General features: G+C 37.8%; 2 protein-coding genes and 1 long non-coding RNA gene across 13 annotated transcripts in view; 1 reads left to right on the top strand and 2 right to left on the bottom strand.

The window, feature by feature from the left end:
- RTTN (rotatin) overlaps positions 1-6,839 on the bottom strand; it is a 79,848-nt gene extending 73,009 nt beyond the window's left edge. For both annotated transcript variants that reach the window (XM_017819593.1, XM_017819592.1), the window contains exons 1-6: positions 6,750-6,839; positions 5,892-6,079; positions 4,437-4,635; positions 2,664-2,753; positions 1,526-1,604; positions 174-288 (exon numbers count right to left, since the gene is read on the bottom strand). In XM_017819593.1, the coding sequence (XP_017675082.1) occupies positions 174-288; positions 1,526-1,604; positions 2,664-2,753; positions 4,437-4,635; positions 5,892-6,079; positions 6,750-6,780 (702 nt within the window). In that variant the 5' untranslated portion in view covers positions 6,781-6,839. The remainder of the gene's footprint in view (positions 1-173; positions 289-1,525; positions 1,605-2,663; positions 2,754-4,436; positions 4,636-5,891; positions 6,080-6,749) is intronic.
- A 26,337-nt stretch (positions 6,840-33,176) lies between these two features.
- Positions 33,177-40,160, bottom strand: LOC108499576. Its single transcript, XR_001875580.1, has 3 exons — positions 39,979-40,160; positions 35,652-35,747; positions 33,177-33,751 (listed from the first exon to the last, which is right to left on the bottom strand). It is a non-coding gene; the product is annotated as an uncharacterized LOC108499576 (long non-coding RNA).
- SOCS6 (suppressor of cytokine signaling 6) lies at positions 38,899-70,831 on the top strand. 10 transcript variants are annotated; one of them, XM_017819565.1, is made up of 4 exons: positions 39,364-39,471; positions 45,117-45,119; positions 63,759-63,863; positions 64,816-70,831. In XM_017819565.1, exon 4 carries the CDS (start codon positions 64,941-64,943, stop codon positions 66,543-66,545), a length of 1,605 nt encoding a protein of 534 aa, XP_017675054.1. In that variant the 5' UTR covers positions 39,364-39,471; positions 45,117-45,119; positions 63,759-63,863; positions 64,816-64,940; the 3' UTR covers positions 66,546-70,831. The 10 variants fall into 10 exon arrangements, with proteins under 10 accessions (XP_017675059.1, XP_017675057.1, XP_017675058.1 ...); XM_017819563.1 differs by lacking the exons at positions 39,364-39,471; positions 45,117-45,119 and adding exons at positions 55,872-56,073; positions 60,752-60,790; XM_017819568.1 differs by lacking the exons at positions 39,364-39,471; positions 45,117-45,119 and adding an exon at positions 38,900-38,917.
- Positions 70,832-72,089: the final 1,258 nt, after the last annotated feature.

The raw sequence follows: 72,089 nt of genomic DNA, 5'->3' as shown, positions 1-72,089 counted from the left end.
CTAAACACGATAGGTAGCCAATGTCCCCTTTCCTATGCACCTAGAGTTAACATAAAAGAACTTCTGTTTAGCTATTTTGTTTAGAAACAAATCATATAATTTACATCAATTCTTCCTTGGCACAACTTATACCACGGCACAACAAAAACATTAAACTTTATGCGAATTCTTGCCTGTACAATCTTTGGCCTTTGAAGGAAGATCTCAGCAGGAAAATCTTGCATAATCACATCCTGAAGAAGCTCGCAAGTATTCCAAATTAAATTTTGGTTGTTACTTCTCAAAGAACTAAAAGTTCATATTTAAATATGTATTAAAATTAAAAAGAACCAACCAGTAATTACTAGCTTGAACAAGTATTTACAAGAAAGTTACAATCACAACACTGAAGAATCTAAAGAAAAAAACCTCTGTACTACTGTCACACTACTTCTAAAGCTGAGTTATTTCTAAGCCATGCTCATCCTATATACAATAAAGAACAAACTCAACTCCAGCTATTATCAAGCCACATGTAAAATTAGGTTCCAAAAAGAGAAATAACATTACTGATATTCAATTTGAAATTAAAATAACAAATACTGGAAAGTCTCTCTGAAGCTGGTAATTATCTGTGTTATACAGCAAGTAATCTAACTCATACCAGTAAGAAAGTTTCTTTCATTACTAAGGTTCATGTAGAACTTAAAAACACTTGAATTACCTATGTGGGAAGTTCCGTAAAGGAAGAAATTTATTAGCTATTCTCTAAGATGTACATTAGTAAATAGTAAGAACCTTTAGAATATTCTACTTCACTTTTTTCCACTTTAATTGTTTCAGAAACCACTGTTTCCGAAATCACTGTAAAAAAGTACGTCCAGTTTTACAAATCTCTGTTCTTTCTCTATACTCAGGCATAAAGGAAATTAAATATTAAAGAGGTTTTCCAGCTTCAGAGATCTTTCAAAAGGAAACAACAAACAAAAAAACCTATACTAGAAATCTATCACAGTTCTGTGTCAACTCATAAGGAATCCCAACTACTGAATTTTTCCTTGGGCCACTTCAAACACTGTTTTTCTACATGAAAGTTAAAACCAAAAAATAAAATCACTGCAGAAAGACAATCAGAATGACTCAGTACCTGGATAAGATCCTGTACCTAAACTTATTGCCCTAAACCTAGCCAAGGGACTACTGAAAGTATGGATTTTCCTGCCAAGTGGTCATGGGGGTAAAGTAAATAATGATTTTATTCCACTTTGTTCTAATATTAACTGAATGAAATCTTTGGTCCACTTGAGAAATTCAGAAGACAGTCTGAAGTATCATGAAAAAAAACCCCAAACGTACTCTGATTTAAACACTAAGAATGGAGAGCGACACTGCCCAACTTCAGCGCAGCTTTCACAATCATTTATCAAAAAGTAGCTCATTAGGTTATTTACAGGAACAGCTTTATGATGCAGGAGGACAGAAATTGACAACTGCTCTTTCAGAAAAATAAACCTACAATAAAATTCTAATGTTTCTATTACTGCACCTTTCATTTGATGAAAGTACATGTCTATCTGTTGAAGTCAGAGTTAGCCAAGGAAATGTGGAAAATTTCAAGCATTTCACTGCAAAAAAACAGAGCAGATATTTTGGAATATATTTTATAGAAAAGTTATACAGTATATATTCAAGACAAAGAAACTTATGAACTATACAGAATCTGAAAAATAACTACGTTTTACTAAATACGGACTTGCACGAACTCAAGTGCTTTTAATGAAAGTATTCAGCAACACCAAAACACCACTAAAATCATCTTAAACCCAAATGAAATATACTTAATGAAGAAAGTTTTAGCAAATCTGGTACTACAGAATATTTATTAGCACGATCTCTAAAAATAGAAAATTGTCCTTGTGCTTTTACTCTTAAAGCAGTAGAAATTATCGTTCTTACGGAATTATGGCACATAATAACTCTAACGAAAATAACTTTGAAGCTATTTTTAACTTAAAGTTTGTAATAATTATTGTGCAATTCTTAAGACAGCTTATAAACTACTAAAGAAGTAAACTGGTGATTCACATACAGTAACTGCAAAGTCATATTTTAAAATCTAGTTCTTAGCACCCTACTGTATGTTAAATATGACACACTTCTGTGCACTGCTACTAATGTACTGGTACAGGCAAAGACTTGCCAAAGTATTACCGGTCTCTGCTTGTCAGAGAAACACTTCAAATAATCTTACTGACAAAAAAATCAAAGTGTAACACCAGTTTTCATTAAGATACAAGGTAAGCATTCCCAAAGCATCTAATCCAGTTTTCTAAGAAGCAGAAAAGTACTTCAGACTAAGTTTTTAAACAGCCACTTTTGACTATGAAACACAGATCTTCTGAAAAGCATTAGCAATTTAAATAATCTTTAAAATTGCAGCACTTTTTAACATACTTTACATATTCCAAAAAGCTAAGCTTTTTACTAGAAAAGAGAAAGATCTATTAAGACGAGTGTCATTTTTATAAGCATTATAATTGTAGTTTCTGTGGTACTCGATTTCACAGAATAACAATAGGAAAAAGAATAACCAATATTGCTATGCACATTTCTAATGAAATTCAATCTAAATTACAACTCTAAGCACTTTCTATAATTACATAGTCCTTCATAACTACACATACCGGCTGTTCTTTTGGGAGGTATTTCTAACTGTAGTGGATGACTTCTACCTTGACAAAAATATCCAGTGAATAATTCCTCTTGAGGCAGAACTAAAATAAAAAAAGGATAAATGTAAAAAATGTACACACACACACACACAAAAGAAAAACTCGATTTATTTTCATGTTTTTCCTGAACTACCTCCGTTTTGCCCTTGAGTTTTAAATCAGTCTCCTTAATAGGTTAAAATAGTCTCAGATGATAAAAAAAATTGAGTAAAGAGAGTGTATCAATGTGTATTTTTTCATAATTATATTCTGCAATATCATTCAAGCAATAGCAAAAATAATTACACAAAATGTATTGCCTGATGGAGAACTGGCAGCCAAACAAAAGGTTTTCCTTTAATCTACCTACGTAACAATAAAATAGACTTTTTTTCATTAACTACTTATAGCCTTTTTCTACCAAAACTGCTGTCTTCTCAGGTCACACGAAAAGTTGTCCCCTTTGTATATAATATGTATATTGTTAAATACATGTCATTCATACACAAACTTTATAAATATAACACAAGGTATGTAACATTAAAAGCAGTCTCTCCAGACCATAATATTTGGTTCAAAAGATCAGCCTAATAATGCCCAGATTATTAGTTTACATTTTTTCCCAGTAACTGAAGTTAAAACAGAAAGAAAAATGCAACACTCCTGTTAGGAAGCACTAAAATTATTTCATCCACACATGCATACAAATTTACAGGTTAAGTAACTTCAATTGAGTAGTTCTAAAAGATGATATAAGAATGCACATGTACAACATTAATATACTTTTTCCCATACAGTGGAAACATGAAGTAAAAATCTGCCCCTACATGGGCACAGGAAGAAAAAAAGAAAAGGAAAAAAACCTCCACAATTGCCAGGCATCACATAGTGCCAAATAGTTCTAGCAAACTACAACTCCAAGTATTAGACAGGCTGCAGAACCACAGAAAAATTGCTTTTATCTCTGAAACTGCACGGTATGAGCAAGAGAGGTGTGGCCATTATTACATCATGCACTGTAACAGCAGTGTCTTTCCCACAATAATCAGGAGGATGAAGTAAGCACTTCTATGATTTGTAATTTTGTCCTCCAAACTTTGTGCTAAAATTTTTAAGGCAGAAGAGGAGAATCACAGGAGTTACGTTATATCTAAGAGACACTGTAAATCTTTGTAACAGAAGCAAGTAATAGCACTTCACATATATGTGAAGTACTTCACACATAATATGACATTTTAAAGAAAGTTTATGGATTTTTCTATGACAAATACTTATGCAAAACTAAGTAGACATATAAGTGCATACAACTAATGTAGTTTGAAAAATCGTTCTGCTAGGATCAACCACTGCTTATTTCTTTTTTTTTTTTAAATCTGAATTGCTCTCAAAGCTAAAGCCTATTACACAATGAACAACAGTAAAGCACACTTTACTAACTAAATTACAGATTTATTCAAAGTTGCTACACTTGCTGCCATAAAGTTGTTCTTAGAAGTTGTGTCATGCTCTTTGTATATTATAGAAAATAGATATTACACACTGAAGAAATGGACAGAGAATTCCATTACAAGAATGGCACTAGGTGGTTTAGCTAAAGTCACACTGCCTCTGGCAGAATTTGATTACTACACAATTCACTGCTCTCTCAGGAATAATTTGCCTATTATGGTTAAAAAGATCAGTTTTACATAGCCTTTCCCTTTACTTTAATTTAAAATAGATGACACTACAAAATATGTAATTTACCTGGTTGATCTACTGAAGGCTGAGACTGAGCTTGATAACATACTGATAAAGAACTAGAAGAAAGTTCAGAAGGTAGGAAGAACAGTCCATCCACAATCCCATCAATTATGGCCTGCAAGTTCGGATCCACATCAGGGCGAAGCTGAGAGAAAAATTCCACTGCACCAATTCCAATCATTTTCTGGGCAGCAGGTGGATGCTATATTAGGACAAATAATTGACAAAGTTAGTCTGAAAAGTCTCAAGGTGTCTGGATGAGGGTGGGGGGTAGAGAGCAGCAGGGGAGGAAAAAATAGAATTGTAATATTTAATTTATATTTTGCCTTTATTCATTTAGACCACTGTGCTGAGATAGAGCTCATTTTCTCTACAGTGGCTGGTAGGGGGCTGTGTTTTGGATTTGTGCTGCACACAGGGTTGATAATATAGAGATGTTTTTGTTATTGCTGAGCAGTGCCTACCCAGAACCAAAGACTTTTCTGCTTTTCATACTGCCACACTGGCAAAGGGTCTGGGAGTACATGGGAGGCTGGGAGGAGACACAGCTGGGACAGGTGACCCCAACAGACCAAAGGGATATTCTATATCACAGATTCATAAAACAGCTAGGGTTTAAAGGGACCTTAAAGATCATCTAGTTCCAACAGCATGCTCAGTCTATAAAGTGGGGGAAAGAAGAAGGGAGAGATATTTCGAGTGATGGCATTTGTCTTCGTAAGTCACTGTTATAGGTGATGGAGCCCTGCTTTCCCAGGGATGGCTGAACACCTGCCTGCCCATGGGAAGGTGTTCAAAACAAATCCCTTGTTTTGCTTTGCTTGTGCACACAGCTTTTTCTTTCCCTATTAAACTGTCTTTATCTCAACCCACAATTTTTCTACCTTTTACCCTTCCAATTCTCTGCCAGATCCCACTGGTGGGGGAGTGAGTGAGCAGCTGTGTGGGGCTCAGTGTCTGGCTGGGGTTAAACCATGACAACCATTCATCAGTATCAAGGATGGGTTTTTTTGTTTCCTCTGCCTGGCTGCTGTTTAGTGATTAAAACAAAAGAATGTAAAAATCTGAGATATTTGAAATTTCTCTAACATTTTGTCAATTTTCTTAAGATAACTTGCACTGATGTTCAAATCTTCATTTTCCAGGAACAGTGCAAATGCCTAGCTGCAAATAATGCTCCAAGGAAAAAAAGAAACACTTAGTGAGAAACTAAAGGAGAAATCCAGAAAAGAACGATTTTTCTCAGCTATAATCTGGTGCCCTCTTACCCATTTTCAAGTCACTCAAATTGTTTTAATTTTGTGTCTACACAAAGTGGCTTTACTATTCCTGTTTTACAAAAACACTCTAAAAATCTCATTACATGGAGCTACAAATTCAAATAATATTCAGTTTTATTTAGCTTCGGCATTCTAAGGGCATATAGTTTAAAAATAAATGAATATTAGTATGTCATACCTTGATCAAACTGTTCACAAAATTTAGTACTTCCTCTTTTATTGGGACGACTGGGAAATTGAACCACTCCAAAAGGTTACGAAAAAGTGCTTTTTCATGGACCAGATCAGCATAAGAAATCAAGTTGTGATCTAATTTAAATAGAATAGTCTTCAGAGATCGCTCTCTTATCTCTGTCAGTTCATGACCTGCCCAAAAAAAAAAAAAAGGTATTAAAAAAGCCATAATATTATTTGATGTAACTTTTTTCTTAATTGGACAAACAAAATACTGTCAAAGATCTGTGGGGAAAAAAAAGCCAGCTTTTATGCTGTCAGTATTATGCCTACAAGGAAGAAAAATATGATTATGCTCACCAGCGATAACCTAATCAAGTATGTTTGCATGGTTACAAAGCAGTGAAACATTATAAACTATACTGATATAATATGGTGCCAAGTGCACCTCTCCTGATATAACCTGGTGCCTGAACCTCTGCCAGAATATGCTGTGGATACGGAAAGCTGCCTCGGAGTCGTCAATCTGACAAAGAAACTACCCAAGCCCACTGAATCGAAAGGCACCATTTCTGAAGGGGCAGCCTTCGGCGTTTCCTAGGGCAGCATTTCCACCTAGGGCAGCATTTCCACCTAGGACAGCATTTCCACCTAGGACAGCATTTCCACCTAGGGAAGCGCCGCCGTCCCCCCACGTCTGCAGCGGCGAACCGAGCGGGAGAGCAGGAGCCAGCGGGGCGGCAGAGGCCGGGCAGGGATGGCCGGGCTCCTGCACACCACGGCCGGGCCCCTCGCCCTCCCTGCACACAGCTGCACAGGCGGAGGGGCCGGGACAGCCCCGGGAGGAGAGGGGAGCCATTACCCAGCTTCCTGACGAGCGACGACAACTCCATCGCACCCTCTCCCCGCCCGCATTCAACCGCCGCGCCGGCCCCGCCCGCCCGGCTAGGAAGGGGCCGCAGGGCACCTCGGGAATCGTAGTCCGCCCGCTGCCGCCTGGGACCCGCCGCTGTCCCCGCCGCCCTTCGCCGCGCGCAAAGCACGCCGGGAGCTTTCACCGCCCCGCGGCGCGCCGGCGGGAGCGCAGAAAACTACAACTCCCAGGCGGACCCGCGTCGAGCGCGCCCGGTCGCGCCGGGCCGGCAGCGGTGCGCCCGCTGTGCCGCCCAAAGCGGGGCTTAGCTAGGGAGGTGCGGCTCCTTCTTCCGGGAACAGAGGCAGGATGAGCGGGCATGGTCCTTAGCTGCGCCAGATTTGAGTTAGACATTAGGGAGGAGTTTCTTCACAGGGAGGGCGATTAGACATTGGAACGGGCTGCCCAGGGAGGTGGTGGAGTCACCGTCCCCGGAGGTGTTTAAGGGAAGACTGGACGTGTCACTCAGTGCCGTGGTCTGGTTGACAGGGTGGTGTTGAACTCGATGATCTCGCAGGCCTTTTCCAGCCCAATTGATTCTGTGATACGCGCAGCCCCGGGGCTCAGGGTGCCGTGCCCGGTGGTGCGGTGGGGGCCCCCAGCGCATCTCTGCCCGTCCCGGGGCGTTCGGAGCCGAGAGCGGCTCAGTGACAGCGGGTGTGCGCTGCCCAGCCAGCGGCTCTCACCGCGCCTCCCGCCCGTACCTCTGCCCCTGTAGGGCCGCGGCTCTTCACGTCCTCCGTTCTGGCCTCATTCTCTGCAGCATCAACTTCTGCAAACATAGGATTTATTTTTATTTTTTTTTTCTGAGTCCAGACACTAAATTAAAAAGGAAAATATGTGTTTCTTTAGCCTTTAGTGCACCATGGCCCCGATTTGGAAGCCAAGAGAATGATTCGTTCATTCCAGTACTTGAAGGGAGCTGACAAGAAAGATGGAGAGGGACTTTTTACAAGGGCATGTAGTGACAGCACAAGAGGAAATGGCTTCAAACTGAAAGAGGGTGGGTTTAGATTAAATGTTAGGAAGAAATTCTTTACTGTGAGGGTGGTGAGACACCGGAACAGGTTGCCCAGAGAAACTGGGGGTGCCCCATCCCTGGCAGTGTTCAAGGCCAGGTTGGATGGGGCTTTGAACAACCTGGTCTACAGAAAGGTGTCCCTGCCCATGGCGGGGGGGCAGGAACTAGATGATCTTTAGGTTCCCTTCCAACTCAAGCCATTCTACAGTTCTACAGTTTATGTTTATAGTAATTTACTAATGTATTTGCTAATATCGCTTTGATGGGTCTGACAGCACATGGGAAATAACTCTTGCTGACTTCTGTAAAGTAAAGGGATGAGGGGGTCAACTAAGAGATGAATCATTAGGGGGCTTGGGTTTTCATTTCTATGCAGCCTAGACCATTTCTCTATCAACCTGCATCTCAGGAAGTCTTCCATCATCCCCACATCACCATTGGCCAATCAGAACTCAAATCAGTCCAGCAGTTTAATTACCTTGGTAGCCTCGTCTCCTTGGATGGTAAGATTGACGGAGAGATAGACAACAGGTTAGCAAAGGCATATAGTGCTTTTGGAAAACTCCATAAAAGAGTATGGCGAAATAAACACCTGAAGAAAAGTACCAAGATCAGTGTTTACAGAGCCATTGTGTTGTCTACTCTCTTATATGGTTCCGAATCATGGGTCAGCTACCGCCACCACCTGCGTCTCCTAGAGCGCTTCCATCAACGCTGCCTCCGTACAATCCTAAACATCCACTGGTCAGATTATGTGACCAATACATCCATTCTAGAACAAGCAGCAGTCGCAAGTATTGAGGCCCTGTTGTGGAGAACACAGCTGCGTTGGGCAGGACACGTCTCCAGGATGAAGGACCACTGCCTCCCTAAGATCTTGCTTTATGGTGAACTTGCCACTGGCTGCCGCAAGAGAGGAGCCCCGAAGAAAAGATACAAGGACTCCCTGAAACAACATCTCAGCCTTGGCCATATAGATCATCATAACTGGTCTACTCTGGCCTCCAATTGGGAGGCCTGGAGACACACCATCTATAACGCAGCTGTCTCCTTTGAGAAAGCACGCAGGATCACTCTCGAGGAGAAAAGACAACGCAGAAAGAACCATGTCTTGCAGAATATACCTCCTAAGGAGTCTTTCTGCTGTGCCTTTTGCAATTGGACATGTCTATCTCGCATTGGCCTTATTAGCCACCAGTGTGCTTGTTACAAATGTGGATAGAGCCTTTCCCAAATCTTCGTTCGTGAAGCCTAACCATGATGATGAGCCTAGACCATAGAATTACATTGCTTTGTTTATAATGCAAAGTAATTTCACAAAGCAGAGTTTCCTAAACGTGTAATAAAGACACATAGTACATCGTTGGTCATCTGGCCAGAGGGCTGATCTTATTTTTGAAAATTTGTGTTTGCCATCATAATGGGAAAAAATAAATTGATGATACGTGGACAGGTGATGGACATTGTTGTGTGTATGTGCTCCTGATTTTTTTGCATATAACTGCAGGTCCACAAAAGAAGATGGCCTTGTAATACTCATAGGGTGTTTTTTTAATACCATGTATTGCATGAGAAACTACATGTTTATCAGCACCCAACAAAAATGTGAAAGTGCAGTACAGTATATGCAAATGCTTTCCGAAAGGATGTATGTTACTGCCGTCTCAGTTTATGGCTAATTTTTTTTCTACCTTGGTGTCCATCACTGTACTACTCTCTCACAGTAAACTCACATTATTGTCCTCCATGTACTGTATCAAGATTGTACTAAATTATTAATTGCAACTCAGAACTGTCCGTTGTTTTCCAAGACAGTATTTCTATCCATGGAGCAATAAAACAAAGGGACTTCATTAAGCTAATTTTAAATGCACTGTGATTGCTGCAATGAGGATTTGTTTTCCACAAGAGGCTGAACTCACAGGGATCCATCAGTGCTTTTTCAAGAGCAATTATGGAAGAAGTATCACTGACTAAGTAAAAATTTCTTTTAGCTGTGCATGATATCCTCGTGCAATGAAATATGAAGAGCTCTAACCAGCTGCACACAGGGCTGCTCACATTTCTACAAACAGGACTGGTGGGAACTTTATGAGACACCATGTGATACGATAATAATAAAATGAATTCTTATCTCATTTTTCCTGCAAGGAGAAGGAATTGCTGAAGCAGGCATTTCCCAAAATAAAAACATTTTTTCAGGAAGAAGAGATGCATCATTCACATCTATAGGAGTGTTCAATCCAGGTCCTTCTCGCCTCTTTACATATGGTCAGTCTACATTGCATCAGAAAAACAAATGTTTTCTCACACTGTCTTCAGTGTCAGAGTAGCTGCAAAATCAATTCAGTGAGTTGTTACTAACACAGGGGAGACACATGCACTCTCTGTTGCCAATATACTCCTGCGCCATAAGCGTGGGCATTTTATCCAGATTAATACAACTAATTAGTTGTATCAGCTGGTGCATTTTATGCTGCCATGGCTCAAGACTGGTATTCAAGATGATCATCAGTTTCTGCTGTTACAAAAAGAGGAGTGATATATTAAGGGCAAAGTGGGTATCTCAATAAAAATAATAAACCACATACACACACACACAAAGTTTACTGGACATTAAAAATGAAAAGAAATGGTGAATGAGTTCAAAAATTATTGTGAGACTACCTAAGTAGGCGAAGATTAGCCTCTCATTGCTGGGAGCACTGAATCCTTCTGTGTCTGCATTTCCTGTTTTGGACTCACACTAGTGCCTCCACTTTCCCTCTTACCTGCTTGTTCCCTTTAGCTTGTATATTCCCACAACTGCTTCTGAAGCCGGTTTGAGTTTTTCCTCTTCGTTGGCATTATTTAACAGGGATGTCTCTTCTACAACGTATATTCTTACTGATCGACAGTTAAAATGTGTAGGAGTTCCACCACTGGGGAAATTAGTCACTCAATCTCATTTACATTGTCCCTTGTTGCTTTCTTACTGCACTCTACATAAGATGAACTTTAAAGAGCTGCCTACTCCTGACTCCTCACAAGCCTGGTTTCTATAATTCAAATAACTTTTTTTTAATATATTTTCTTTTTCAGATCGGTTCTCTCCCAATAACCTGATGACAGGTGGACAAGCAGTGGATATTGCTGTGTGTCTAAGCTCATGAAGTTTTTGCATGTAACTGCAGGTGCTCAAATGAAGATGGTTTTGTAATTCTCATAGTTTTGTGAAGATTTTTGACAAAAGCTATCTTTTAGCACTTTCAATTTGGGACGTGCTAAAACACAGAGAGATGAGCTTGAAAAAACTTTGAAGGTTTTTTAAAGGAGTTTTCAGTTTCCTTTTATTTTTATTTATCATTTCTGTGACTCATTCATCGCAGGATGAAGTCTTATTATCTCTGCATCCTTTTTTCAAAGCTATCTATCCATAACAGGTTTTTTCCTTCCTTACTGCTCTGAGTTCTGTCCTTTTACATTCCTAAAGTTCTCTGAAGATCAACATATCAAAGACTTTATCTGACAGGGTCTTGATACCATTATTGATTATATCCTTACTGTACCTCTGAGTTTAAGTGTTGCAACTTCCAGTTCTCTGTGAATTTCCTGCTGTCTGGCTCTTCACATACATCAAGGAGCAGAGACCTTACAAAGAAATATCAGGGCATATCAGATGCAAAAAAAAATGAATTCTAGGTGCCTCTCTGATGGGAACGCCAAATAGGGACTGTGATGCCCAAACATCACTGACTGATATAGTTAAAATGAACCTTATGACTTGCCAGCTGAAAGAAGATTGCAAAAAGGAAGGAGAGAAAGCAAAGAGTATGGGAGCATTGGCAATGGAAGGGGGCAGAAATGGACAAGAGAGTTTAGATGAGGACTTCCCCACCTGAGAAAATTATCCCTGTGTATTAACCATTTTCTCAATCTACCTCTCAATTCATTTCAGTCCACTTAAAAGTATCATTTCTGGCCCTGAAGGCCTCCCTTGCTTGCTGTCATCCCAAGCTTTCTCATATTTCTCTGTTCACTAGCTGGTACTGGTAAAAAAGTACAACAGTATCTGAAATGTAAAAAAACCACCCACCTGTTGGTTACCTGTATATATGCAGTCCATACTGGGCCTACTGCACACCCATAGTAAAGATAACCATATGCATATGCAGCAGCTGTGTGTTTATTGCTGTCACTGACTAGCAAATTCCTGAAATTAGTATTCTAAATCAGTAGGATGATAGCAGACTTGTAAAGGTTTTCTGTAAATGTCAGTGGAGCTTCATGTATAAAAACCTTTTCCTTTGTGCCTTCTGCAGCCAGGAACAGCATTTAATTATCGCATTATGCTAAAGTTTGTGACACGATCTCAACAGGTGCTTCAATGTAAATTTCTGAATTTTACGGCTTCTAAATCAGGTACAAAATACCCAATCTAAATACATGTTGCAAATGTTTGTATTTGCAGCAGTGCAGATGCAAATTTGGAAGCTCATTTATGATATTATTAATTTATTGTTTATATTTTCTACCCCAGTGAGACTTTCTAATTTCTCTGTTTTCCTTTATTATTTTCCATGTAACTGGATCTATCTTCTATGGTAAATTGCATATGCAGATATGAAACTGACTGTTTCTGTGTGGTGCAGAAAAAACAGTTGCATCTAAATAATTGCTAGACAATTTCATTTAATACAGATTATTGTATTTGGTGAGTCAGTCAATATCAATATAAATGCCTACTATGAACTGCAAGACAAAAGGACATAAGAAATATAAGTGAGACAATCTTTCTCCTGTGATGTTTGTTTAAAATGTATACAAGCACATTTTTACACCACAAGTAATGAATGCAGGGAATTCATTGGCATGGGAGGTTGTCAATGGAGGTAATAATAGTAAACTCCCCCAAAAGATTGGTTAAATTAATGGAGAACAGGCCCATAAGCAGAAGAATCACTGACCTTCCAAGGTAGTGGTTGTGGTGCCTGGGTAGGACAGGGCAGGCAGACAGGGGAAAGCAGCTCTCCCCCAGCACTGTCTTTGGTCATGGTTTGGGGACAGCTAGATCAGTGTACCCTGGTAAGATATTTCTTACTTTCATGAGATATCTGAATTTAGATCCCATCAAAGGAAACACATCAGGACCAGAAAGGGAACTTCAGGAATTAAGATAAATAGGATTATTAGCCTTTACAACTCTGAAAAGAGCTCCTGCTTTTAGCGTTTGATTCCAAACCCTTCAAAAGAGAGATAAAGCCCACAGATTTTTAATTACCTTTTCACAGGTAGTAAGCATCTTCTTCCCTCAGAAATATAAAGCCAAATTAAAGTGAACATTGGCATGTTTGGGGGTTAGGGGTTTTTTTTGCCAAAATTAAAAGGCTGGATTAAGATGCCATTAATTTTATCTGCATCCACTTCACAGAAGGAGCTGGCAAGGCAATACCTAACATACATGACTGGTTTTCTTCACTTGGGGGCACAGTGCATTACACATGATTTTTGGCTCAGGATGCATAATTGCCACATATATTTTCCCTTTCATGAAGAAATTCTGTGGTTATGTCATGTAAAATTAATAAACCACTGATACTACTTTTGATGTTATTAAAACATCTAGCATTTTAGTTTGTATCAGGGCACTTCTCTACTACTTTTATATAGTTTAGCACATTGTTTAGTGCACTTACTTCATGAAGCCAGTTTATTCTAAAGGGAACTTCTTCTGTAGATTGTTGCTCAAATAATATTATATATTGCAAGATAGTCTACAATTCTAGAAAACAATATCTTCTTGAGAACTGTTAAATTGTCATGAGAGTTAGTTACTCTTTTCTACTAATACTAATGCTATACAACATTGCAAAGGATAAAAACATTTAAGTAATCAGTTTTTGGATTTGGAAGATATTCCACTTTAGCCAACATTATATCATTTTTGTTTTTATTCTGATGTAACTGTAATTAAGTTAAAAAGCCTAGATCAAAACAGGAAATAATTCTTCATAAAATACTGGTGTAGTAATCATTTTGTATCATTAGTTTATGGACTTATAAAAATGTTGGGTGACATTAATAGAGCTCAATATAATTTCGAACATTATAACTGTTAATTAGTAATAATAGGATCTGCAATCAATGTAATACTCTTTATTTGCCTCAGAAAGTGAGTTTTCCAAGCTCATGTCATTACCCCTACACATCTCAGCCGCATGGTCAAATTCATAATTCCTGCCATTATTAACCACTGTACTTAGTTCAGAGTCTCTACATTACAGAAGAAAAGAGAAACCAACCTTGAGTGCCTCCCATTTAATACTTTTCTCTACTGTTACTCTTCCCTTAGAATTAATGAGTAACCAAAAATGGTCCCAAAGAAAGAGGAAATGAGATTTTGTTTCCAATCTCTCCTTTCAAGAATTTACCAAATTCCTCAAAATCATGGTTCTCATTACACAAATAAGAGGTGGCCCACTGTTCATGTGTGGGGCTTGCATCCTCTAAACACTGTAGATTCACATCAGGTAGAAAGGACAAGAGGGAGAAAATTACCAAGGCAACTATAGTAATGTAAGTTGTGTCTTGGCTTGAATAGGGCACAATTTCCGAAAAGGAAGATATACTCACACAGCAGTGATTTGACTGGAGATGCAGTTGGAATTATATATTTTATGTTCTCAACTTTTCTAGCTTTTGAAAAATGTTGAAAACCCAATTGTATGTTGAAATATTTGACAATGAAGTTAGATGCTCTTTATCTCATGATCAATTGGAAGAAACATATTGGGAAAATTTTCTGTCATCAAGATCATAAAATTAAAAAAACATTTGTATTTCTATCTGGAACACAGTTCCAAAGTAGTATATACATGAATTCCAGATTTAGATTTTTTTTTTTATAAACATTTTCCGTAATATAGATTTAATTTCCTGATCTCTCATGTGACTTTCCTAGGCTTTGAAACACAATCTTGAACTCAAGATATTACCATTCCTTGTCCTCTAAATATTACTATTGCAGTTTCATTTGTTACTGCATGATTTTATATAGGCACAATAACTTTCAGAGACTCTAGTACTGCACATTGCTCAGTTGCTGTTTTTGAAGGCAGCAGAAAGTCACATGGCTTGTCATTGCCCACAAATCTGACATCATGACATCTGCAAGATCTGTAATTGCCTGAATGTTCTTGGACAGTAACATGAACAATGTGAGATTTCTCAATTTTTGGCAAGCTTTCAAAGCTTGTTGAGATGCTTAAACAGTCTTGAAAAAATATGTACATTTTTTAATTATTAAAGATCTTAAAGATAAGGTATTTATTTCTGATAATTTGATCTCTAAATAGATCTAAATTATTTTATATAACTGTCATTCCATTGTATTCTTTACCAGGTTTTCCTATTCAGCCTCGTATCTCTCTCTGAATTGCTAAAAACTGAAGACTGTCAGCTGGCATGTTCTGAATGGCAACTCTTACATATTTTTTAACCCATAAGCACTTTTTCAAAAGTGTCATACTCAAATTCACCTGTAGCACTACTAATAAATAAGTGTATGCAGAAAATCTATTTTCTGTACAAAACTTCAGTTCTGTCTTTAAAAACAGGCATTTTTCCAAATATTCTGAAAACGTTTTTCAGAAGTCAGTTTGAAAATGTAACCATATGTATGCCTTCACCTAGTCACATTTTCTTAGTGAACTGACAAAAATAAGTTTTAGCTAATGTCACACTGTGAAGTCATACTGGCTGGAATAGCTGCCAAGCAGTGATCTGGATGGACCATATTCTGCCTCCAAAATCAGCCACAGGGATGGTTATTAGCAAGATCAAGTCTCTCTGGTCTTCACTGGTGGTAGGCAATGAATGACAGAGAGGAGAGGACATGGTTCATTTGCAGGTAGCTGAATGCACTCTGTTACTCTACTGGCATGTGTAGCCTGAGAGAATAAAACAGACATCGACACAGACAGCCAGCAGAGCTGCCAACTTGTAATTTTTACTATTTTTGATGATAATTTCATTTGGTTAACATGTTAAATATAAAACACAGAAGCCTCAGTTGTACTCAGTGAAGAAGAGGTCATATGTTAAAACACTGAAGCTTAGTTGTTAGCGCTACTTAAAAAGGCAGAACAAACCCAACACTTACGTTTCACCAGCACTGTGGGCCTATAAATATATATTTATTTAAATTTTATTATTATATGTGTGTACATATCTGTATAAGTAACATAAGGAAAAGATTTCCACTAAGTCTCTCTTCACCTGTCTCTGATTTCCACCTTCTTGTAGCTCTAATTTTGCCAGGGCTGCCTATAGGAGTCAATTTTCTGATGGCATGCATTATCTGAGGATTTATTTTCAAATGTAGGCACTTTTAAGGGATGTTAATAATCTGAAGTATTCATAAGCATGAAAACATGGAAAGATTTCTGCTATTATCAATGAGTCACTCTTAATTGGGTTTTCAAAGTGTAAATGGCAAAAATTTATATTTTTGCAATCCCTGGCAATGCCTTTTTCTGGTTTCATACAGGAAAACTTTATTAATAGCATCCTAAAGATACGAGATATATGACACATGCTAGGCTAAAAATATTTTTATTCAGTACTGAGTTCTTTACCATCTTAGTTCACACATTCATCTTTAACTAGTAGCAAATTCCATGCAAAATATGTATATTTGGATGTAACAGTGATAAAGTTATAAGATGTTTTACTTTTCATTTTTTCATAGAAAAGTCATTCTGTTTACAGATAGTATTTAAATGTTCCAAACCCCTATATTTAGTGAAGAAAAATACACTGGTTTTTTAATGAATAATGTAATGGTGGCTGTTAGAAGAGCTAACACTGTTTTGTCGGACAATGTTTCTACTCTTCACTTTATGGAACAGAAATCTGTGTTTCCTTATATAGGGATATTTTTCAAGGCTTCTTTTTGTTTAGTTGGATTTTTGCTTTGCTTTGATTTACGGAGGACTTTTTTTGTTGGTTGTGGGTTTTTTAGTGATTTAAATTCTATATATTGAGTGTAAGCTAATGCAAAAGGGCTACTTAGGTATATATACCTTCCCTTTGCTAATGTCAGGAACAGAGGAAAGAGTATCCCAGTATCTATCCATGTAGATGTATATTTATCTCTAAGGGAGATATTTGTTATAAAAACATGCCTTGAAACTATCTCTTAGTTTGCACTAATTAGGTCTACAATTAGAAATAACTATTTTCATTAAGAATCCACTTGAGCTGTGCGAGCCTTTCAGAAAGCACTGAGTAGATTCTCTGTTATTAGTGCTAGATAATCATTTGTCCAATATGAACCACAAATCACTTCTTAGATCTCAGTCTTGTAATTCTCTCAAGTCAGGGATCTATTACTGGCTCACACGTTGATGGAAAGATCACCTTGGGTTCGTGTCACCTTGCTATATGTGGATTAAACAGCATTTAGCTGATGATACTTCAAAGTGAGAGGTTTGGTCCTAGATTGCGCCTCCCCAGATTTCTCTTATAGTTCCAAGCCAGCCATTTAGCTGTCTGAAAGCTGTATCACTATGTGATCTCTCATCTCTTAGTGAAGTGACAAGCTGTTGGCTAGCATTTCTTCATAAATGTATGCAAAGAAATGAAGAATAGCATATTCTTCTGTTTCCTTATTTTGCTCTATTCAAAACTTCATGTTTCATCAGGACCTGTCAAAAGTGATGACAGAAACCTGATTAACGGTAGGCAGCAGCCGTGACACCATTCAAGTGATGATGCTGTTTGTACACAGATGTCAGCAGAGATGGACTGGTGTAGGAGAGGGTGTGCTCAGCTCTCCATAAGGGCAGCAGCAGCTGCTGTGTGTGCAATCCCAGCACAACAGGGACTATTGCTGGGAACTGTTATTAGCGTACAGCTCATCTTCCTCACTGCTAGCATGAGGTCAAAACTGCAATCTAGCCCCAAATTACTGCTTGATAGGTTGTACACTTCAAAATGACATGATCCTGCTCTGCTTCAGCAGCAGCATATTTCTGCCTGAAGGCCAGCTGCAGCCTCACTGCTGTGTGTTTATAGACACCCACTAGCTAACACATGGTTTTACAGTTCATGCCAACTAATGAAAAAGGAGTATAATTAAAGATTTTTAATTTTTTTTGTTGTTTTTCTGTTTTTAAAGGAAATGTTCTAAATCTGAGAGATGTTGGGCCCCCTCTGGGCAATCTGAGCCACTATACTTTTGACTGTCAATTGCTTTTCTTTGCCCTGAGGACTGAAGTGCAGCAGAAGCACAACTTGGGAAAATGGGAAACTCTCTGAGATATGCAACAGATAGAAGCATGTTTAAGCAGCCACACCAGAAGATACTCAGAAACAGAGGAATCATTTTTCAACTTCTATTTGGTCACTAGGTTTATTATCAAAACTGAATGTCTTCACTGGGAATGGAAAAAAACCCCAAAGAAACAAACCCCCAAAAAGCTGGTCATTATCCCTGGAAAACATTTTTCAGAGCTCATATATTAAGCCAGCAATTATCTTTAATTCATCATGCAACTTTTCAAAAGAGTTTTTCAAATTACCTGATGTATACTCTAGATTCTTGCTTTTCTTCTACATCCAGCCATCACTGATGCAAGTAGCAAAATCTGGGACACCTGGTAAAGAGCAGAGTAGAATTTACTCACGGTCCATAGGCAGTGAGAAGGAAAACTGATTTCCTGTATTTCCCCTTGAGGAATATTAAGGGAAAATTTAATGAAGTAAACGACTTCACTGGTATAGTAACTGTCCTAAGACAAAGTACAAAAAAAGCAATGCATGGCCTGTAACACTAACAAAAAAAAAAAAAAGGATAGAACCATCTTTAGCTCCTCAAAGGCTGTAGGTTTTTTACAAAACATCTTTTTCACCACAAAATGGTTTAAGTCTCAGGGTTTTCAAAAGAAGCTGAAACCCAGTCCTATTAACAATAAGGAAACTGGACACTCAGTGTTGCAGGCAGTTTTGTGACATCCACATCTCTTCTAGAAACTACAAATGAAAGAAGGTCTAGAAAGTCTTCCAGCTCATTTTTGCATTGAAGAGAAGAATGTACCTTCTAGCATTTATGGTTTTATTTAGCCTATTTCAACTGTTTCTAATGATTTCTTATGCGTGACTTTTGTAAATATTCTGAACTCTTTTTTTTTTACTTTGTATATTTTTGACTAAAGATAAATCTTGTTTCTCTGCGTTCCATTTTACATGCTTACATTTTCATTCCTGACAGACAACAGATTATTTATACCCCTCTGATTCTAACACCCTCTATATATTTATCATTGGGTAGCATGTTGTTTGTCTCAAACATTCTTCTCCCATGCAATTTCTATACATATTCATTTTTATTCATTTTCTTAAAACATCAGTTTCTACAAGCTTTTCCTTCTTTAAAGAAATACAGGATTTATCGATGTGATTTTCAAGCTGTAGTACATAAAAATGCAAGCCCATTGACATCATTGCAAATGGCACACCAGCCTAAATTGTGTATTAGTTATTTTTCAAAAAGAACCTATTTCTTTACTCTTGAGAATTTAGTTTTCCTCTTAAATATTTTGCTGGCCTTTCAGAAAAATAGAACTGTCAAATCCTGATGTCAAAATACTAGGACTCAGAATAGAGGGAGAAAAATATCCCTCAATATGACTCAGTCCCAAAATATTTCTGGTTTATATTTTATTCAGATCAAGTCAGAGATGATTTAAGCAATATTTTACAACTAATTTTAAAAGTGTTTTCCAGATCCAAGGCTTTATATGATAACCATTCATGCTGAAGTTGTTTGACAATTACCAGCTTCAAAAAGCGGAGCTAAATAGGGTGGCACTGAGATAACCCCAGCTATTCTGCTGCTTCTAAGATAAAATGATATATTACAATAAAATATATAGCTACATTTACAATTCTTTCTGAGAAAATGAGCAGTAATTCACTACTAAAGAAATTCCACTGACTTTATAATCCGTGAAGACTTGAGTGCTCTCTGAAAGAATGCCACTAGGAATCCAAGGAGATTCTGTTACTTAAATATTTCATCACAAGTTATTTGTTATTGATGTGACAGTTTTCATAGTTAGCACAGCAAGCTATCTCATCCAGCAGCACTAAAATGTCCTGTTCTAGAAGAGACCCTGTCCTCAATTGCAAAGGATATTTAAGTAAAACTTGTAGGAGTGAGGCTGCACGCACATGTAGTCACAGGTGCTTTTCAGTAGCAACCTTCTGCTCATGCTCCAGCCTGAAGTCTGGCTTTTCACTAAACCTCCTGTCTCCAGTTTTCACTTTTTTAAGGAATTATTTTCATAGGCCCCTTTGCTTTAGGTAGGTTGAGAAGAGTTGAATACAGCTGTCGGCTGAGACATATTTGATGGGGAGCAAGTGGAGGAGGCGATGCCACAGAGCCAGTCACCACACCTTGGCTACGGCCTCAGGCCTAGACCTGTGCTTTAAGAAAGCCTAGGGGCTCAGCTTAGTGTTTGGTCAATTTAGGAAACAGTTGCATCTCCCAAGCTTTCAACAGCATTACACAATTATCTTGGTATTTGAGAGAGCAGCGAAACTTCCTCTTTAGATGAAGCATCCCACACTGGGCAAAGCTTTAAATAGATTACCAGGTTTAGATAGGATGTTAATGCAGATGTTGATCAGGTATAATAAATCCTGCCTTTGTATCTTTCCATGACACAAATAAAGCTAGTGTTTTTCCTCTCTCTGTTACTCTTTGTTTAATCTGAGATGTTAACATTGCAAATTTTTGACTTTGAAAGATTCTAAACAGTTTTGAAGTTTCAGGCTACAGTTGTAAAATAGAGTTTTCTAAAGCTGACGTTCATTCTTTTGATAACAGATGAGTCAGAGAAGAACGTAGACATGGGCTTCTTGCCTGTAAACTTATATTAATAGAACTTCCTTTTTTGAGAAAATTGTTCATAACTTCAAAAAGAGATACTGGCCTGGCTGAAGTAAACACTCTCATGTCCCTGGATATGACTAGTTTTGGAAATAAAAGGTATTGATATTAGAGATAGTTGAGCTCAGCAGTGTATCACAACAGCTACAATGAACAGCATAGTATTTCAAGATGCATTTTAATGCTTATTCCTGGCAAATGACATGGAAAAAATTCTTGGAAAATGTAGAAAGATACAACAACTTACTGTGGATTGACAGATATTTTATGTTATATAGTCATATGTTATATGATGATAATTTCTAGTTTGGCTAGAACATTATAACAATTAAAGCAAAAATAAGGCATACTCTTAGGAATTATGAGCTAATTACAACTAAAACAGATAGAAAATGTCTATGCTTAAATTGCTACTTTATTTGCATGCAGATGAGAAGATCAAATTTTTAAAGAAGGTCTGACTCTTGGCCAGGATAGAGATCTTCAATGAAGGCAAAAAGTACAGCACTTTAATAGACTTATATTTTGCCAAAGCACTGAGGTAGATTCATAATTGTGTGGAGGAGTTTATCCCCAATTATTGGGTCTATGACTTGAAACATTGGAAGGATTGGCCATTAAACCTAAGAAAGAGGAAAACGAGATAAATATATGGTCAATCAGACTCATCATTATACACTTTGTTATATTATCAGTTGCACATTATATATTAAAAAAAATCTAACATCCCAGTATTTGTTCTTTCCTTTCCTATTTTTTAAAATAGAAATTAATACTCTATGGCATTCCATGTGATTTTATGACTTGTAAAATCTCTGTTGGAAATCCTAAACATATGGGAAGGTCCTAAATAGAAAATTCTAATGACTATACTGAACTACATTTATATAACTGAAACAGGAAAAAGTTCCCATTGATTTTCAAATTAAACTTTTCAAGTCAAAGAGAAGATGACATAAAAACAGTGGTAGTAAGGAAAATGGTTATATGCTTTTCATTGTAGACTTATTACCTGTGCTCAACTATGTAACATATGTAATAATTCCCATACATATTTAGTGAAAAAAACATTAAAATTTGGGAACAGGAATAGCCAGGGAAACAGTAACATGACTACCTTCATTAGTTACCTTACAGATTCTGTAACTCATTTGTTATGCCAAAGTGCTGCATGTCCCACAGACATACATCAGCGTGCCATCAAACTTTGGAATTTTTTTCCTTTATGATTAACAACATAAAGTAGATTAATTTTTCTTTTACATGGAAATGTCCATAATTGAAAGTCAAACTCTAAGGATAAATGCCACAAAGATGCTTGGCTCAGAGTTCATGAAGTTTTATATAATGCAAACCTATTTTATAAACAACTGCTGAGTTGCAAAAAATTATGTAAATTATATACAGAACAAATTTATAAGATCAAACATCCCATCTCTTGGCTGTTACAGGGTTCTTCTGTACACTTCCTAGCACAGTCCACTTCGTTATCATCGAAACGAGCAGTTAATGTAATCTGAATCCCCCTACAAGAGATTTTGCATTTAAGTCGATATAGCTGTCATGCCTAAATATTTTGCTACTTTAGGTCAACTCCAAAATGACTAGTGTCCTCCTTTCTGCTTCCCCCAATTTAATACAGCTTAAATTGGCATTTCCATGGGATAGCACATATCCTTTCTGAGTATCCTGAGATTTGACAGCAACTGCACCAAAAATACTACACACTGAAATCAATCAATGTTGTTATTTTAGTCATATTTAATGCCCTTTAAATATGCCTTTTGAAAAAATAAACCATGAATAAGCATCTAAGGACACTTATGGATTGAAATAAACCTGCTTCTCAATGTAAATTTTCTTTTTTTTCTTTTCTTTTCTTCCTGGGGTTTTAACAGCTCTGAACCTTCTGATAAACTGAATTCACACCTTTTCTTTCTTTTTCTCTACAGGCTTCTCTTCATTGTTTCTTGGAGGCAAGACCCTCATTCCTCCACCAAGAACTGGCTCATTTATTTTAGATATTCCTGCTATTAATGACAGCAGCTGGGAAAATCGATGCTAACTTCTTGTTTCTTTCTTTGTATCTCAGTCCATTGGTCATTTGCATACAGTGTCGTGTAGTTGGGTTACAACAAGGACTGTCCTAAATGGTACATTGCAGCAGATTTGCATGAATAACAATAACAAGCAGTGAAGGCTCACAAATGGCTTTGTTTGCTAATTTGTAACGTGGAGGTCAGATATAATGGAATCTGACCTCCGAGGGTAAGAGGAATTGCCCATATGCTGTTCCCAGATCCAGAAACAAAAGCCCTACACATAAAGTGAAACTATTGTTAAACCGCTGTTACATGGAGAACACTTGATTCTTTATTTCTTTGTTTGTTCTGTAAGCTATTTTCTCAAAACTTGGTTACATTGGTGCAAACTGCAACCAAGATCTGCTCCAACTTTGAAGCTCTGTCTCGGCCAAGATTAAAAAAAAAAAAAAAGACCAAATTGTTGTAGGAAATTCCAGTTATGTTTTCAGAAGCTAAAGAGTCAAGAATGTAAAATGTCATTTACCCAAGATAAAATTAAAATTATAATGTAATAATATATTGTTTGTTTTCTTCAAGGAATATTATTAAGTATTGTTTCACTAGGTTAGCGTATTTTAGTGGTATAATTTAATTGTTGAATTAAAGGTAAGATTGCCCTTTAAAAGAAGTAACAAATGTGTTTATAGTACAGCTGCACAGGATTATCCAGTTTCTACAGGCAAGCTTTGGTAAAATATTTTTTTAGTTTGAGTTGGTATTAACTGGAATCCTAAAACTCAAGGCATAGACAACTAGTTGCAGTTTATAGAATTGTGAATTCGAACATCACAGAACATTACAGTCAGTGACATAACAATAATTTTCAAACTGTATCAAAATACTGAGGAACAGAAAAAATTTTCAAGTTTTACAAAGCTAACTTTAAGCTAATTAACACCTAAGTTTACTGAAAGTCACTTAAAACACAGGACAAATTTAAAAATACTCAGATTTTCCAATAACTGAGAATTTGACAAAGTACGCAAGTTATAGTTCTTGATTTGGCGATGGAAGAAAAAGGTTGTTTCATTTTCATTCATTGCCTTGAATGTATCTTGAAACAGCTGGGGATTTTTTTATATTTTTCTTAGAAAATTATTACAGTTTGCAGGCACCTAAAAATTTTGCAGATTTTCTGATTGTTAGGTAGAAATCACTGGTTATAAAAAAATGAAGTTTGAATATCAAAGCTTGTAAAATTGCATATTTAAATTTCAACATGGTTGATTGAGTCTCTGTTTTTTCTGTATAACTGAGAGTACTGTTTGCTTAATATCTGTATTATTACATAGATTCGATTTTTTATTTAATATAATAAGTTCAGATCTCTCTGTTTCATATGGATAGTGCTGGACTTTGTTTTGTACATTACTAGTACAGAGATTTTCCCATAGTCTTTCACTTAGCTTTTCCTATTATATGTGTTAGGGCATAGGGATATTCCTTAGTCTATTTTCTACAGGGAATATAGATCAGACAAATACAGAGAGAGAGAAAACTTGTCAAGTCTGTCCAGCATTAAGATCCCTTTATATGAAAACTGCTTTTTTCCAAGAAGCTTTTAAGTTTACTTTGAATTTATGAAGGAAAACAACAGGGAAATTTACCTCAGTCTACTGTTCTAAATATGATTGGGCAAATTTTTACTAATGGCAGCCTATTTGATACTGACATTAAGTAAGTGTTTAATAATGGAAATGGTACCTGGACCACAGGCACTGATTCTCTTGATGAAGGTTCCCAGCAGATACTCAAGCACTTGCGTAATGGTAAGGGGCATGACATGTGGGATGAATTTGCTGCCATTTCTAATTAAGTTGCACCACTGTGCTGAGAAGCAGGTGAGGGATATGAGTTATTTTCTACATGCAGAATTGAAAACAAGCTGGCTAAAGGCAAAGGCCATCCATCTCATGCTCTCTTCTATTGCTCTTTTGCACCTCATCCAAGGCAACATTTTTATGAGTACCTTCAAATAAGAGTGAGTCTGAGTGATGATCCTGGCTTTCACTCTGAGTGATGATCCTGGCTTTCCCTGCATCTGAATTTCAGGTGTTAAGCATCTGCACATCCTTCCCTTTGTCTTTACCTGAGGTTGGAGATGCTCAGGGAGGCCTCAAGATCTAGTCCCTAGTACTATCCAAATCCAAAGGTGGTCATGCCCAAAATAAGGAGGCCCTTATCAAGTATTGTGCACTCATTATTTGTGTAAGACCTGCAGAGCTGAAATCAGCAATGGCTGTGGTCCTCAGGTTTTAGTCGTACCACTGAAATGTTCATCCATGTGCCTTGCAGCACATGTCCCTGACCCCCTTGAGCTAATATTCCTCCTGATTTTCCTTTTTACATGGATGTACTTTCTCCAGATGCCACTTCTCACAGTGCTTAATGCAACATGATCATCTCTGAAATGAAAAACTCTGCTCTGTGGTGACCATTGTCATGCAATGAGAAAATACTATGACAAACTCCCTAGAGACTTAAAGCAACTCACTCTCTAACAGTGTCATCTAACAGAAAGTGATCTCTGCCAGAAAGCAGTTGAGGATGTTGGTTTATCCTCTCTTTATTACTAGCTTGACAGCAGGTGGAAGAGAGAATATTTTTGATTGAAATACAAGTATGATTTTGAACGTAGTCAGGAAACAATGCACTTAATTCTTAATATTAACACTTTGGTAATGAAATCAGCATCCTTTTCAAACAGATAGCAAATATGTACAACTTTGCAAAAAGTTTCCTGGCTACAAAATTTGGCAATAATACTTCACGATTTTGCAGAATCACCTTTCTTTTGCTATACATTTCTTCAAGACGGATGGTATAAATTAATTTGGAATATAAAGTAGACTTCCTGTAATCTTTAAGAACTGCTCCCTCCTATAGCTGCCAACCACTTAGTTTCTTTGCCTGGAAAAGATCTAACTGCAAATCTTGAAAGAATATGTTGTGAGGGAAGCAGATTTAGCTATTTAGAAATGAAAGAGCTTAATATCTTGTGTCTATATTTGATTCTGTTCTTCTAGACAGTTAAAAAAAAAATGCAAACCTGATGCCTACACTGTGAAACTTTTCCCACAGTTTTACAAGAACTGACAAGGTCATAGCCTGAGGTAATATGGTTGCCAGATGTCACACCATTAGTTACAATCTTAGACAGAATAGGTATAAGTAGGGAGAAGCAAGACTTAAAATATCTCTTCATGTAATGTTTTTCCTGCCAATGCTCTTCCAGCAATGTAAGTGCTATTTCTTATTTCATAGCGTTAGGTGGATCTCAATATTTTTATGTAACAGAAAATAAGTATTTAACTCAATTTATAGTTATGTGAAAAAAACCTGTAGCTATTTATCCTGTACAAACTATGTTTTTAATTATCAAGTTTTTCATTTTCACAAGAAAAAAGTCTTTGATCACATCACATCACATCACATCACATCCTACCAGTGACCTATGATTTCTTTGAACAGAATATTTGTGCAGTCACTTTCAGTTATATTTGTTAACTATTTCATTTTAATATATTGTGTTCAATTGAAAGCATAGTTTTTTTTCAAGCAGGGGCAATATTTTTTTCGGAACACCTTTCTTACTTTTGAAAGTTGCTTTCTATACTGGGATGCACATAAATAAATCATTGCCTTACTTCATTGGCTTTTGATGCACGTGTTCTACAGGTCATTCTTCACTGAATGAAAGCTATATGTCTTTAGTAGCCAGCTTGGTAGTGTAGAGCTGATGGTGGTTAGTTGTTCTGAAGCTTTCAGAGAAACTGGAAAATTTTAAGTCATTTTCTATACTTTTGCTTTTGACTCACCCTGTCTCTCCTGGACTAAGTATTCTTATTTCTCAAATAAGGTTTAATATGGGGAGCTATTTGACCTGCTGAAAGTTTTTTAGAAGTTGCTTTTCATTATAAAATAAAGTTACACTTACTAAAACAAGTAGATCAGGTTTTCTTCTATAAGAAATTCCACTACACAAAAAGAAGAAAATAAGCTGTACAGAAAAATGAATATATGTGGAAATACATATATATGTGTCTGTACCTGTATTCTGTTTGCAAAAAAATGCCTTTCTTGTATTCAGCTAATTGTATGCACCTGCATACACAGGTGAAGGGTTAAAAAACCCATTCAATAGTAGCCTAGCATACAGCTACTATTTCCCTCTGTTTTGCAACAAAATAGCAAAGGCCAAGGTCTAACAACTTTACAACATGGCTAGTGCTGTTATGCCAGTAGACTCAGGAAAATATATACATTGCCTGGTAGGGAACCAATGCAGAGGAAAATGTTAGGCTGGAAAGTAAGTCTGTAAATCATTACATCCGATCACCAAAACTACATTCAACCATAGCTGTTTAATACAGGAAAGTCTATAAAAACATCCATTCCTCTTCCAACGTGCTCTCCAAATCATTCTTAACCAGACAAATGACAAACTTCTAGCACCAGGAACAATAAAAGTTGTGGTGTTATTGAACAGTAAATCTGAACTTTGACATAAGGAAATGAGCAAGACTGACTTCGCAATATTTAAAACTATTAAATATTATTGCTCCTTGATGTGTTTAGGTCTGGTAAACTATACATAACAGTATCATTCACCCATACACAGAGAACCATCATTCAAAATTCAGATCAAAATAATAAAGGAAATATTGCATTGCAAAAAAAATATGGAAAAAAGGAAAAGTCTTATAAATAGACTGACCAGTGCAATGTTTTCAGTGCCATGGTGAGGCAAGTAGACCATGTATGAGACCCTAGTAGATCACTGCATGTAAGTAAATAGTTGTTCTATTCCTGTTTTCATATGGTGTTCATTAGAAAAACAAAAGAAGTGCCTCCAGCAGTTTTTCCTTAGAAGCAGACAATGCAGCTTTTGTCTTTTGAATCTGCATAAGAGTCACAGACTGGAAAAAATATCTAAGTTTCCCCTATGAATTAATGATATCTAAAAGTAACAAGGATGAAATATGTTTTGATTATCAGATGAATGTTAAAGTGTAAGTAATGCTCTATTAAATTTCATTCTTAAGAGAAAAATGACCCTTTTTAGATGCATTGTCTATTTGCTCAGGGCAGTCTTGCTAAGAAATCTAACAGTGAATTATCATATACAAATTAAACTTTGATATGAAAGGGGTCCTTAGAGAGCTGGTGAGAACTACCTGCATATAAATAGTCACAATATGGAATGAAAGAATCTAGTGACTTACAGGGTAGTGATAGGTAAAGCAGTAAAAATTGCTGTGGAGAAATAAAGTCACCATAGTCACTTATGTGCCAGTAATATGAAAGTTTTCATGGCAAGTCACTTTCTATTGCACCAGTGACTAATTAGTAAATGATTGGCTAGAAACTTGTAATACCAATTGGTGTAATTGCACTGAAATGAAACCATTTTCATCAAAGATCAGCCACTTAGCATACCTCCACAAGCAGACTGGAAAATCTGAAACACTGAGCATTCCCAGAAGAGTCCCCCTCTAGCATAAAGTGACTAGTCAAGAGTAGTTATTTCAATGTTTATGAATGAGGCTCTTTCTAGAATTTTTATAGGACTTTTTCTGTAAATGTTTTAGAGTTCTTACCTGGTAGGGAAGCTAAATTCGAGAACCAGAACAGCAGACTGATGAAAAAATACTTTGAAAAGCTGTCTGCTGCTGCTGAAGTCCTATTGAACTTTGGTCAAAGCACAATGCCTTCCACTCATCCTCTGGTTGTCTTACCTATTCACATTGCAGTTTCAGTAAATTGGGGATTTCATGCACTATGAGTGTGGTTTTAGCTTACGTTCATCTGGTGAGACTGTGGGCTGCTGATACATGGGTGATCCTCCTCTTTTCCTCCTAACCTTGTATGGGTCTAGTAAACAGACATCATTATTAATTGGATCAGCTTGTTGAACTGTCAGAAAACTAACCCAGCTCCTTCCTTGGCAGACCCTGAGTATGAATAAGGGATTGAGTTGATTCTTCCCTGCAGCAGCACAATCTCCAGGCTCAATTGAAGGGAAACATCAGGGACACACTGCTGAGAGTGGAGAATGAAGAAATGTTTGCAGATTTGACTGGTTGAAGTGTTTATGACACATCCAATCACACATAGCTGCTGTAACTAGTTTCAAAATCACAACCCTGTTTGTGGGTGTTGGATTTGCATTACGCAGACTGTGGACTGGGTAGGAAGTTAAATTAATCACATCTCCTGAAGGGTGCCCTCCTCCAGGCTGACAGGTGCAAGCTCAAGAAGGAGCTGCAGACTCCACATCACAGAGACCATACAGGCACTATTACAATACCATCTTTGTCAAACATTAAAAAAAAAAAGGTTTGGTTTCACTTGAACAGATAATCCTAAAATGCTGCCTTCATCACTAACTGTAGTCCAAAAAGTTTCCTCTCCTTGCCTTCCATATATGTTAAGTGTTATCAGCCACAGAGATTCTCTTAGTGCTCAGTAAGGCTAGAAAAAAGTACAAAAAATGAGTAGCCTAGGTTTGGACAATGAAGTCTTAAAAGAGAGAATAATGTATTGCCAAGCATCTGAAGTTTATTACACATAGGTCTCATCAAATGAAGTGAACTTTCTGTGAGTCTCAAGTTTGCCTGCTAAGTGAAATAGTATTAATGTAATAGATTGCTACTGATCTTACTATGAAAAAAGTCCTTGATTAAGATTTAATACACCTAAAAGAAACTGTGGGATAATGAGTAGATTAAATTGAAACTATATATGTAAGGACAGTTTTTTAATTACAGTGCTGAACCTCAATGCTGAGGACAAAGAAGCTGAACTGTACAACAATCAGTATTTATTGATACCAGTTCAACCAAGAATGAACAACAGCCAGCAATAATTTGAAATGATCAATAATAGTAAAAAAATTCTCAAAAATTTAGAGCATTAGTTAAATAGAGAATTTTTGCAAGAGCTAACACAACAAAAGTAGTCACTTCTGTTTATATGAATTTGCTTTTGATGTTCCATGTAGCTAATTTTGATGTTTTTAATAATTTAAAAAAGTAGTTTGATTTCCTCTGAATCTGAAGCAGGAAAGTTTTAAAATGAAGTCCCATTAATTTTGTCTTTACATTGCTACAGGAAAGGTTCATCATTCAGTAGTGTACATACTACTGCTATTCTAGTAAGCATTTAAGCAAGAGTGAGGAAGCCACAGTTGTCCTGAAGTGTACAGCAATTTTGCTAAGGATTTACATGGAATAAAGATGTTCTTTTGAATTTTTGCCTCTAAAAAATTATATGCTGATTGATACAGAAACATTTAGTTATCTACATATAAAAATTGCTCTCACTAGGTATACACTTACATATTACCAGTATTTAAGCATCTTCTTATTTTTATGAAAAATGAGTATCATTATGAAAAAAGTATTTTATATTTTTCAATGTGTTCTATAGCTTCTTAAATTACTTTTGAATAATATGGTTTTTAATAGCTTTGTTTCCTGACTTTTTTTTCAAATAATACAAATAGAGATTTTATTCTTTTTCCCATATGATGAAACAGCATTTCCAGTGTGATCATAGAGTCTTTTGTAGCTATTGAATATTACTTAAACCAACATTTCTCAGTTTCTCAATTCATGCACTTCACTTTTGCTAAGTACCCTTCAGCTTCACAGTGATTAATGTTTTCCATGCTGCCTATCAACATATTTATAAAAACAAGAGTATGTTTTATTTACAGCAAAGATGTGATAGAGGTGAGTCATAAAAGAAGAAAAATTCTATGTTAAGAAAATCCTAACAGAGCAAAGGCATGAAGATCCATGAGGCACCTAACTGATGTATCCAAGTGCCCTTCATGTCTTTGAAAATCTGCTCTGAATGCATCCTACTTAGTAGAACAGCATTGCTTCCATCAAAGGAATCAATTTCTTTTCTGGAGCAAAATTTGATAACCAGCTAAAGACTCATTTTTACCCACAAAAGAGACTATGTTTGTCTATTCACTATGTAAGCACGTTTTGCAAACATATTAAACCTCCCTTTTTTCTAAAAGAATAGCCTTATTTATCAGTTTCAGCTGAAAAACCTCAATCCTGGGGTTTAAGATTATATCATTCTTAGTGTTGTCTTCACTGGTGTTGATTTTAGTGGTGTATTGAGGAGCACATTCAAATCCACTACATTTGCAGTGGAAAGATGCTGCTGTGTTATTTGACATCAGTAATAATTTCCAGCTTTGGAACAACACATTGCATATTCATCACTGCTCTTTTCTTTTATTAAGTTCCTGCACGAAAGGAATGAAAGCTGTGATACGATCTTCAGCATGTCCAGGTTGTAGTCACTGAGATATTCTTTTAATTTTCTTTTAAAAGATGCCTCCGGTCACATAATTCTAGAGCAGAGTAGTATGACTGAAAAGAGTTTTGCTACGCTATAATCAACGGTGACTAAATTTACTGCTTCATAAATAAAAAGTAGTGAAATGTTTAAGGGACCTGTAAAGCTTTTGTGGATGAAGAAGGCTCATACAAAGCATCATTCAGTTACTACTGCAACTCTGTCTTTGGTCACCAAGTAGCAGAGAGAGAGACTGACAGGATATTTCCTGACTGTTTTGCATACTGAAAACAACCTGCACACCAATCATTTTCTGAGGATCTTTCACCTTTTTTGAATCTCGTTCTCATATTTTTTAAATGTTCAAGGTACTTCATGTGATGAATTTGACAAACCTACTTCTGAAGAACAACCCACATTTAATGAACTGACTGTAAAGTCTCCTCACATTTAAATGCCATCCATATTTCAGTGCGGTCTACACTTGCATAGACATCCTCATATATGTTCTCAGGATGTTTCTGAAAATTATTGCAGAGGCACAGTAGGCTATTTCATAATGAATGCAATGCCATTTCAGGATCTTACAGTGATCTGACTTGCGACCAAGGCCTCATTGAAAATGTGTAGTGTAGGCAGAGGGCTTTTCCACCCTGCTTTGCCAGTCAGCTTCGCCTCTACTGAGAGATCAGTGCGTGTGTAAAGAACTGTAGTTGAAAGCTCTGACTTCATTGAGAAAGTAGGTTTCAGGTACAACAGAACTTTTAATGTCAGTATTTTATTATTTGTTTAGGTAAGAGTAATAAAGCAGTGTTTTGCCAAATTGTAGAGGTTGGTACTGTTGAATTCTATTGGATAGATAAGATTCTTCATTTTAGAGAAGAAACATCTTTAAATGTGCATGTTTAGAGTGCATTTAGAAACAAGTCTATTGACCTATCCACTTTAGAAAGCAACTCATTCCACATCAGTATGTAACAGATGTCAGTTATTGATAGGTTTAATTTGCAGGTAATGAAGACCATGTTTGAACTTGTGACCTAAATGTGAAAAGTTCCATATGTACCTCTGTAAGCTATCTAGATTTAAATACTGTTTCTGCAACAATAGGAAATTTTATTCCAGAAGGCTGTGAACAGTGTTGCTTGACTGAAGTCTCCTTGGGTTTTATTTATTTTATTTGAGCTTTATAAATATAATAAATATGGGTTAAAATTGTTTACAAACTATGTTCAATTAAAACTAGGAGCTGCAGGTGCACCCTCTAATGATAAGATCTCTAGAAACAAGAGTATCAGGGCAACTCTTGATCTAGCTGAGAGTACATTGTGTAACGATAAGCACATGAGAAATGAGAATACTGTAGCAGCCATGGATCTAGCTGAAGTCAGTGGGAGTTAAGAAATCAAGAGAAATGCTCATGGCTTCACAGGCACAGCCTCACAATGCTGAAGTAAATGTGGATCTTTTCTGTGAACTGTAAGGAAAGGACAATCAAAGCCTGACTAGAACGGCTGAGCTGGCATTGTGAAATCTGCTGACATCCTGCAACCATACATTCATTTTAGGGGTCAGGGTCGTTTGTTTAGTTTTAATATGCTTTTGCCCATTAATCGAGTATTTATTCTGCTTTTATGCATGTTTTTAAAAGGATATTCCTAAGAAGAGGATGGAAAAGAATCCATTTTACCTTCTTTTCCATAACTAAGGAAATGGCTGCAACACTTAAAGCCGAAAGGAACACTTGGCCGCCACACAGAAAGTAGACCAACATTAATTTCTAGGCACACCTGCTACTCCTGTTTTTAGACATTTTTAAATTTAATACAATCCCTTGCAGTGAACATTCTGAGTTACACTTTTATGTGGTCTAATGAACTAAGTATGATTCTTGATGTCTAACCAACTTTTATTTTTAGGTTTTTCAATAAAATTCTAGCTACATCTGTATGCTTAATCCTCATATAACTCTAACAGGAGCTGATGAAAAAATGCAAAATAATATTACCTCTTAAGTTTTCAAAAATATTTATGCTTGTGAAAGTTAAGAGTAAGTCATCTTCTAATTCCTTTTCACTTTTTTTATTCCATCTTCTATTTCCCCTTAAAGATAACAAAATAAACTACAGCTTCTTTTCCTTTTCAGTAGTCCTGCTTAAGAGCAATAAAATTCTGAGAAATAGAATTTTTTATTTTTAAATTACCAGTTTTATATTTGAAAGTTTTGGGGCAAACTTTTGTCATGAACTCTACTCTGAAAAAAGCAGTTGAAGTGCAATGTTTTGTGGACCAGTTTCACTCCCTCAAACAGGGAATAGAGAATAGAGCAGAAAATAGAGATAGAGCAACACGTGCCTTTGCCACAATCTCAGTCAAATCACACAAATCTCATTTGATCCTTCAGACTTATGGCAAACCCATGACCAGAAGTTCAAAATGTTTAAGTATAGTAAAGTGATATTTGGAGTTGTTTTGGTTTGTCTTCAGCACTTTCTTTGCCAAATGCTTGTCTCTTGGTGAGCTCTATACTCCTTGGGCCAGTTGTGAGTACTGAAGTAAGGGCTGCAAAGCCAAGCTCATGAGCTGCACTCTAAAGGATGATTCAGATAATTAATATAATTAATTTGGTACAGGGCAGAATATAATGTTCCAAATAAAAATATACATTTTATTTTATTTTTTTTAGAGTGTTACACCTCTAGCCATAAAAATTCTTACTGGATGTATACTTTACATTTTAACAGAAAAAACTTTATAAGTTGAAGAAGGAAGTCTCTGTGAAGTTTCTGCTCTTCTGTTTTAAGAAAAAAGCATGACCATAGCCTTCTATATATATTATTTTGATGAACTAGTATGGGGAAACAGATGAAATAAGCCTGTATGTACACCGGTGCATTGGCTTTGAGAGTACTGACTGAGTACTTGTCTTTGTTAGCTATGTCCTGCTTCAGGTCAAAGTCCTCTGTGCCAAGAAATTCAGACTGGTTCTGTCAACAGTGATTACATAGATGAGACCTGAGCTGGGACAAGTTCTCCACCTTGTCTATCTTTCTGCAACTCCAGATGTACGTGACTCAATGCAGACATGAAATAAGTTACAAGCGAGTGCACAGGCAATATGGGCAATCAATGAGTAAGATGCCTCGGCTGAGCGAACTGTACAGAGCTGCTTGCAGCTAACTATAGTCATGATTTACTGTGCATCTTCGTCAACAAGAACAGTGGTATTTTATTTCCCTGACTTTAACAGAAATCAATTTGTGAGGCCCAATTTACTCCGACTTTATTCAGCTTTTGGTCCATAAACAATTAAAATGACTCCTCCCTTTCTCCATTACTCAGCAGATTAGAAGTTAGTCCTCTTGTGCTGTTATTAGACATGTCATTTTGCTATCCTCTGTTGTCTATGATAATATAATGTTAGAAAACTTTGATCTAAGTAAATATTGAGCTGTGCTCTTGCTAGAAAAATGAACAACCTGTATAATCAACTGAAAATTTTGTAATGAATTTAATTTCAGAAGTGTTCATCAATAATTTTAAAATATATTTCCTCTTGAAATGAAATAAAATTTAAAAAGCGAGAGTGACACTCAAAATATATGTATTTTAGAAAAAAATCCCCAAGTACATAAGCACTGTTTTTTCAGGCATGAGCATAACAGATATAGTATATCACAACATAACCACAGTATGAAGTAGAAGCAATAGCAGTATTCTGATTAAAATGTAGCACATTAGTTATATATATCTTTCATGGATGGTTTTTTAGTAGCTATAATGAGGTTTTAATGCCATCTATACCTTAAACTGATTTCAGTTGTGCCAGTAAACCATGCCAATTTAACTTCAATCTGAGATAGAGAGTTTATGTGTGTGAAAGAACTTCCTGCACACTTCAGCTCATTTTGGTGGCTTTTTTTTTGCTACTATTAAACTGGAGGGACAAGTCCCTTGAAAAAAAAGGGAAAAAAACCCAACCAACTTTGAAAATATTTGCATAAATTAACTTCTATAATGGAAATGGAATTTGCCAACAGAAAATGTGCAAGAATCTATGAGAAAACAAAGTGGAACTACAGTATCAAAAAACTATATGTGATGATTTGATATAAAGATTTCTAATACATATTATAACAGAGGAATATAAATATACAATATTATCTAAAATACAAATAAAGGAATATATAAAATCCACATAATAAAAAAAGACAACAGGAATTAAAAAATCAGAAAATTAAGCCATAGTTACAAAAAATTATCAGCAATCTGGAGTGATTTTGTATAAATTGCTTTCCTTAAAAGCATATGTTGTCCCAAGGCCATTTGAACATTTGCCATCTAAAATATCAAGTTCCTTGTAAAGCATTACAATAATTTGAAAATTTTAATAAAATTATGAGAAATGCCCTTTCTGAAATATACTTAACAAAACTGGAAAAGAAGGCATTTGCAATGCAATTAAAATGCAATCACATACACTTACTCACCTGTAAAGAGCAATAAGAAGACAAAGGCATTAACTTCCTGCTGCAATTCAAGCCCAAGAGCCAAGGCCAGAGTAGTTGTTACAAGATGATGGTAACCTATGCCAGGTAAGTAGGTAGCAATAAGATAAAAATAGATATGATAAACATAATATTGGCTTTGTTGTCTATGAACACTCATACTTTAGGTTCCTGACCTGTCCCTCTGAACTACAGATTTGTATAAATACATTTTGGTCTTAAAAGTTGTGAAATTATTTGTAATCATGCTTCTGAGTACAACAAATGAGAAAAAAAAGACGTAAGCATATAAAAATAGAGAACTCATCAACATGTAGACCTCAAAGTAATTAGAACTGGGTGTGGAGCTCCTGATTTTAGAAGCTCCCACATATAAGGACATCAGATATGAAAGATTTAAATTTTTTATTACTAAAACCAAATTTACAGTTCTCATCATTTTAAACAAAAGCTAGCAAGTGTAAGGCAAGTCTGATAGGTGATACATACAGAGAGCATTAAAACAAGGTGTCCGAATGTATGAACAGCCCAATTTAGTTCAATATGTGTTTTTAAGCCAAGCACAAATTGATCTGAGTGATCCTGCTTCATCTGCCATTCTCTTCATCTGCCATCCAAGATGCAACACCAGTAGCACACTTCTGTGAGTTCAGACTTGGTGATAAATTGTTGGTCTTACTGGGGTATGGCTGTTTGCTGCCACATTTCAATGGGGAAAAGTCTATCCCAAACATAAAGCTATATGCTAAGACTGAGACAAGCAAACAGCACACTGGTAACCTCAACTGGTTGCACACTGCAACCCTCAATCCTCCTTCCATTTCCTCTAATACTACTCCAAATACACAGACTACCTCTTTTATTTGTGTAGGCCGCGATACTCACCTCATAACAGGTTGAACTACATCAGCTACTTATCCAGCTGGAAAGTACTGTTTGGTTTTGTTTATTCAGTTTGCATATCTGCCTTGAAAGATCCTGGTTTCTCATAAACTGCTTAAAACTATCTGAAAATGCGGTTCTTGTGAACTCTTACAGCAAGAGATGACACTTTCTAAATGAAAGGAGTGAGAAATAAGGCATCTATTCTACTTTATGTCATGATTTATTGTTAGGTAAATGAACCTCAAGAGATTTTGCTACCTGAACTACCTTTTGCTATCTAGAGGACTCCAATGAGGACTGGAGTCACTATGAAAAAAACGAAAGGTGTGTATGGGCAGGAAGAGGGAAGGAGATGGAGAGAAAATGAGCAAGGTCACTACTCGGAGTAGCGATGCTAATTTAAGCCATATTTAACATTATCCCTCGTGAGAAAGTTAAGATATGGAAGACAAACTGGGGGAAAAAGCTACCAAGTGTTTTGCATTACTTTCCTTCAGCCTTCCTGTAAGGTTGTCCGTCAGCCCCATTTCTGCAAAAAGCTAAGTTGTTTGGTTGATAAGACTGACAAGGGGCAGTTTCAGACACATGGAAACCTCTGGTCAACATATGGGTTGGAAAATCTCATTTCTTTTAACAGTGTGGGAGGTTGTAGAATAAGATTTCTAAGACCATTTTGAAAATTTGTCTCATATGCAATATAGACTACTGCAGAAGTTGTCTATGGTAAAAGCTAGCTGAGGGTGAAAAAACATTTTTTGCCCAGATGGCTTCTTCACATATTGCTATTGGCCTGCAACTGCTGCTGAAAACTGCTGAAGTTACTACTACATATACGTGTCAAGCAAGAGTACTGGCTGGATCCTGAGAATAATTACTTGTTCAAATGCATGTATCAAAAGGAAAAGGAGGCCTGAGAAGAAGGTAAGAACATACACATAAAGAAAAGCTCTTTGTTTGAGGAAATGACTGAACTGCTGAAAAATTAAACCCAAACTTTCCCAGTCAGGGCCATTTTTGCTTACTTGGCTCTCTCCTATTCCTCTTTTTGACAAGGTTGCTAAACTTACAACAGTTCATCTAGGAAGAAGGAACCAACTGTGTTGTTAAAAAAAAAAAAAAGCAAGCTAGTCTTTTGTTATTTATTTAATTTTGTTCCTTTCTTTGAGCACCGCTGCCAACCTACAAAGTCACTGGTATTTTTCATAACAACAGTATTGACTTCACAAACAAAAATTAAAATCCATAAGGTTTCCAAAATGATCCACTTGAAGCTATTCTTAGCTTTGTTTGTTTACACCACTGATAACATGTAATCATAACTGTAAAGCAGTTTTAATAAAAAACACTTAACAAAAACATAAATCATTCTACACAAATGAAAAAGCCAAACTTTATATTTGAAAAAAATAATTTCTTTTTGCAACTCTGATTAGAGTTATCATCTCCTGAAATGGTCCTGGACTGTCAGAAACTGAGGTTGATCAGATGAAGAATACCAGCCTTGGCTGAGACTCAAGAAAAGCCTTTAAGTCTTGATAAATGCCTGAGATACAAAAATGTAAATGAAATCAGGACACATTCTGACCTCAAATAACCTTGGTAATTAAACAATTCACTGACCTCAACGCACAAATACCTTTGATCTCAGTAGAAGAATTTAAGCAGAAGTTGTATGAATATTCTCATAATCTTGAGTTTCAATGGATTGTTTTTAACCTTGAAATCAGTAGTTTCATAACGAGTCATACAAATAATCTCACTGACTCTCATATGACTACATAGGTAAGCAAATTATGCATATCTTTGCAACTCAGATACTGGATTTGCATGACTTATATACCCCAAGAAGGAAAGAAAGGTAGTATTTTACTATCTCCATATCAGTCTCCATATCAGCAAATACAACTTGTGACAACTTTTAAGAGCCATACTGTCCACGGATTTTAATTCTTCACCCTCTGCTAGTCACTTCCGCCAGTCTCACACATCCTAAACTAAGAATTGTTTTGTTGCTCTCGACTTAGCACTTTATTTTTAAAAAACAGAGAATAAGCAAGCGAGGCAGCCTGCTTGGCTGAAGTTGCTGCTGCACAGCTGATGTGCCTGAAGTTTAGTGTCACTTTTCTCGTGGAGGTATCTGTGAAGCAAAGTTAAGCACAAAAATAATATGCCTGTTCTGGCGCGTCGGTTCCACGCCAAGAGAGGTGTAAGGGAAGGTGAAACGGAGGAGAGCGGAGGGGGAGAAAACCTCCCCCCTCCCCTCCCTGCCCAGCGCAGCCTCCAGGGAGGGGGGCGGCGGAGGGGACCCCTCCGGCCGAGCGCTACCACCGAGGGGCTGCCCCTCGCCAGAACGAAAAGGGGCGGTAGGTCCCTATGAACTTTATTGATGAGCTTCTGTCGCCCAGGGCGCAGCGGTCACACACTAAAGCGGGTGGGGGAGGCAGGAAAGGGCCGTGGCTAACAAAGCCCGACCGCCTTCCTCCCTCGCTCCCAGCGCGGCTCCCGGCCGCCCCCCGCGGGTCTCCCGCGGCCGCCGAGCGGGAACGAGCCCGGGGCGAGGCGCCCAGGGCCGGCGAAAGGAAGGGGCCCGGGCGGTGGAGGACCGGTGGTGTCCGGCGGGAGGCGGGGGCGGCCCGGGGGACAGAGCGGGGATGCTCCCGGCCCTGCTGCCCCCGCCGGGCCGTGCGCGGGCGCCGCAGCCATAGCCGAGCCTGCAGCAGGCGACGGCCATCGCGGGCTCGCCGCCCCCCTGCGCCCCTCCGAGGACGGAGGGGTGGGGGCAGAGGAGGCGGAGGAAGCGGCGGCGGCGCCAGGAACAGGGAGGCGGCGGCACGGCGAGGGAGGGAGCCAGAGCCGAAGCCGGGCCGGGCCCCGCGAAAGCAACAGCAGAGCCAGCTCCTCCTTCTCCTCCTCCTCGGTGAGTACCGCTCCGCCGCCCCCGGAGGCTGCTCGCCGCCGAGCCCGGGTGCCGGCGCAGGCCGGGCCGAGGTTCCCGAGGAGAGGCCCGCGCCGGGAGCGGGACAGCGCGGCCTCCGCTGGGTGAGCGTCCCCGGGGCAACGGGCCCCGCTCCCCCGCCCGACCCCGGCGGCCGCGGGGGGCTGGTGCGGCGCACGGGGAGCCGGAGGAAGGGGCTGGCGCGGTTCGCGGCTTGCCCGCCGCCCTCCTCCCGAGCCGCGGCCCCGGCCTCCTCTCCCTTTGTTTGCTCGGCTCCCCGAGCCCGCCGCGGTGCCAGGCCCCAAGGAGGCACCGGGGCCGCGGCGCGGCCTGCAGGGCGGGCGGGAAGCGGCTCCGGGCCCGGGCCGGCGAGGTGCTGCCCGACTCCCACCGGGACAGGACGGGGCTCGGCCTGGTTCTCACCGCACCAGTCCCGGCGGGGCCCGCCGGGCTCCCCCACGCCTCCCCTGGGCCGCTGCCCGAACGCACCCCGCGCCTGCCGGTGCCATTATCGAGGGCGGCGGAATTGGGCTGTTTTCCCCTTAGCCCGCCTTGGGACCCGCCTTCCGTCTGCGGTTTTGGGGGGGTCCCTGTCTCCGGCGGGGCGGGTGTGCGGAGGTGTCGATTTGTGCTGCCGGTGCTGGGGCTGGTGCGGCGGCGGAGCAGCCCCGGGTGTAGGGTTGTTGCGAGGTGAGGGTGCGCCAAGGGCTCCCGGAGGGGCGAGCGAGAGAAAGGCGCCTTTCTGTGACAGGCACCACTTAAAAACTTGGCTTAAACAAAAAGCAGCACCAAATCCCAAAACTTTACTCGCTTTCGTGGTTCTTCAAGCTGCTTCTTACACTCTCTTTCCCTAATGATGCCCCTTCTCTCGGTAAACAACTGGTCCTGGCCCGTGCCAACCCGATTGCTTAAGAAAAAAGCCTTTACAAAACAACGATGTTTTTGAGAGGTGCAGAGGATGATGCTTCTGTGATGTGAGGTATTTTGGCTGTTCTGTCTTCTTCTTTCTTTTATTTTCCTATGTTTTCAAAATCATCTTAGTTTGGAGCATGATTTTTTTGTGGACTAGCTTACTGAGTTAAAGAAGTTGGTCACAGGATATACTTCAGTCAGGGAAAGTTTCTCTTCCACTTAATAAATTCTTGTGCCCTTTTCCCGTTAGGTCCCAGCCCCTCTTTTCTACCTGCCAGGATCGTTTACACCGTGTCCAGCCTCTTAATACACCTGTGATTAAAAGATGTGGGCTGCAGGCCTCCTGTCTTAGAGAGCTGATGTCTGCACAAGCACTTGAGGAATAAGGCATTTCTGCTCTGGGTGAAAAAATAGCACTAGTTTTGTTTTATGCTAACAACCACATCTTTGGATTGTAGAAAATATGGAAGCTTTGGTGTAGTTATGAAATAAATTACTTAATGTCACTTAGCTTGGCTGGAAGACTTTAAACCACTGGAGAATGTGTAGGTATTTTCGGAGTTTTCTGCAGTAAGGCGGTAGTCATAACTCATAGTTTTATGTGTAACTTATGAAAGGCAAATTTCAGCTTTTTCAAAATGCTTGATTTTATGAAGTGTTAAACAATACTTGGAGTCTTCACTTCTGATTTGATTTTCCTTGGATTTGTGGCATTGCATTGTGTTTGGAACTGAGCTTTTACTTAAAACAGATTCATCTGTTGTATGCTATATCAGGCATGTATCCCCTATATCCTGAGTTTTGAGATGTAAGTAGATTTTTTTTTTAAATTAAAATTTAATGAAATTAAGCCTTAATATTTAAAAGTATGAATAATAACAGTATAGTGTTATATGGAGATACCTGCATTTGCTAAGCTAGAGGGCTATGGAGTAGAAAGGGAGAAGCACTGGGTTGTTTCCAGAGGTTTTGTGAGCATCACTTCATGGAATTCCGTGTATGCAGCATCCGAGTGTTTGCATGGATTCAGGAGACATGATGGGTAATTCTAAACTTCATGAGAACTTGACATACCGATATCTATAAAATCTGTGTATTAACTTCTTTGATCCTAGCTTTTGCAGTTGGTTGGTAACCTTCAGTTAGTCTTGGAGAGGGATGGTTTGAAGAAATGGTAACTAGTCTGCATTGTTCTGCAAGTAAATAATAAGTCATAACTCTCCTTGGTACGGTGAAATGGTGGAGTGAAACAGTGAACTCTTAACTAAAAGTTTTTCTTATGAAGCAAGTTAATTATTTCTTCTCTTTCTTATGAAATTTTCTATAGTCATAGAGAAATTTGAACATAAATGTTTGAAAGGCTTCATTTGGTAGCCTTGCCCTGAGTTCACTACATATTTGCTCTGCTATTGTTGGCAAAACTGAGGCCACAGTCCAGGGTAATCCCTTACTCAAGTGCCTTATTTGCTGTCACTTTACTACCCTCCTGGGACTACAGAGCACTATTTTGGTAGTGTTTGGGTAGCACAATGTGATAACATAAAGTAGATAGAAAGGAGACTGTTCTCTGCTGGTGTGTCTCTCAGTGTTTTGTTGACAGGGCTTTAATGTGTGTTAGCAATAATTTAGGGGGGATAGCTTGAGCAGTTGTGATGCTCCAAGGAGGAAAATAAGATACAAGTAGTATAAAAGTGAATTTAATCTAATTTAGGAATGCAAATGCTAAAATATATTGAGTATAAGTTGGATAGGATTTGGACTGAAAAACAGAATGGAAATTTGTTATGCGACTTAACTGTGTGTTTTGTACTGTCAAGTAGTAAAAAGAAATATGAAACTTAGAGTTTCCTCTTTTTTATGTTTTTTATTTTTCAGAAGAGAAATAATTATATCTGTAATGTTCCTTATCCTTATGTTTATTCCAAAATCTGATTTCATTCCATTTTAGTGTACACTTAATTTTCTGGAAATAAATACCAGTCTTCAGAAGACAATAGTTATACTTGATGCAAAGGCCCGAAGTTTTCACAGCCTTGGTCCCGATGCCTCCCAATCAATTTGTAGTAGCAGACAAGGAAGTATTCTTGTAAGAAAATAATTCTTGAAATTTTTTGTCGACCATTTCAGATGACAAGTTACATACAGCAGGATGTTTTTTTAGAAAAGAAGAAGATTGTGCTTGTAATGGGATATTTATTGTCCAGGTTTAAAAAGCAGCTTCATACCACTCAAATATGTTTTTGATACAGCAGTATATAAACATTCATGATACACGATAGGTTCCTTCTTTTATTATTATTTTTGCTTTTTCCTCTGGAAATAATCGATTTCTGAATTAAAACACTATACTATGGAAGTTGAATAAATTTCTGTGTTAAAAATAGTTACATTACTTTTGAAATAAACATTTAAAAACTCAAGGCTTTGGGGTTTTCGTTGCAGTAGGTTTTTCCCCAACAGTAGCTGAATGATCTTAAGCTATTGAAACAAAAACCTGACACCTACTTCAGCTTCTCCTGGTGATTAAAACCAAAACAAGCTGGCCTTGAATTATTGCCCTGGATGAAAATGGAAACCTGACTGTATGTAAAGTGCTGACTGATATGTCAAATATATGAAGAAGGGTACACAAACTTTGCTAGAGTCTCCACAGATTGAATTGAAAAAGGCCACATGGAGCAGAATCGGGCTTAGTCTACTTTTTTGTGAGAATTAAAACTTTCAGATCAGAGCATTAGAAATTTAGTTCTCTGCTTCCTTAAGCTCGCTAAAATAAAAGTTGCTCCTACTATTTTCTTTTGCCAGTTTTCATGGTCTTCTGACTCCTGCTTTTGTCATGTACAGGCATGCAAACAAGAAGCATCTGCAACTCCAGACAATTTCAGAAAGCTTTGAGGTATATGGCTTTGCAAATCTGACTGCTATTCATTAGTCTGTAATGTGGATTTAAGAACCTATCTTTACATATTTTTATTATTTAAAAGATTAATAAACTGTTATCTCTCATGAAATTTTCTTCTGGAAAATATTAAGATAAAATACTTCGGAAATTATTGGTCCTTTTCTGTGTCCTTAACTGTTCACATAACACTTTGGGCTCTGAGGAACTCAGTTGGCTTCATTTATGACAAGGATGTAAGCCACATGTTACCTAAAAAATTCTTCCTTGCTTGCTACATCACCAAAAAAACTGTGCAAGTTAAATGTAAGTCTTTATTTGTTTAGCATGGATGTGGGAACATTGGCTGACTTGTTTTACCTCTGACTTTATACGCTATTGAAGGAATTTGAAAAAAAAGTCTTCTTGCTCGTAGGATGCTGTATATTGGTATCTTCCTAAGGATGCTGTGTATTGGCATTTCTGTCCAGGTGCTGCTCCCCTAACATTGCTTCTTTTTGCGTATATATAGGGCACATAGAAAGCCTCTCATGCTCTGTCTTCTGTGAAACATTCTTTTTGTAATCTGCCAAGTTTAATAGGTTGGCAGTTTAAAAAATTCTCAGGTTTGTAAAGTGTGTGAGTTTTTGTTATCAACACTAAATAATCATACTGTAAACTGCTGTAAAATAGTTTTGCATGAGAACCATTTTCTCTGGCGGTGAAGATGTAAATAGTGGATGTTAGTGATTTTTTTCAGAGTTCATTAAGTGTTTGGTAGTTAAAAATTTAAACAGTAAAAATGAACCTGTGTGTATTGTTAAGTAAATCATACAGATATGTAGTATTTTTCTTTATTTCTCAGTGCAATGTATAATCAGAAACTGTCTTTGTATCATATATATGATACTGAACTGTAAGTGGAGTTGTATAAGGTTTTCATGGTCTTGAGTTAATGTGGTGAATGCATCTGGCAGATAAATTGATTGATTAATTTTAGCATTTGAGATTGCAGACTTAATAACTTTGGTATTTTTCCTCAAGGATATTTTGTATTGCTTAAAACAGTACATTGAGTTCTACTCTGGATGACAAAATTGTTGGAAATGAGGTTCCAGTCAGGCTTAGTTTTACAGTGTGTGATCTCTTGTTTTTCTTCAGTAGTTTTATTCTTAATTAGTCTTGACGTTTTCTGGTAAATGTGCTAAAACAGTAGTTTTGTAGGAGTCTTGAGTAGGTGATTGTTTTTCCTTTTCCAAAGCAGTCTGCATTCCTCAAATATGTTGAGAACATAATAGTAGGCTATTCCAAATGTTTCTGAAGCATATTTGGTCCCAAGATGTCTCCAGTACAGTGGTCAAGCTTGCTTTCTCTCTTTGTTTCTTCTGATTTAGGGAGTCCTGTCTCCCCCGGCTTTGCCTCAGTAAGTGCTACAGAACTGGGCAATTACGAACTGTAATGTCGACTATGTTTTTGGCATCAGTAATGGGTTTTAATACCCTTGGAATCCCTTTGGGTTGGTAATCAGGTATCAGATTAAGAGTTTTGATAAAATAGAGAAACAGAAATGAATGGCATCAGGGTAAAGGTTTTTGATTACAGAAGATGTGCCTTCGAGGATGAGATATATGGAAGCCGTACTCCAAAAACAGGGTAGGCAGCTTTTCAGATTGATGTTCTTTCAGGAGCCGGTGGGAACTGAGCAAGTGAGGAATTCTCTCTGTATTCAATGAACAGAAGCTGTTTGTGCAGGAATACCGGTTTGGGTGAAACTTGTGCTGGGGAAGATTTCCAAGCTGGAATTTTGGTCAGCCCGAGGAGACCGACTCCAGAATAGTCGGTTTGTGTATTCAGAGGTAGGAGTCACTAGTTATGTGTGAGAGCTTAAATCTGGGTCTGTGCAGGGTAAGTGCCTGGTGGCTTTTTATGTTCCTTTCCCTCCCTGTTTCTCTTCAGTGGAAAGTAGAGGCAAAACCAGTTCTGATCCAGTGCACTCTGAAACACTGACTTTTCTCCTCTTTTTGGCTTTTGAAAGGAAGAGAGCTGCTGGTTAGTAGTAAGTAATGCTGGGAAGTAATAAAGTATTAGCCATAGGCCTTTGGCATGATTTTGTGCAAAAAATATAGTTACTTGGGAAAATAGTTACATATAAGTGTAAATACTCTGCAGTCCCTTACTGCAGGGATCAAAGAGAATCTATGCTGACCAATGGCACCAGTCTTAATTGCAGTCTAATCCAGCAGTGATCAGAAGAAGACAGTGAAGGGAAGTTGTTACATCAGTACTGACTCAGATGTCCCGTGTATTACAAAAATTAGTGCTTTTGGAATCTGCAGCGTTTTAAATGTTGACAGAGAAAAAAGGAACAGAATTTCAATGTATCAGCATTGAAAAGTACGCATCTATTCTCCCTATTCCCTTTTTTCTGAATTGGACTAATACTTTTTTTTCATTTTATTTATAGTTTGTGTTTAAATTTATGTCAGAGCGAACGGGAGAAAAAAAAAGTCAGTGTGCTTGTACGTGGCTCTTTTTGTCATGCTTGAACTTTGAAGCTTAGCTAGCTTTTGCAGCTGGGCTTCTATACTCCTGGCTCTGCAGAAATCTGACCTTGCTCTGGAGATAGCTATCTTAAGGGGTCTGAGTTTGTGTAAATGTAATAGAGCACATTACTTCATAGAAATAGTGAAAATTTTATCTTTGATCCTGCGTATGAGAATTTATACCCCAATGTGAAGTTGCTCAGTGTAAGGCCCAATTTTTTTATGTGCAAGCTGAACATAACCTACAATGCACAGTCCCACTGAGTTAAATGTCTGCTTACAATTAATTAATTAATTAATTAATCTGTGTTGGGTTAGGACTGAATATTAGCAAAATCAGATTTTTTAGGGCTAATGATTTTCTGCTTCTGTGGAACATTATTTTAAAAAACCGACCACCACAAAAGAACCTTGGATCCGAACATCTTCCCATGTGCATCAGGACAAAACAGTGTCTGTCTAAAAACTTTAATTAAAATATTCTCCATCAGATTTGCTAGTGGGGGTAGTGAGCCGTTTCTGTCTGCAGGTGATCAGAGCGTAGGTGTAGGAGGAAAAAAAGAACTTCCCGATCTTAATCATGAATAATTAAGTGTCTCTCTCATTTTGACCCAAAATGAGAAAATTTGCATGTAGAGTTAGCTTTGTCAGAACTGGTATAGTCCTGTAAAAAGGTTTTATTCTGACAAGTCAGGACTTCATGAAAAAGATGGCTAAGCAGCTTTGCCTATGCAGTCAAAATTCTGTTCCCACTCTGGTCAGTGTCTGAGTTGTGCAGAGTTATTGTATGTGCCTTCTTAAAAGCACTTCTTGGACTTAAAAGAACTGTGAATTTAGAAATCTATTTAATATTTCACAGTATGTTTTAGGGGAAACAAAATGTTAAGGTAATTTTGTGAGATTAGGAGATAATATTCTCTCTACAGGTGTGTTTACCCTGTGTCTTTGACAGTACTTTTTGCACAGCCGTCTCCTCTTTCCCATATGTGGATAGACTCTAAACCATAAAGAAGCTAATTAATTTACTCTGTTCTTATTAGACCTCCTACCAGTGAAAATGGGAAGGGAAATATTTTAAATAAGCTGTATTTTACATTCTCACTTTCCAAAAAGCAGAACTTGAATTACTCTTTGCAGTGGGTCCTAAGACCTTGGAGGGGCAGCCAGGCTGAACATGTGAGGGTCAATAGACACACACAAGGTGGGACTTATGCTTGATCTGGGTTCTGCTGCTGGAGCATGTTCCAGGGGAGACTGCTTAATTACAGAGGTACTCAATGAGGAAGAAGATTTCCCCTTGGCCACCTACCTGACTTAAGATCACCCAATCTTTAAACAAGGAGAAGGAAGTTCATTTCCCATCTCTCCACCTCCTGCCTTCTGGTTTGTTGTGTTGTACTGGCATGTCTGCAAAATAAACCTTACTTTCTGTTTCACTGACTGGATCTCTTTTCCTGATCCTGAAAGACTGATCTTCTGTAGCTGATACTGTTTGACAATCTCAGTTGAATTGTATCTTGTTAAATAGCATAGATGTTCCAGAATAGAAATGAGATACAACTGTGTAAGGGTAGGTTCCTTACACTTGTTGTATTAAATGCTCTTTTGCCTTTAAAATGGATTCCCAAGTGTGCAAGAGTGAAATAATGGTTGTCACTGTTATTTATTTGGAAACATCTAATAGGTGGACATTGGGCCTATCGATGTGATGGACAAAATGTATGTGCAATGAAATACAAAATTAAATGTAAAAATATGTAGCTAAAAATTCCCTTGTCATTTGCATGTACAGGTTTTACAAACTGCAAGCAGTACAGGCTGCATTTCCCAGTGATGTAAAATATAGAATGTAACAGTGTGTTAGGTAGAGCCCTCATTCAGAATGTGAGATAGCCAAGGTAATTTTCCACTTCTATCCTTTCTGTATGAGGACTACCTTGAACAGCAGCCTTTTGGCTGCTCTGTAGTGTGAAAAGTTTTCTAGTCCTTCTTTTAAAGCTGTTCAATAGAAGATAAACAGAGCTGAAAAAGGATAGGCTAGGTAGAGATGGTATGTTTTTCTCATCTCAGTGGAGGAAGCAACTGCCTTGTCAAGGGAAAACCTGAGACTGACTTTCTTGTGCAATTCATCCTGCATCTGAAACTGTTGCTGCACAGTAGTGTATCTTAAGAATAAGTGAGAATCTCCCTTTCACAGTGTCTAGGACCACTGCCCAAATAATTTGTAGATTGATTTCCATTGTTGCAAGCTCCTTATATCTGGAGGGATGCTATGATCATTCTTCCACTTCTCATGATGCCCATAAAAAGAAGCGATTGCCACTGAATTTTGTGCGGCATCGCTCTGTGAAGTGATGATGGACAGTTTTAGAACATGCCTGAGGAGGCAGGTGAAGGTGTTAACCACGAGGTAGCCACTGATACTGTTCTTTTAACAATAAGTACTTCTCATTTTATATGCAAAAAATAAGGCTAAGGGCTACTGAGAAGCTCTTAATTAAAAAAAAAAAGTCCCTCTGAAATTCTGGTACTTCCTGGATTAAGCTGCTCCTGGTATGTGAAAGGAGAAGGCTTTTGATGGAAAACAGTTTAAGGTCCTCATGTCTGTGAGTTTTAAGGAACCTGACTGTTCTAGTATACCCAAAGTACTTGCAGCTCCTGTTGATTTTTAGAGGGATTGCTTATGCTTAGGTACTAAAAAAATAATCTTAACTTGGACAAAAGTTAGATCTTTTATGTCTGTTGTAGGTAAGATAGTTGTAATTCTGACCTTTGCAGTTTGTCAGAATGTACTTTGCTTTCAACTGTATTTTTGGAAAGCAGGCCATCAACCTCAGATCTGTTCTGTTGCAAGCAAAATGTGATAGGGGTTGTGAGAATGCTGTGTGCCTTTCTAGAGACACCAGTTTAGCCAACTCAGAGTTTGTGTCATACAGAGCTTAAAGTCTGGGCCTTGGCCTATTTGTTAGCCTGAATTTACTTTCTTTGCAGGTCAAACTTTAATTATTAGTTTAGAACTAACCATGAAGGGTGTGTGTCGATGTGTTTTTTGTTTGTTTTGGGGGGTTTCTTTAGGTGGGGAGGAGGAGACTAGTTTTTTGCCTTCCTCCATAACTTTGGTGTTTTGCTTTTATTTTTTTCTGCATATTTTTAACTTCTTTAGATATATACTACTGTTGGTCTTCTGCTCCTCATCCTCCTACCTGATACGTCTTTGTACTGTGACATGGATTATTCATTCACTTATTGCTTTGATAAACAAAACACTTGGGCTAAAAGGACTTTTAAAATATCTTCTGAATTGTGAAGTTTTAAAGAAATTCAGGGAGCTGAATCATGACTAAATAGAGGACAGTGATAAGAAGGTATACTGAAAGGTTGGGTATGTCTCAACAGAATGATGAAACCCGAGGTCTTGTGTTTGACTTCTCCATTGTCAGCAAACCCCTGAAAGGGACCTCAAGCTTTAACTCTCGCAGCATGTGGCAGTTTGCTGCTGCAGTCAGCTACTGGAGTTGTGCTTGTGCTGTTGCCTTCATAGAGACATGGGGGAGATTTCAGATTTAAGTTGGTAGGTATTTACCCAGAACCCCAACAGGTCACCCCCCTGCGCCCATCATTCCACTTTATGAAAATTCAGAATTTAGGTTTCAGAATTAAATTACCTTAATTTCACTTTATGGTGCATATTATTCAGCTTATTAATGCACCTAAAAAAATTGAAATTAAGCTCTCTATGTTCTGACTCATGGAGTGTTGAATAGAGCATCGAGTGTCTGTGCACTAACATTTAAGTGTCGAACACAGAGACAGCAAAAATGTCCTTAATTAAGCCAATAATTCTGTCTGGAATTTCGAGTTTGATTGGTATACTGTAAGTAAGTGGTAGGACCATACATTTTAAAGGATGTTGGAGAGTAGAATTAATGTAAACATTTTTGTTCCATATGTGAGACAAGAAAGAGAATTGGTCAGGCAACTCTTCTGGCTTTTCTCAACTTCTGTGTTCTTAGGCTTTGAACCTTAATGAAATCATCTACTATGTTTCCTATATAAATGGTTCAGATAAAGGTTATAAAATTATTTTTCTCAGTATGTTCAAGAAGGGAAACACAAGAGACTTTACTTACTGAGAGAAGTTGTCTGATTATTTTAGTGATAATTTTTTAAATTTTCCAGGAAGTAAAATTGTCAGTAGAATTTGCTGATCACTTCAGGAATAAAGACTCTCTAATTTTTAATTAACATGATACATAGAAAATGTTTTTTAGGTTTTTTGTTTTTTGCTAGTGATTTCTTACTGTAGTGATATAAAAAATATCTCGTAAGCCTAAGCAGAAATTAAGAAAAAGTCACAGTGACAAACCACTTTTGCTTCTAATGACATGTGTGGTATCTTGAAGATTGGAGGTAAACATCTGTATGTTACAATGAAACAGTTTTGTAAAAAGTGTCTGAGTTGTTTTGTGCCACTTTCTTCCTTTGTTTTCGAAATACTTTTGAGTTCCAGAGAAAGCTTTTCCTGAATTTAGAAATGTCCTTGGATTTTTTTTTATGTATAAGAATATAAGAATTTTTGCCATTTCTGCTCCCTTAGTTGGTACGCTACCTATCTTCTTATTTGATAAAACATAAAGAGACTGCAAGGCATACATACAGAACCTTGCATGGTTGAACTTTGTTTCTATAGGAAATAATGCTGAACCAAACAATAGTCTCTGGATGTGAGTTTAACTCTGAACTTTTGAGAAATGACTAGGGAACTTGATTTCTTGACTAGTAGCCTGTACTTTATATGAGGCACTATATTACATTGTTTTTCCTAGTTGTTGTTATTTCAGGGATTGGAATGACCTTGATTGACTAAATGTAATTATTATTTAAATGTAGCCAATGTCTTTTTATCCCAGAACTCCCATATTTCACTCAATGTCTATTTCTGTGTTCAATGAATTATACAGAATGGATGCATATACTTTCAAATTATATGTATGTTATGTGTGCCACTTTGGAAAAATGTTACTGTCTTTAGTAAAAAAAAATGAATTGAATAAATGAATGAAATCTATGAGAATTTCACAAAGTTACTTTTCTTTTACAGTATACACCTGAATAATATTGCTTGTTGGTATTTGTATTCTGTCAGAACTTTCTACTGCTAGAAATTAAAGGTATGAACTGATTTCATGTACACAAAAAAGCAAAGCCATAGAGGTAGAAGTCTGCAGGTTTGAAACATTAAATCGTTCAGTTATATGGCAATCAAAGAGCTTGATACAAGGCAAATATTATGAAGTATTGACATTAAAACTTTTTGTATGATCTGGAGGAGAATGGAGGGATCTTTGTGGCATCTGTGTAGCAAATACATTGTATTTCTCTTTGATAATTTAGTAAAGAAAGTCCCAAAACAGAGGTCAGTCCCTTCTTCTCTGTGATTCTGAGGATTGCCCTTTATTAGCTGCTTCTTCCTCCTCAGCATGGAGATTTCTCGCCATGGGTGAACTCTGTACAGATGTTGTGGGAGATAGCTTTCCACTTTTCTTTTACTTTAATCATGCCACTGTGCTCTTGACCTTCAGACCATAAATAGGTTCATTTAATCCTTCCATTTGTGTAGAGGGTTAACTGCATTATAAAGGATTGCTGCATCTTAGCTTAAATTAAGAGGATAGAGTGTTATCTTCTAATGAAAGAGAGCTTTTATTCTTATTGAAAATGACGTGGTGAAAGTGGTGGGGTGATAGCTGCAAAAACATCAGAGATTCTACGTGGTCATACAAATTTAAAGGGTCATTCAGCCTCAGTCAGAAACTATGCCGGAGGAGGCTACTTTGAAGCCACAGGTGCAGCCAGAGTCAGTCTTGAGATCCAAGGCAGAATGGTAGGTACAAGGAAGTGTAAGACTGCAGTGTACTGCTATTTGTTCAGGCCTTCTAGGCCAGCTGAAAAATAGGAAAATGCATCTTCCTTCAATCACAGGTTCTCCACTTGTAGTACATGATTGTGCTTGATATAGCAGAAAAATGGAATCCTCTTTTTCTATATAGTGAATTTTCAAACCAGTCTCTATTTTGAAAACTTGTTTCAGCTGCTTTCGTTTCAGCTTGTGTATTTGTTAGACAGATATCTGTTGAATATATTTGTCTTTTAGATTTTAACAATATTTCTTTTGTTTCTACTAGAATATTTTAGATAACTAAATTTGGATTATCGTTTGAAGAATTCAATTACTAGGTTTTTGGGGTATCTTTACAAGGGTGGGGTTTTTTTTTCCTTTTTGGATATTTTGAAAATAATTGTATTACCTTGAGATAATTTGTGCAATTTTTTTTCCTTTCTGTTTTTCATGTCTTTCATGCCAGGTGGATGTTATGGGAATAAAGGGCAATTACATATGGTTTTGCTTGTCTGTCAGATAAGCATAAATGTAAGTGGGAAGGTGATCAGTTTACCACTTGCTGGTCAAAATACCTGTTTTACAAACACAGGCTATGAAGCCACCTGTTGGCTAGATAGTTGGCTAGTGAGGTGTTTAAAATAAAAGTCAGATTTTGTTGGGTTTTTTTCCCCTGTGAATGTGACTTTATAGCTCTCCTGATACATAGTTTTTTCATTTTTGCTCAAGAAGAGAGTATCCCATGTTGCACCTTAAGGAAAGCATAAGTATCAGTCATGCTCGCTTGGTGCTATAGTGTGCAAAAGCTACTTCCTCTGTCTTCATTTTCATGTCAGGTAACTGGGACAGGCAGAAGCAAACATGATGACTATAACAAATTAACAACTCGTAATTCAGGGAGACTGGCAGTATTTAAAAATTAGTAGGATAGTGAGGTGGTGATGCTGTGTAAAACTATAATTTTCAGCAGAAATATGAATCACAGAATCACAGAATATTCTGATTCGGAAGGGGCCCACAAGGTCATCAAACTCCAAATTCCTGGCCCTGCACAGGACACCCCAAGAATCAGACGACGTGCTTGAGAGAGTTTTCCAAATGCTTCTTGAACTCTGTCAGGCTTGGTGCTGTCACCACTTCTCTGAGGAGCCTGTTCCATTGTCCGACCACCCTCTGGGTGAAGAACTTTTTTCTAATATCCAACCTAGGCCTCCCCTGATACAACTTCAGGCCAGTCCCTTGAGTCCTTGTCACTGGTCACCACAGAGAAGAGATTGTGCTTGCCCCTCCTTTTCCCCCTCACGAGGCAGTTGTAGACTGCAGTGAGGTCTCCCCTGTGTTTCCTCTTCTCCAGGCTGAACAGGCGAAGTGACATCATCTGCTTCTCATATGGCTTCCCCTCAAGGCCCTTCCCTGTCTTCATAGCCCTCCATTGAATGCTTTCAAATAGCTTTGTATCCTTCTTATGTTGAAAGCGCCCAGAACTGCACACAATATTCAAGGTGAGGCCGCCCCAGTGCAGAGCAGAGCAGGACAATCCCCTCCCTTGACCGGCTGGCGATGCTTTACCTGATGCCCCCCTGGACACGGTTGGCCCTCCTGGCTGCCAGGGCACTGCTGACTCATATTCAACTTGCCATTGACCAGGACCCCCAGGTCCCTTTCTGTGGCACTGCTTTCCAGCATCTTGTTTCCCAGTCTATACATACAACCAGGGTTGCTCCATTCCAGGTGCAGAATCCGGCACTTTCCCCTGTTAACCTTCATAGGGTTGGTGACTGCCCAGTCCTCAGAGTCAGCGGCTCTTCCCAGTTTTGTGTCATCTACAGACTTGCTTAGTATCCCTTCCAGTCCTGTGTCCAAGTCATTTATGAAGATGTTCAAGAGCACAGGGCCCAGGATGGAGCCCTGTGGAACCCCCCACAGTGACAGGTCACTGATTTGTTGTTACCCCATTCACTCTTACGTTCTGTGCTCAATCCATGAGCCAATTGCTCACCTACCACATGATGTATTTATCCAACTGTGAGCTGGACATTTTGTCCAGAAGGATACTGTGAGAGACAGTATCAAAAGCTTTGCTGAAATCCAAAAAAAAATACATCAGCTGGCATCCTTTGATCAGCTAGGTGGGTTACCTTGTCATAAATGGAAATCAGGTTATACAAGCAGGACTTTCACCCCATAAAGCTGTGCTTGACTTACGACTGCATTGTCCTTCAGGTGTTTTTCAATACCTCACAGAATAATCATGCCCACAATGGTACCATATGGTACAAGGCTTCTCTTTCTGTTACTTTTTCTGTATTTTCCTCTTTCCCTTCACAATGTCTTTCCTTCTTTTTCTGGCATTTTTTCCCCGGATGCAGGAAATGAACATATAATGCAACATGTACCCGTGTTAACTGAGTGGTGTATTTCTGTACTGCCTGTTTGGTACATGCCCTGTGTACTGTGGAGTTGATCAGTGACAGAAGTTTGGCCTGAGACGTCGAATATCTGTTCTGATAGCACTGTAGGAAAGATCATTCATGGTACCTGTTTTATTTTCCCTCATCAGAATATCTCTTGGCAGCAGTCCCTTTTCAGCTGGTTTTTGTTCGTGTTTTGAAATTGCACGCAGTGGACAGTGTTTCTCTGCTTGCTGTAGAAATACTAGCCTGAACTTGGAAAGTGAAACCAAAATCAGTATAAGTCAATGTGAAGAGGTAATATTTAGCTGTTGCATGTCTGCCGAGTGTTTTCTTTCCTTTTTTGGGAAGGACTGGAAAACTCTTTCTCACAGTTATATTAGTTAGTCACTAATATTAAAAATGGTCAGATTATTGCTGACCACAAAAATCACTTTGAGAAAATGGTCTGCTTTGTTATTTCTGTCTTTCTGGTGTATGCTTTGAATGAATGGACAGCATTTTTAAACTTATGCTTTGAAATGCATCGGCATTTACAAACAAAGCTGCATTCAGAATTGGGTTTTAGTACCTGCATCCATACAATTAAATAGGTTTTGTTCTTTTCAACACATGTTCCAGGATTTAGACATTTGTGCATACGTCTTTATAGAAAGAAGCACAGAAGTGCAATTTTTTTTGTTTTTACTGAGTGTCTTTTCCATTCTTTCTTTCATTTTCACTATATTAATTTCAAATGCTTTTCTTGTTCTCAAATACGTAGGCACAGAATCTGTTCCTTGCCGAAGGCAGTTTATTACTGTAAACTGTGTACTGGTTTCTACAAATAGCTTTACACAAATCTTAGAGCAAAACTGTTTTAATTTTTTTTCCTTTTTACAGAACGTGGTGATGGTCCGTATTGCTAAATGCATGATAGTTTATAGAGAGAGCATTGTAGTTTTACAACTTTTCAGACTCCTAACATAACTGTCTTACGGTTTAAGAGGATTGCATAAATATCTTGGATAAGCATAAAATCTCCCTGTTATCATGCTGAGGGTACTGCTGTACCTGACAACGGAGAAGAAACATTTTGGTGTATCCAACTTCCGTCAGGATGGAGAAGGGGGATGGACCCTTACTCAGAATGGAATTCTCATATGCATCACCTCCCAGGAAGTCTAATTTTTGCTTATGGAACTAAATTTTTGCTGATAGACAGCGTGCTGATAGACAGTCTTGCAGAATAGTAAAAAATGAAAGCAGAGACTGACTGAGCATTATTCTCTTTCTTCGTCTGCTTCTGCGCAACTGTGTGAACACTGTAAGTGAAGGTTTATTTGCACTCAATGGATGTGATTCCCTGCAATGAAACACATGCACACATCAGGTTTCTTTAGTGACTTCTCTCAGCTGATTCATCAAAAATGTTCCACTTTTATCTTTTTCAGTGGCTTGGCATACATCGACCTGCTGGGTTATTTTTGTTTGCTTCTTTACTCCTCACTGTTAGTTCATCGGGGTCTTAGAGCCAAATTGTGGCTTTCTTTTTCCTGGTATTTTTTCAGCATGCTTGAAAAAATTTATTAGTAGTATATTGTATTATCATATGTCTGCTTAAAAGAAAGTGATGAAAAGTGGTACTTGTGCCCATCTTTTAGTAAGTGTATTAAAAGTACAATCTACTTGGTTACCTGTTGGTTGTTGATTCCTAGTTTGTGAGAGATCTAGCAGGAATGGCTGAAGTGCTTGCTGGCTGTCATCCACCCAACTCCCCTGGAATTTCCCTTCTCCAACAGCATCTCTGGTATTGTGATGCTGTATGGATTCTTGAGCCAGTACCAACTGGTGCTGACTTCAGTTTAACACACCCCAGGCTAGGGTGTCTGCGATAGTTCGGAAGTAGGCATGCATCCCAGTCACTCATCCTTGGATAGGGGAGATGTAACCTTGGCTGAGGTCTGTTACTATTAGTAACTGGTTTTACCTGTTGTTGTGATGAAATTCTTGTAGTTACAAGGCTGTATATACACATATGAGCCATAACAGAGATGCCATTTAACACTCTTAGTTACTCCCCGGAGGAAAACTACCAATCAGATAGAAATATTCTGCCCTGCAACCAAATATGGGAAAGAAGAGCAGGATTTACTGCAAGCAGCCATGGATTAAGTAGTGTTCAAAGAAAAAAAATGAAAAAATAAAAAAAAAAATCAGGGAAATCCAGATGTTAAGGGGCATCCTTTTTCAACAGCAGACCAGAGACAAGCAGTTAGGGTGTTTAGACTTTTTCAGTGGCTCTGTTCCTGGTTTTGCATACATTTAATTCCACTAATGGTGGTGAAGAATAATTTCTTTGTGTCAAGTTTTTATTATTTTACCCCCCTTTCCTACATATTTCCAAAGGTGTACTTTGCTTATTCTCTGCTAAAGATTGCTAGTCATGATTAGGGTTACTCTATACTGTGTTAGAACATTAGTGTCCATGGACTATTTTCTCTTTAAGCTTTGTAAAAAGAGGAAAAAAAAATAGGAGAAATTCTATGACTATATGAAATGCTGTTGGTTGGTTTGTATTAAATTGTAATCACTGTAAAACCTGTTAAATTATATTGGCCTCTAGAGCAGCTGACCATACTTTTCTCAACTGTTCAAATCTTAGATGGTAAAAATTTAAATCTGTGGTGAATAACATCTACTCTGTGTTAAGGTCATTGATTAGTTAGCTTAAAAATAGGAGGCTTTAAGTATGTAAGTATAATGATGTAAGTATAATGTACTGTCAGATGAGCTTCTCATCTGTTTTTTCCTTGTTCAAATTTTATGTGAAGGTGTACATCTGAGCTTCTCACTAACTAGAAAAGCAGGTATGCAAGTCAGAAGGGCTTTTATAAAATTTGCAATCATATCAGGACGGTGTTCATCCATTAGTAAGCAAGCCACTGCTAAAACAATCTACCTTTTTTTGTTTTCAAGGTATACGAATATGTAATGGAATTTAGATTGCTTCATTTAAAGACTCTTCTTACTAAAAAGCAATACAACGTAGGAATTTACTTGAAGCTCAGGGAAGGGAAAAACCTCACCATCTTCAGTATGATAAGGGCGTGTGTAGTGAAAAAGCCAAAAGCTGCCATGTAGTGTGTATGTTCTATCAGAAACTGATGGTGTTTGAAATAGATATTGAATCTATCTTTACATAATGAGTATTTTATGTGTAGTTTCTGTACCCATATAGACTGAAACTGAAAATACGTAGAAGGAAATATCTTGGTTTGGTATTTTCTGTACTGGTTTGAAGACAACTTCTAGTGATACTGACTTCAGTATTGAAGTAAATTTGATGGGAACAGGTATGGACAACAACTTCTTAGTAATTCATATTAATAAGTATATGAACTTTGGAGAAAATTTAGACACTTATGAATTTCCAAAGTATATCACTTGAAATCTGTATTACTTAAGATGCTGTTTTTGACATGCTCTTCCAAAGAATGCATGAATATATTTCAGTGGGAATTTGGGGGCAGCAGGAGAATGACACCTCATACTTCTGCAGATAATTAGACTAGGCTTCATTATGTGATTGCAATGAGAACCTGGTGCTTGTCATGCCCAGGAATGCAGAAACCTTTTTGCTTTCAAGATATTTTTATTTTTCTTAATAATTATATTAAAATACAGTAAATTGAAGTTGTAAATGGTGTAAGTTTTATGATATGGTAAGAATAAAGATTATATATTTCTAAGGGACAACCAGACTTTTCAGGAATGATGCATCTCTGGATTCAAAAAAATCAAATTCAATGCTCAACTGTTTCACTTTATGGAAATAAGTAAGCAGATTAACATTTATTTTAGGAAAGTTATCTGAAATAGCATTGATTAAAAGTTCCAAGTAATTTTTATGATGGTATTTTTATTAAACATTTTAAGGACAATTTTTTGTTCAGCCATGAGTTGTATTTTGCTGCATGTTTCCAGTACGATGTTCTCTGTCACAACTCTTTAAAGTTAATTCTGATTTATTTCTGTAGTAGTGCATTTTGGCAGCACTGTTTATAGTACTTATCTCAGGAAATGAGTATGCCTAACCTAAAAGTGTGAAAAAGATAAGAAATTAATAAAAACCCTATAAATATAGTGAAGCTTTTTGTTGATGTACTTTTGTGAACACTGTTTCCAGATAGCTATGTGGTTACAGTCTGCTGAAACTGTTTTGTAACATCAAACTGAAACTACTCTGAAGTGTTGGAGTATTCAAATTAGATTTACTGAAACTGATTTATATATATATATATATTTAAAACTTTCATAATTTTTCATACATCAGTGCTGACCACCATAATATTTAATATACGATTGCATGACCTGCTCTTCAGATTTCTGAGAAGCAGCCTGTTAAGTAAAGTCTTAGCCTTAATTATCTTAATTAATAACTTCACATTTGTGTGTGATTAATAAATGTTGTTCTTCTTCAAAATGAGGTGTACAAATTTAGTTTACATTATGCAGAAAGGGAGCACGGAGTTTGCTGGGTAGTAATTTGGTAATTTTTATCCAGAGGCCTGTATTTTGTCGACCTGCATAATAATAAAGATTTCAAGATGCAGACTTTCATAAGAAAGTTCATAAGTCAGAATCTCATTCTGCCTTGTTATTCTATGTGTTAAGATCTCATTCTCTTTCTGGATTTGATTAATCTCTCATTTTCAGTCTGTGTGTTCCAGGTGTTTCTGCGTACATAGCCACAAGGCTTTGGGAGTACATTGGCATAGTTCAGTCTGTTTATAGTGGCAAATGCCTGCCAGAAAAATTTTTAGAGGTGTTGCTTGTTAGGCTGTCTAAATTCACTGTACAGCAGATGGCACTGGAAGAGCACATCAGTGGGAGACTTCAGTGATGCCGTAATTTGTGCAAAATACTAATGTAGCTGTTGCTGTGCTGAGGGTTGTGAAGAAGTTGCATAGTTCATTTTAATGTATTCCAGGAAGGGGTGCATGCTGGGCTCTTTGGCTTCAGCTCTTTTATATGTATACTGTGGAAAATTCTATACTTGCAAGTGTGAGAGTATCATCTATTGAAGGCTGTTTATACAGCATTTTTAAACACATTGATATGCATTGCAGAATTACTGATATTCTTTAAGTATGTGCAAAGAAAGGAGAGTATCTGGGTCAGTTCGGGTATTTGACTTCAGGGTGTATTTATTTTCTCCTGTCTTGGATAAAATGTGTGTAGGAGGTATCATAGAGTGTATCTCATATGGAAGACTTGTTTAGAGACTTGCTCTCATTGGTGGGTGTATTCAGTTTACTTTGGAGAGCTTTGACCGGACTGTCACTCACTAGATTTTTATCAACTTCTCATGTGTGAATGAACTGGACTCTGGGTAGATGCATGTTGTTTATGTGCTTTATATTTGAGCATCAGATCTTTCTTATATCCTCATATGGAATTTTCAAGGGTACAAATAGTGAGTCACGCGTATCATAGAATATACTGAGTTGGAAGGGACCTATCTAGATCGTTGAGTCCAACTCCTGGCCTTACACAGGACACCCCAAGAATCACACCATGTGCCTGAGAGCACTGTCCAAGTGCTTCTTGAACTCTGTCAGGCTTGGTGCTGTCACGACTTCTCTGGGGAGCCTGTTCCATTGCTCAGCCATCCTCTGGCTGAAAAACCTTTTCCTGATACCAAACTTAAACCTATTTCGACTCTGCTTCATGCCATTTCCTTGGGCCTTTGTCATTGGTTGTGAGAGTGAAGAGATCACTGCCTACTCCTCAGCTTCCCCTCATGAGGATGTTGTAGGCTGCAATGAGGCCTCTCCTCAAACTTCCCTTCTTCAGGTAGAACAAACCAAATGACATCAGACACTCCTCATAAGGCTTCCCCCTCAGACTCTTCACCATCCTTGTGGCTCTCCTTTGGATGCTCTCTAAGAGCTTAATATCTTTCTTATGTTTTGGCACCCAAAACTGCACACAATATTCAAGGTGAGGCTGCCCCAGTGCAGAACAGAGCAGGACAGTCCCCCCCCTCGATCAGCTGGCGATGCTTTGCCTGTTGCCCCCTAGGACATGGTTGGCTCTCCTGGCTGCCAGGGCACTGCTGACTCATACTGAACTTACCACTGACCAGGACCCCCAGGTCCCTTTCTGCAGTTGCTGGTCTCCAGCCTCTTGTTCCCTGGTCTATACTCACAACCAGGGTTGCCCATCCCAGGTGCAGAATCCAGCACTTTCCCTTGTTAAAAGTTCATAGGGTTAGTGATCGCCCATCTGTCCAATTTATCAAGGTCTCTCTGCAGGGCCTCCCTGCCTTTGAGGGAGTCAGCAGCTCTTCCCAATTTGGTGTAGTCAACAAACTTATTTAGTATCCCTTCAAGTCCTGCGTCCAAGTCATTTATGAAGATGTTGAAGAGCACTGAGCTGAGAATGGAGCCTTGTGGGACCTCACTAGTGACGGGTCATCAGTCTGATGTAACCCTGTTCACTGTAAGTCTTTGTGCTCAACTTGTAAGCCAGTTGCTCACCCATCACATAACATTTTGTCCAGAAGGATACTGTGGGAGGCAGTATCAAAAGCTTTACTGAAGTCCAATAAGATTATATCTATTGTCTTTCCTAGATCAACTACGTGGATCACCCTGAAGTAGAAGGAAATCAGGTCTTACAAGCAGGGCTTTCCCCTCATGAAGCCTTGCTGGCTGTGACAAATGACTGCATTGTCCTCCATGTGTTTTTCAGTACCTCCCAGAATAATCTTCTGCATGACTTTGCCAGGCACTGAAGTGAGACTGATAGACCTGTAGTTTCTGGGGTCCTCCTTCTTTCCCTTCTTGAAAACTGGGACAACATTTGCCAGCTTCCAGTCAGCTGGGACCTGTCTGGATTCCCAAAACCACTCAAAAATCATCAAGAAAGGTTTTGTGATGACATCAGCTAGCAATTTGAGGATTCTTGGACAAATCCCATCAGGCCCCATAGATCTGTAGGGGTCCAGCTGGAGCAGCAGATCCCACAAAATTTCAGTGTTGACTATGAGTTGCTCATTCTTGCAGTCATGGTCCTCCAGCTCAGGGCATTGAGACCCCCTTGGTCCATCATCTGTGTTGAAGACAGAGGCAAAGAAAGCATTAAACACCTCTGCCTTGTCTCTGTCCCCGTTTGTGAGGTGACCATCCTCACCCTGTAACAGACCAATGATATTTCTATACTGCCTATTGCCATTAATGTATTTGAAAAAAACTCTTTTCATTGTCCCCCACATTTCTGGCCAGCTGAGCTTTGGCTGCACGAATTTTCTCCCTACAGTGGCAAGCAGAATCTCTGTATTCTTCCCATGTGACCTGACCTTGCTTCCATTGGACATACACCTTCCATTTTTGGAAAAGATTGCCTGCTCCTGTGCCCTTAGGAGGTGATGTTTAAAAACTGCAAAAAGCTGCAAAAACATCTTCCCCGGAGACTTTACTTGCTAGTTCCCTTAGCAGCCTGAAATCTGCTCTCCTCATGTCCAGAGTTGAGGTTTTGTTGGCAATTTTCCTCCTGTCAACAGAAATTTTAAACTCAATCCCTTTGTGGTCGCTTTGGCCAAGACAGCCACCAATCTCCACTTCGCTTGCAAGATCCTCTCCGTTGACAAGCAGCAGATCAAGAAGGGGCATCTTCCTGAGTCGACTGTCTTAGGGCCTGTTCCATAAAGTTGTCATCCAGGTTTTTTAGGAATCTTCTGACTGGGGTTGTGCCAGCTGTGTGATGCTTCCAGTTGATTTCTGGCAAATTGAAGTCCTTCACAGGGACAAGGGCAGTTGACTTCCTTGGAAGAGTCCCATTTGGACAGTCACACATGTTTTTTGATAAAGATGTTGGCTACTAAGGTAGGCTGACAGACATAAAATACTTTTTTGCTCAAACAGGCTCAGTAGTTGCTTTCTGAGTAAAAAGTTTTGACTACTCTGGGTGCTGCCTTAGAGACTGATCTGTTGAGATTATTTTTAGATATTGGATTTTCATTTGTAAAAAAACTCCACATTTTGATACAGAAAGACTAGCACGTGATAAAAAAGATGTGTGAATCATAGTTTGGGGCTTCTTCTTTCCCTAGTCAGCAATGTAATAATGCTCTTTTAATTTCTCCCTAGCTTGGAAGACAGATTTTACTTTTTTGTCCTTCATTGGTTTTTTTTGGTTGGGTGCATCTTTTTTTTTTTTTGCTTTTGTTGGTTTGGTTTTTGTTTTTTGGTTTTGGGGGTTTTTTTGTTGGTTTGTTTTTTTTTGTTTTGTTCTGGGTTTTTTGTTTGGGTTTTTTTGTGGGTTTTTTTGTTTGTTTTTTAGGTTTAGGAATTGCCAACAGTATGATATAGTTTCCACAACGATGGGGGAACATTTCTGGAAAAGTAGAAATAGTGTCAGCTTGTGGGTGTCAGTCAGAAGCAGTTGGAGAACATTGTGGATTTCACAGGTGGAGCTGATATGAGGGTTCCCAGGCTTCCGGTACTACATACACAAAAGCACAGTTAAATTTATCAAATGAACCAACACTTGGTTTAGGAGCAGTGTAGAATCCTGAAGTTGTAATTTTCACTCATTTTGTAGGTTCATTTGCTTACCTATGATGAAAAGAGTACTGTAAATTGGTAAGATGGCAAAATCCAAATGGTTTAAGAATAGAAGGTCAGCAAGACATTTTGAGTCTCCTCTTAACTGACATGTAACTCTGCCTTTATCTGTACTTGTAGGAAAGCAAAAGTAGTGTTTTAACCTTTGAAAAGTCATACCCGTATCTCAGTATCTACTTCAGATTGTTTACGTGGAAGATGTTGTCTTAGGGTTTCATGACTCTTGGTACAACAGGCATCGTGTTAAAAGTGGAAAATAACCTGAACATCTGATAAAATACTGGCTCTGTTTTTTTAAGGTTTTAATATTTGTTTTATAGCAAGAAATTGGTTCTTAGCCTTTTATTTGTTTAGGGAACAATTTTTTGGGGTATGTTTGTTCTTTGCTGATAGGAAGTATATCAGTTTACAGAAACCTTTTAATTTCTCCCCATTGAAAGCAAGGAAAGTGCTATTTAGTTTGGTAATTAAGAAAAGGAAATGGGAGGAACTGAGCATGCTCTAAAGATGGACTTGTGAAATATCAGAGGTTATGACAAAGTCAGAACTGGTCTTTGAAACAGGAAGATGCAGATAGTCTAGGGAATTTGCAGGTAGGACTAGGGTGTACAAATCTAAGTAAATCAAGCTTTACTTTTTATGAAGCAGTGTCCAACCTCCAGCAGCAGGGCTTTACGTCAAATTTTTCAGGGTATTTTGAAGTTCAGAATCCACAGATGCCTCTCATTGCCTTTTACTTTGCTTTGAATATGATCCTTTAGCCTTTGTGTACTTGAGGACCACAAAAGTTGGACAGGACAAGAGTAATAGCCAATGGACTGCTGTTTGGTTATAGTAATCATTCTCCTCACATGTTTTTATGCAATTTTTGAATGCTTATTTAAGAAAACCATATAGTTTAGTTGAAAAACTTATTTCAGTTTATTGCACAGTTTTTTTCTGTTGCTTGTATTGTGATGCCATGGGAGAGAAGTGGGAAGTATGTACATAAGGACTGTTTTACTTTCCCCTCAGTCCACCAGGGTTGGAAGATTTCTTGAAAGATTGAGCTTGCCATGCTTAGATTGGAGCCAGGCTTGCTGCTGCAGTTTGTGCTGCTAACATCACACGTATTTGGAGGTACGTGGAATAATGGCTACTACTACTGGTAGCACATACTTCTGTGGCAGTGGCAACTTCTCTCTCTTCTCTTTCCTGTGTTCTTCTCTCTGCAGAGCTGTTTACTTTGAAAGGTCTAGCTAACATTAAAAAGAACCAAACCAAGCTCCCCTCCAAGTACAGCCAAACCTGAAACAAAAAAACCCAGAAGCCAAAAGGTTAAGTTTGTGGGTACATGACTCTGCAAGATGCCAGGTGGGAGCAGTTGACTGAGACTTGAGCAGCTGTGTCCACTAGGTCTTGGCAGAAGTACTGGAGGAATAAAAATTCTAAAAGTTCTAGGCAATAAGAGCCTGTAACTTGGTCTTATATGCCTAAACCAGTTTGGAAATCTACTTTTCATTCAAAGAAGTTCAGGAGGGGACTTGTTGTAAACATATGTTACTTTGCTGTTAATGTCCCTCTATTTTTTCATTAGTTTTCCTATAATTATGTAACCTTTTGAATATTCCTCAACTTGTGTAGAGAAAGTATGAACTTACAAGACCATGTTTTTAGGGCCAATGACTGTTTAACCAGTTTGCAGGAATCCTGTTGAATATCTCCTGTAGTTTTATCTTCTGTAGTTATTTATGTGGGGACTTTTTAGGAGCCTTGGGAAAGAATGTTTCTGTGCTTGAAAACATGTATACATGGATTAAATATATGTGCCTGTGAGTGTGATGTAGTGTGTGTGTATGTTTCAAAAAATATCCTGCTGATAGCAGAAAAAAGTTGTGGAAATCTCCAAGGCAGATGTAGCAGATTGATTTTTTGAGCCCGATTGGTTTCTAAGTCAGCTCTCTATCTTTACTTTTATTTAATGCCCATTGTTTAAGTACTGCGACTGCTGTATTGTTTAGAGAGGGGGAAACCCTTATAGATAATTTTTGAAATATTTCTTTGAAGTTAATTGTTTTTTATTTGTTTCCAGGAAATGGCTCTTGAAGTTAAATGAGGCTGGATAAGACACGTAAATGAAGCAGAAGCTGCTCTGCATGTGTTAGGGCTATATCACCGCAAGCACTGCTGATCAGCCAGATTTGCTAACTTGTCATAATGAAGAAAATTAGTCTGAAAACAATTCGCAAGTCCTTTAACTTAAATAAAAGTAAAGACGAAAGTGACTTTGTAGTGGTTCAGCAGCCATCCTTAAGTGAATTTGGAAAAGATGACTCCTTGTTTGGCAGCTGCTATGGTAAAGATTTGGCTAGCTGTGAAGTCAATAGTGAAGATGAAAAAGGAGGCAAAAATAGATCAAAAAGTGAAAGTTTAATGGGTACATTAAAAAGGAGGCTTTCAGCAAAACAAAAACAGAAAGGCAAAGGCAGCACACCATCTGTAAGCTCTGCAGATGATGACACCTTTTCTTCCTCATCTGCTCCAATAACCTTCAAAGATGTGCGAGCTCAAAGACCTCTGAGATCTACTTCCCTCCGTAATCACCATTACAGTCCAACTCCGTGGCCCCTTCGACCTACAAATTCGGAAGAGACTTGCATCAAAATGGAAGTGAAAGTCAAGGCCTTGGTCCATTCCTCTAATCCAAGCCCAGCACTGAATGGTGTTAGAAAGGACTTCCATGAGTTGCAGTCAGAAAACATGTTCCAGGAACAAAACAGTGCGTTAAAAAATACAGAATCTCAGAACGGAGACTTGCATCTTCATATTGATGAACATGTGCCTGTAGTTATCGGATTAATGCCTCAGGACTACATTCAGTATACTGTGCCTTTAGATGAGGGAATGTATCCTTTGGAAGGATCACGTAGTTACTGTCTGGATAGTTCCTCACCCATGGAAGTTTCAACTGTTTCTTCTCAAGTGGGGGGAAATGCTTTCCATGAAGACGAGAGCCAAGTGGATCAGGATGTAGTCGTTGCACCGGATATCTTTGTGGACCAGACGGTGAATGGTTTGTTGATTGGTACCACAGGAGTCATGTTGCAAAGCCCAAGGCTTAATCACAGCGATGTCCCTCCACTCTCACCTTTGCTACCTCCAATGCAGAATAATCAAATCCAAAGGAACTTCAGTGGATTAAATGGCACAGATGCCCATGTGGCTGAAAGTATGCGCTGCCATTTGAATTTTGATCCTAACACTGCCCCAGGAGTTGGAAGAGTCTATGATTCTGTACAGAACAGTGGTCCCATGGTTGTGACGAGTCTGACAGAAGAACTGAAAAAACTTGCAAAACAAGGATGGTACTGGGGCCCCATTACACGTTGGGAGGCAGAGGGAAAATTAGCTAATGTGCCTGATGGCTCGTTTCTCGTTCGAGATAGTTCTGATGATCGATATCTTTTAAGTTTGAGTTTTCGTTCCCATGGAAAAACTCTTCACACTAGAATTGAACACTCAAATGGTAGGTTTAGTTTTTATGAACAGCCAGATGTGGAGGGACATACATCTATAGTTGACTTAATTGAACATTCAATCAGGGACTCTGAAAATGGAGCTTTCTGCTATTCGAGATCCCGGCTGCCTGGATCTGCCACTTACCCAGTGAGACTGACAAATCCAGTGTCTCGGTTTATGCAGGTGCGCTCTTTGCAGTACCTGTGTCGTTTTGTAATACGTCAGTACACCAGAATAGACCTGATTCAAAAACTGCCTTTGCCAAACAAAATGAAGGATTATTTACAGGAAAAGCACTACTGAAAGCTTACGGGAATCTTGCATCTTGCACTTTGGGAACGACAACAACAAAAAGAGATTGAATTACAGTTTACAGACTTTCATTATTATCAAAATCTTTTGCTGCCATAAAAATATTTCATTTTTGTGTGTAAAAGAAAAGTAATGCATTTGGATTTATGTTTGTTTTGGGGGGTTTTGTGTATTTTGGGAGGCTTTCTTTTTTGTTTTGTTGGAAAGAATGATCTCAGTTTATTTTTAGAAGTGTGAAATAGCTATCTTTCATCAATGTGCAGATTAATCACAATGTGAATGATCAAATTCTCCTTAATTTCCCCCAAGTCCTTTGCTGCTATCCACTGTGATTTTTATGCATTGAAAGCACATTTCATGTGTATTCAACGATAAGTAAAAGTCAAATGAAACTTGTTGAATGGAATTTTTTTTCCTTTAAAACAACCTCTTGAAAAAAATTATCATGGATAAGGAACATATTGGTATTCTAATTACTGAATTTACACCTATAGTAATAACTGTTTCCTAGTGTCCTAATTAGAAAATTCCTATAGAGATATGCCCTAATGTATAGACAGAGCTGTGTGATAAGAACATGGTTATGCAGCATATCTTTAAGAAAAAAAAACAAATGCCTTCCTCCTAAGCCTTGTATTGTCTGTACACTCCTGTGTTCAAGAAGGTTGATTCAGCCTTCTTCTTGTCTCAGTGTTTTGTCCTCTAAAAATGGCCTTTAAAAAAAAAGTCGATGAAAGTCAATATATAATACCTATAAGGAAATTGTGATATTGGAATCTTGTCAAATATTACCTTTTCTAATCATGACATCAGTTAAATAAATGAACACCTACCAGGTCCCCTCTTTTTGGCCTTTTCCTTCCCGCCTCATCTTGGGAGCAGGGGAGTGGAATTTCCTGGATTTGTAGGAAGATTCTAGGAATTGTTATTGTGGGAACATAAATTATAAGCCATTTTGGGGATGGGATAAAAATTTTAATAGGATGATTTCTATCTTATTTATATTCAAGCTACTTGAAATTTTATTCTTTTTCATTTTTCTGCATTTTTTTTCACTTCAGAAATTACAGTAATACACTAGTGTCCTTTGGATCATTTTCCCTTTTTTTGTATATCCTTTGGGGAGGAAGGAATGGACCGATAACATTTTGTATGGAAGATGCTTAAAATGCATCTCTAAAGCTCTATTCTCATCTTTCAAATCATTGAGAAAAGATGTTTGGATACACAGTGACCAGAGGAAATGTTCAGTTTATTGTCATGAAATATGTTTTGACATACAAAATATTGAATCAATTAAGTAAATGTTTGTGACATCTGTCAAAAATTCTGGCATTTGAAAAGCTTACAGTTATTCTAACCTTCTGTAGGGAAAAAAGACTTTCAATGGGGAGTACAGGTTCTACACTGTAGTATTTTCATCATGCAAGGTTAACCCATGGCATTTTCCTGTTTTGTTTTAGTTATTGGTTTTTTTTTTCTCTTTCTCCCATGTTTCGATCACTTTTATGAGTTATTTGTTAAAAGGGTCATAGCTAATTTGGGAGGGAGACTTGCTTTGTCTGCCTCTGCCCCCCTGTTTTGTACTTTAGAATGTCATATTCCCTGTCTCTGGTAGGAGTGGCTAATCAGTAAACATCACCTTAGAAAAAAAGGCTGTTCATCTTGGATATAGCTTTCTTGTTTAGGTCATTTTCTTCTCCTTATTTAATCTAGCCTTTTGGTCCCCTCAAATGAGTCTTTAGGAATGAATACATTGCTGCAAGGTGGTGCAGTAGCACTACATCTTGGGTTGCCTGAATTGATAGACGAAATTTATATTTTTTTAATTTATTTTTTTGACCATAATGTTTAACTAAAAAATAAAAAAAAGAAAATCAAAGGTAGATAAAGACTGCCTTTGCTTTTAAGGGAGGGAGAATAAGGATTTCCTCTTTAGTCTGATAAAGTTTTAAACTTAAAAAGTGAAATAATCTAGAGCAGTCTATACATGTAATTTGTTGGCTCTGCCATGGAGATATATCTATGAAAGTGTGAATTCTGTTTTCTTTTTTTATCTCTACTGAATTCTCCCCCTATCCAGTCATGCCCCGTCCCCCCCTCCTCTGAATCAGGATCACTAAATTTATTCAAAAAGGCACAATAACCTATTGTATGGTACAGTGTTCTGATTCTGTCTGTGAGGAGGAAAAAGAAAATAATTTTTGTGGATTTCAGATGCATACTTTTGGAAGAAAGCCTCTGGCATTTTCTTCACTTTAAAAATTCTTTCCCCATACTAGAGGGCCTATGCATTCTACGGAATCTTTGAAAGATTATAGTATATTAAATATTTTCTTTGCCATTTAATACCACTATCGAATGCATTAAACATATGTTTATACTGTGCCACATGCATTAATTTAGCAGTCATTGCATTGAAACTTAAATATTTGAAGCTATAATATCCTGGTCTTACTGCTGAATTGAAAAACGCGCAAGAACACACATGTTAAAATTCTTGCTCATGCCTTTATAAGTTTCGGTTTGTTCACTCATAAATGTTGCTGCTTTTTTTTTTTTCTTTAAACTGTTTCAACTGTCCAGTTTCTGAGTTGCCTTCCTTGCTTGTTCTTCATCTGTGAACTTAATGAGGTCAAGTTAACTGTGTCATTTCCCCACCCCCCTATAAAGCTACCACAAAAGGAACACTTTAAAGTGGCTGAGGTATAGGATGTGAGAACCACATAGCACTTTGCTTCCGAATAAAAAAATGACGCTGATATTTCTACAAAGCTCAAAATACTTTAAATCAGTAGTAAGTAGACACAAATACTTATTTTTCAGGTTTCTTTAATCAGAACCTCGCTGTATTTTTTTCATGCTGAGGTAACTGGCCAGCCAGGAGAAGGACCCCAGAAAAAATACTTTGAAAACATTAAAGATACTTACAATTTCCTATAATAAAGATTAATATAAAAGAAACACAGTAACATTTAGTTATGAGTCCATTTAGAAGTAGTCAGAATAACCACAAAAATTGTGTTGACTTCTGCTTCATGAAAATTAGAGGAACAAAGTGTCCTTGACAAATAAAAGGAAAATGATTGAGAATATTTTGGGGAACTTTGGAAGTAGATACACTAGGAATAAAAGCTAACTGACTGTGATCCTTATAGAGTAGAAATATGGCTATTTATTCAGCACAACAGTTTAAGGGTTCAAAAAGTATGCTTTTTATGATTGAATTATGGAAAAATATTTTTAAAAATGGAACTATGAAATAAAACTTTTTTCGAGCATCTGAAAGGATTGACATTATTGATAACATTGTCTGTTTTACCAATTAGAAGAGTTAAACCACACGTATTTGGAAATAATAAATTTGCACAATTTCCTCTGTGGTTTTTTTTTTTATTTGTTTGTTTGTTTTGTAAGCCAGTGTTATAAACAACTGAAAGTAACGTGTGTTCTTTGATCTGTTTGAAGGATATAGCACTTATCCTGCTGTTGACATAGTGAATGCCATCTTTTTATCAAAATGTAATTCCGTCAGAAGGATCAGAAATGCAATTATTAATTAAACTCATTGTTCTCAGATGAGCTGACTTTGCATTTTGTTAAAGCCAATTTCTTTCTGTGAATATTGACTGCTGGGCTAAGGAAAATCTGTGCAGATTTTGTTTTGATGCATTTCATCTATGTGAGTACTGGAATTATGAATTTAAAACAGCATACCAGCAATATATGGGCTATGATTCTGATAAGAAGCATTTCTCTATTACTGAACTTTCAAATTCTGAGCTAAGATATGGATGCATTAATGATTGCCAATTTAATTTCATAAAATCTTTCTATGACTGCAAAGAATAAAAATTACAGGCATTCTTTATAAATAAAAATGGGCCAGATAATAGGTCATAATATGAAAAGTATGGCATTATTGTATCTGGAAAGTGTTCTAAATTCTACACAGATAATGAAAAATTCTAAAAGAACTTTTTATGAATACCTGTTGGGTTAAAGAATTTTTATAGTGATGATGGAGTGCCATGAAGTTAATACTTGCAATCCAGATTGCTGTAGTTTACACTTTTCTCTGTTTCAGACCTGGTGTGCACTATTTGTACTAAGCACACCACAGAGTGAATTATCCAAAGTCCATTGATTTTAATGTGTTTTGGTTTGTAAACAAAATTATAGTAATTTCTTGCACATTTTTGAAAAATAATTGTATAAGGATTTATGTATCTGCTTCTGGATACAGTGTGTAAATAAAAATTTCATTCACAAAATGATTTGTGGAGTGTTCTATACTTTAATGATGTTCTAAAATAAAAAAACCCCTGAGAGACATTGTAAAATTTGGGCATCTGACTCAAACATTTAAATTTTAGTGGTTACAGTTTAAACTATATATTTTTTAAACTTTACTTGTTGACTTTCAAAATATTTTTGTATACCAATTATTTTAATTTCTACTTTTCAAAGAAAACAAAAAAAAAATTGCCAGGACTTAACTGGAATATGATTTTTGAAAGGTCTGCATAAGTACTGTAAGCTAACTTTCTGATAATTTTACGTGGGCTTTTTTTCCATTAAAAATGTACAGAATTCGTAACAAAAGTCTCCACGTCATCCAGATGTACCTCAAAGGTGTCATAGTATCTCTTGCCTTCTAAGCAAGCAAATAGTTCTTATTTAGCTCAAAAAGAGAAAGTTATGTATGGTATTGATCTTCAGATGTTCTCTTGATGCTGTCTTAGATTCACTTTAAAAAGGGAGTGAAATTTTAAACCCTGGGAAGTCACACAAATAAACCAGAAGATCCAAGATAAACAGTTTCTATGTTGTAAAAGAAATGCACAATTGTTCATGTGTTTTCATGTATTTGGGACTTGGACTCACTACTCAAGTTCGAGTAAATACCATCAGCTCCTTAGGTGTTGGTTATAACTGGGTGGTGGGCAGGGAGGCTGTTTGGTTTCATTTTTTAAAACAACCAAACTAAAAACCTAGCCCTGGTAGGAAGTCACTAGTGTTTATATTGTCCACAATGATGTACTTTTCTATGTATCCTGTAACTTAAGTCCTTAAACAGTAATCAGAAATAATTCATAGTTTTTGCTGTTTTAGAGAAAATTACATTCTCTTGTTTCCTACTGCTGGGGCTGGTATTGCTTTATGCTCTGTGTGGTTGTTCCCCTGGTGCACAGGGGATCTTGCAGGAGTTTTGTTACTGGGTCAACTTGATGTTCTTCTCTTTGTTTGTTCTATTCACTCCAGAAATTTGGTGAACAATAAGCTTACCCTAAGATGGTTCCATGGTAAGTAGTGAAAGGTGAGTAAGAATTAATTTTTCAGCCACCTGTAAAATTAGCATGATCCAGGCAGGGCTGAAATGTTTATAGTCAAGATGCCTACAATACTAATTATTTCTACCTTACACTCAATCATCTTTTTAGTTGTGGGTGGAAGAGAAAGACTAAGGCACTGCCTGACACAGAAAGCTTGCTGTATTTCTGATAATACCAAGGTAGGTACCAAGGTAGGGCT

Source organism: Lepidothrix coronata, unplaced genomic scaffold (genome assembly GCF_001604755.1).
Source record: "Lepidothrix coronata isolate B3197 unplaced genomic scaffold, Lepidothrix_coronata-1.0 Scaffold75, whole genome shotgun sequence".
Taxonomy (NCBI): domain Eukaryota; kingdom Metazoa; phylum Chordata; class Aves; order Passeriformes; family Pipridae; genus Lepidothrix; species Lepidothrix coronata.
This window is presented reverse-complemented; position numbering and strand designations above follow the sequence as displayed.

Coding starts and splice junctions, on each gene's coding strand:
- SOCS6 (XM_017819570.1), top strand. CDS start 64,941: ATGAAGAAAATTAGTCTGAAAACAATTCGCAAGTCCTTTAACTTAAAT.